Here is a 57695-nt window from a genome sequence, read left to right on the forward strand (position 1 = left end):
TAAGTGAAAGAGCCCAGCATCTCCTCTGTTTTAGCCCTGTTTAGGCTCTAGGTCCTCCTAATCAGTAGCAGAATTATCTATATGTATGCACATATAGAGAGGAGGTAGGTGCTCATAAGCAGTCTGCAAAACAGAGACGATTCAAAATTTCCGGGGAACAGTTTTTGCTCCCTGGGTTTTGTCTCCTCTGTCATGTAATGTTCTGCTTTAGCATCTTCAAATCGAATTAACCATTTATTTATAGCTGAATGAGCTATGGAAAAGGGAGATTTAAAGTATTGTTCTTGGGATGGAGACTAAAAAAAAAAAATATATATCCTGAGAAAAGTGCAAATAGAGACAAATGCAAAAAGGTAAGAGGCAGGAAATCCTTTATTGAAGGGGTAAAGGCAAAGTCACAGACTGTTTTCAAAGTTAAAACCGAATACAAACAAAAAAGCTGAAAACTGGAACATTATACTTTTTCCCCCTTTAAAATGAAAGTCCAAAGCTTAACTTGGGTTGGATTTGTTATGCTGACACAGCTGGGTTGGCAATCGCACCCTGATTTGGGGCACCAGGGAGACACCAGTCATGTACTGAAGTGGTTAAACGATGAGCAGAGACGTCCCCTCTCCGACCCCGCTCCAGGTTTCGGAGAGGGGATGTGGGAGCAGCATGTTAAAACACAGTCCTTTTATTTATTTATTTTTTTTTTCCTTCCCGCCACCCCCCCCCCTTTTCCAGACAGCTACTGTACAAAACCAAAACAGAAATTTATAATAAATACCTAACACAAGAGGCTCAGTACATTGCTACAATCCTTCACTGAAGGGAAACATATATATACATATATATATCCTAATATATAACCTCTTTGACTTAAATCAGCATAAAGGCTACGTGTTTCTACGGGAAGGCTAGGGCAGGAATCCCACTTAACATCACCCAGACCCCACACCTCAAACCGAGCATCGCCGCCTGCGATCCCCCCGTTCCCATCCTCCTCCTTGCTGGAAAAGCAGCAGGATTTGCCCGCGGCAGGGAGGTTTTTTTGCATCTAGGAAGCTCCGGCTAAGTGACCGCGCAGTGAGTTATAAAAAAAAAAAAAACCCAACCCAAAACTGGAAGAGACCCTTGGCATGCACCACTCCTGTGTGATAAATTTTCCTTGGCGCCGTCTCAGGCTGAAATTTCTGACCCATCCTAAACGCTGCTTACAACGCTGGAGAGGAAACACATGCTGGCCTTTGAGTTAAAACCCTCACAAACTCAAAGGGAAAAAAAGAAAATAACCCTGCGAGGCTACATGACTTTAGCATCCAGCTATTTGTTAGAGCGAGAGAGGGTTTAAATTCCTGGAGATTAATTAGCAGATGCAGAACATTGCCCGAAGGTAGGTCTGAACCGACAGCCCCAACAGCTCTGCATCCAAACTCTGCAGCTGGCCTTTTTTTTTTTTTTTTTTTTCCCTCCCCTTAAAAAGAAGAAAAGAAAAGGAAAAAAAAAAAAAAAAGGAGCCAAGCCCTCCGTGCCCTCAGTCCTTGGCTGTAGCCCCCTTGGTTTTGGTAGGAATCGCCTACGGGAGATAAAAAGCTGAATATCTCAGGTTTTCAAATAAATGGTAGGGTTTCTGGCACGGCTTTGGGGGAGCGGGTCACCCCGCAGCCCCATCCCGAACCTGCCTGGCCGGCCAGGAAAGGGTCTCGCGGGAGCTTAGCTTGGGCAAAAGGGACAAGAAAAAGGATTCGCTCCGCATTTGTAAATGGGGAAGCTCAGACATTGCAAATTCAAGCCCTGCTCCTCCAGCCCTTCTCCCCTTCCTACGAGAAAAAAGCTGTTCCCACTGGAAATTCAACGTTTTGCTGCCAAAAGGGCAGCCAGGGCAGGGTACGGGCATCCGCAGTGGCGAGGGGCATCGATAGAGGAGCCCAAAGACACCGAATCGCCCGTCCAGCCACGGCAAAACCTTCCCAAATCCCATCGCCGCTCCCCAGGCACCGGCTGCTGCCAGCACACGGACGGCGATCGCTTCGAAAGGGGGAAAGTTCGGGGACGGAGCAGCCATCTGCGCCGGGGCCAGACAGCAGCTGGGCGGAGGAGAGGGGGCCTGGCTGATCCCCGCCGGGAAGGAAGAGCTCCAGCCTTACCAGGCTCGGTTTTAAACCGAGAATTGCTTAAGCAAGGCTGGAGCCCGGTGCCAGATCCGAGCATCTTCACGTATCCCGGGAAAGCAGAGGTGAAGAGCGGCACTGGTCGCACCGGCTCGGCGTCTGCAGATCCTGGGCTCATCCCTGTGGCAAGCCGGGTTAGGAAATTATCTCCGAAATTTAAGCAGAGCTGAGAAAATCAGCACACGGGACAAAAAGCAAAGGATGGGAGAGGAAAGGCTGGCGCACCCACGCGTCCGCTCCAGAGCGGGGACGGGGTATCGCAATAGGCATTTCACAGTCAAAGCACTGCAGAAATAGTAATTAATTAATCCTCACAGCGGCCCTGCAAGTCAGATCAGGTGTAATTAAGCTTCGGTTTTATAGCTGGGCACATCAAGGCGTGGGGTTGCAGCTCTAGGAATAATTCTGGGGATGCTGGGGGCGTTTGGAGGCAGAGGTTTGTCACCTCGTAGGTTATAAATCTGGCAGAAATCACCGTGACCACCTCGCCCGTCCTCCTGCCTAACGCGTGCCAGAATCTTTCCCTTGGCTCATTCCCACTCCCGGCCGAACGAGCGAGTTATCTCCCAAGCTAAACCCACAGCCGATAAAACGCTCCTTGTGCTCAAGGACACCCACGCCACTGCAGGGAGGGGACGGGAACTGGATCCAAAGCCTTTTGCAAAGGGATCTTGATTTTATCACGCCCTGGATCGGCAGAGCCACCCACCCTGGACCTCCTCAACCTGCAGCTGGGACAGGGCGATGGCAAAGCCAGGCTCTGCTTTTTTTCCAGCTGAATCTCCTTTCCCAGCAACAAACCCCAGCAAACCTCACAAATGGAGCCTGCAAATATGTTTAACGACAGCTTTTTGGAAACACCCTACGCATAAGCTTATTTTTCCCCTTAAATTACAATTTGCCTGTGAGCAACCAGTCAGAAAGAAAGGGGAAAAAAAAAAAAAAAAAAGAAAGGAAAAGAAGTGATTCCTCCCCGCTTTGCCGCCGTTATTCCCCCCTCTGAGGTAGACGTCGATCGGGTGGGGATGAACCGCTGGAGAGTGGTTATTCGTCTGGCGAGCAAGCCCATGGCATCCTCGCCGTCCTACCCGGCGCATCGCCGCCAAGCCCGTCCTGGTGAGGCTCAACACTTCCGCAGCACGCAGGCGGCGGTGGCCGGTGGCGGCCCCGGCGAGCTGCATTTCTCCGGGGCGGTGATTTTACCGGTGTAATCGATGCAAGAGGCGTTGCGTGTCCGCACGCCCTCGCCGCAAGTTTGGGAGCAGGGGGACCAGGGACCCAGGCGCCAGAGCGGGCAGGGGACGTCTCCGCAGGGCTTGATGTCCTCGGGTTTGAGGGCTCTGTCACAGGTGGAGGAGGTTTGACCCTCCACGTCCCGGCAATCCACCGTCCGCCTCTGCCAGCCGGAGCCGCACGTCTTGGAGCACTCAGACCAGTCGCCCAGGACCCACTGGGAGGTCAGCATCGGTCGGATGACGTTGGCCGACTTCTTCTCTTTGCCTTTCTGCTTGCTGAAAGGGACGTCCTTGGGGATGAAGAAGGTGTACTTGACTTTTGGTGGGAAGATCTCGCTGGCAATGGTCAGCAGCTGGACGGTCAGGGGCTCCGGGAGCTGTCGGAAGCTCTGCAGCCTCTCCAGGGTCGTCATGGAGCCGCTGTATTTCAGGATGGTCCCCTTAATGAGGATGTCCTGCTCCATGGCCGAGATGGCAAAGTCTCCATTCAGTAGGTACTTGCCCTCGAGGGTCCTCAGGGCCAGGTAATTCCCATCGTGACGGACCCCGCGGTGGCTGCGCTGTTTGATGTCGATGTTGGTAGCTCCGGCGGGGATGGTGACGATGTCGTTGTAGCCGTATCTGCAATGGGGCAAAGGGACACGGTTATTTTCCCTGGACTTATTAAGAGGAGACCCATGCAGGGGACTCATGCAGCACTCAGCAAGCGGGATCGTGACTCTGAAGCCATTCCTCTGTAACCCAGAGCGCTCAGGAGCTGGAAATGTTGCAGTCGTGTCAGATGTGTGCTCAGCTGGAAGATTTTGCTGAATTCCATGCAAAAATGAGCGATGCAATCAAATAGCCCCACGGTTACCAGCCTTGGTGGGAAATTCCCCTTGCTCCCTTTCCTTTGACATGGGTGAAGTGTTTGGGACTAAAAACCTGGCTCTGCCCAGTGATGCTGTCACTGGTGATGATGAAGGATAGCACCAGCTACAGGTAGATACAGATACAGAACAGCAGAATAGGAGAGTCGGGGCACTGCTGGTGGTGTACACCCAGAGGATACGTACGTTGGCCAGATGTTGCTGCTAAAACCATGTCAGCTAACAGTTAACCCAATAGACATCTCATTGTAGCTGACTTGATATCAACTCAAGAGCCTTTCCTAGGAGACAGCAAGTGCTACAGCAGCAAAACCATCCCTACCCACGGGCGGGCATCTCTGCCCCCTGGGCTCATCTTCGGAAGGGTTTTGCAGCCACCACCACGATGCAGAAGAGCTCCCGTTGGAGGGCACGGAGCACATTCCCATGCCGGGGGAGGATTTCCCTGCAAAACCAGCCAGAGCCCATCCCCGGAGCACCACGGCTCCTGGGACAGCACCGGGAAGGCTTCGGTACTCGAGCCCTCGGCACCCTGTGCTACGGTAATTACTTGCCGCTATAATAAATGCCGCCCTGGCGTGAATCATGCTGTGGGGCCAGCAGGATCATTTTCCACGTATCCCCACGGTTGATGCTGCGGTCAGTAATTAGGTTTAGAGTATTTTGGAACAAAGCCTTTGGGTCAAACTCTGCTCTCAGTCACCCTGGCCTCCCTAAACCTGATCTTAATGGGATCTCTTCTTGGCTGTAGCTACCACACTAATCTCTCTTTAGTCAACCACAAACAATTCATAGGAGAGTGGAAGCCCCATTTCAGCTGGCTCCCTGGAAGGAAACCATTTAGGAAATCTAATTTGACTGCGTGAGTCACCTCACCACATGGAATTAGACACGTCGGGCTTTTGTTACAATCTTTTCAACAAAAGCCTTAAACTCGGCTCTTTGGCAAAGCAACGAAGATCTTGGGCGAGGGAAGCAGCTGCTTGGATGCCCGTGTCCCAGGACTTAAATTCACCCCTAAGGCCGGGGAAGAGTTATTGAACTATTTATATCCCGCATCAGCCCTTGAAATATCTGTTGGGGAGAGATGCATATTGTAAACTCCTCAGGGCAGCGGATTTATTTGCAGTGGCATACGGGTGTCAGCACCAGCTATTATTTTAAGATATTAGCTCTGCTTGGCTTGCATAATGGCGTCCCAAAATAAACTTAACGTAAGCCCCGGAGTTTGGGGAGGAGACCAGGCTGTTGCAAGCCCACCCGGCCCAGGGTGTTTGCACAGCTGCAAACCCCGGTTAACGGCACGGAGGGGAAACGAGGTCTGCAGTTAGGTGCGATGCTTCGGGTGCAGAAAGCAAACCGGCTTTACGTGACCTAGGAGGAGTCCTAATATTCCTAACCTAGCTTTTTTGCAATTAAAAAAAAAAAAAAAGGGGAGTAAGAGGGGAATCTGGTTTTTCTCCCCCCAGCCCATCTCTGCAGACACCTTCGCGCCAACGCCTTACTTGGATCGGTTGAGCGAGCCGGATATTTTCCTGCAAGTGGAGCCATTGCCGCCGCACACCCCGCACTTGTCCAGCTTCTTGGATGACCCAACTACGTGATCGCAGCCGGCCTTGATGCACTGCCCGTGGACGCAGATGGAGAGGGTCTCCGGTCCGCACAGCGTCCCATCGATCACCTTGGAAATGGGGGAGGCAGAGGAGCAATTAGGGCATTCGATCTGAAATGGGGTAAGGAAAGGCGATTATCATCACCGGATATCTTACTTTGGCCTCAAAGACTTTAAATTCACTCCTCCCCCTGGCTCGGCAAAAGAGTTTGCATCGGTCTCGGGGTGACACTCCCGCGTACTTGGGAACCCACTCCAGGCGATTCCCTTCCAGATCCGTAAAGTTGTAGCTGTTGTACTTCTCGCACTGCTGCTCCCGAAAGCTTTTTCCTGAAAGGAAAGGCGAAACGTGACCCAAAACCTGTGTGAAGTCGGCAAGAACCATCGTCCTGGGTCATCGCGGAGAGGCAGGAGCGAGCCGAGGATAGCGAGCGTGCAAGCAGAGGAAGGATGGCACACACCTCCCACCCAGCCGGAGGGGATCACAACCCCCCCGCAGAAAGCTATTGCCCCAAAAAAAAAAAAAAAAAATTCAAGGGAGAGTGGAGCAATCCCTGGCGATGGGTCCTGGAGAAACAGGGGCGGGAGGTGAACATGCGTTTGGGAATGGCATCCTTTTGCTGTGCGGATGGGTGGCTTTGCAAAGCTGGGCTTACCGTCCGGCGGGCACTCGTCGGTGCAGCAGGACTGGTACTTGGCGCGCTGGCCCTCGCAGTACCTGCCGCCGTGCTGGGGCTTGGGGCTGTCGCAGTGGCGGTAGGAGAACTGCACGCCGCCGCCGCAGGTCCGGGAGCAGGAGCCCCAGGGGCTCCACGGGCCCCAGCCGCCGTCCACCGCCGGCTGCAAGAGGCCACGAGAAGTTGCTAGGTCCATCCCCGAGCCCGTCCATCCCCAGCTGCTCGCTCCCAGGGCAAGCAAAGGTCTGAAGCAGAGCTAAAATCTTCCCCCCAGCCAGGGCCCTGATCCAGCAAAGCACTTAAGCACATACTTCACATGGAGTTATTACTGACTTCCACCAGTCTGTTCATGTGCTTAAAGTTAAGCTTGGGTTTAAGTACTTTGCTGACTGACTCAGAAATCGCCGCTAATTCTCCCGGCAGGGCAAAAAGCAATGATTTAATTGCAGAACTGTGGCTGCTTGCTCTGGTTCAGACCAGCCTGAGCCTTGGCGAAAGGCACGGCAGAGTTTATCTATGAGCTGGGCTTGCCAGTAATAAAGATGAACAAAAAGTGCTGTTGAAGGGGAGATATCCAGAAAATAAATTGGGCAAATCCAAAGCTAGCTCAGGAGAAGGCAGGACCGGGGTCAGAGGTTTGGGAATCCCAAAGGGTCGAGCCCCAGCCCATCGGTCCCCAATGCTCCCCATTACCTGGGGCTTCAGGGTGTCCTGCGGCACGCAGCGTCCGTCCCAGCACAGCCCGCCGGCTTTGCAAGGGGTGCCGTCGGCCCACGGCAAGCTGCCGTTCTTGGTGTGGCAAAGGGGTTCCCCGCTGCCGGTCCTGCACCAGAGTTGAGCGCAGATATCCTCCTCCGTGGTGTTGGGGCAGTGCTGGAAGTCCTTTCCGAAGATCTGCTGGCATTGCTGGTCCAGGCTGTACAGGGCTCCTCGGCCAGGCAGCTCGGCGGGCAGGGAGAGGGGGTCTGCCGGGGCATCGAGCAAGCAGTCGCCTGGGTGAGGCAGAGATGCATCAAGGCTTGACACCATGGGTTACACCAAGCAGGGCACCCCAAACCTGATTTGAACCCCTTGCATCCCACACATCCCTCCAGGCACTGCGAAGAGCCTGAGCAATTAAGGAAAAGGTTGTCTTGAATGATGAGGTTCCTTACCGTGCCCTCCATCCAGGAACTCGGTGAGGTACATGGCGCTGCAAGGAGACCAGGGCTGGGTCTTGTTCAAGTGGATGAAGAGAGGGGCCATCATATGGTGCTTGCCGAGGGGCCCAAAGAGCCGCTCGCAGGTCTTGGAGTCATCGTGGGGCATGCTGAGCACGTGGCCTGGGGAGCAGAGAGCATCGGTGAGCCGCAGCCTCCCAGCCCCTGCTCTGCTGCAGACGACGCGTGGGCAGCCAGGAGCATCTATAAATTATCCAGCAGTTCCTATTGCTGCAAAAGCTGTTTGCTTCGATAAATCGGAAGCGGTAAGCAAAACGGTGCATGCTTGCTCTGTCTCAAAGGTACAGCCTGCTGTACGCAGGGCAAAGCAGCCCAAATTAGTCAGCGCATCTCTAGAAGGAGCAAACCAAGGGGGAGAAGTGCTTGGTCCCACGCTTCACATCAGGCAAATGCACCAAGTTACAGCAACTCAGGGACTCCTAAGCACATTTGCTGGTGGAAACCAGCTTCTGGCAGTGCCAGAACCTCCCCAGTGCTGCCCAAAGCTTGGCGGGTGGTACCCGGCCGGGAGATGCTGGCACTGGGCTGCGCTACGTCCCCTCCCAGCACCGGGACTGGCCATGCCGGGCTGGAAAAGCAGAACCCCCCTCGGGAAGGGATGGATTACCAAGTTCGTGAGCCAGGGTGTAGGCTGCCTGCAGACCCTCGTCCTCAATCACCGAGCAGCTTTTGTTGCGGTCACACATGGTGCCAATGTCTGCCACTCCCAGAGTGTCGCAGCTTTGGTGTCCGCAGAAGTCCTGTTTGCGAGCAGAGCCAAGGAGGTGAGGTGGGGTGAAGGGGTCCCGTGTCCGGTAGCCCCAAAATTTCTGGGCAGAGCTGGGCAACCCACTGGTGCTCTGCACCTCAAATACAACCACCCCCCCGTTGCTTTGCTGCAAGCTGCATCCTTTGCATGCTGAGGGGATCCCTCCTCTCCCTCCAGACACACCTCAACCCCTTTCCTCTCCCCCCAAAGCATCCCCAAGGGACCCTTCAGACCTGTCTCGTCAGCAGGATGGCAGTGTCATAGTGCTCCGGGTGCCGGTCGCTCGGGGGATTGAACCTTTGCTGCCAGCTACAGAAGTTGCGCAGGGTGAGCCCGCCGTTGTCGGACACCTCCGGCCCCGCTGCCGCCTCGTCCACCACCAGCACCTTCACCACCACCAGGTTGATGGAGTTTTTCAGGCTGGGGTGCTTGTAGATGCGAGCCGCCATGGACATTAGGGTCAGGACGTGGTTCTGCAGGGAGAGAGAGATGGGCAGGCAACGCCTGGGTGAAACTTTCGCTGCAGGGCTCTTTTGGATTTTGGTTAGGAAAGGAGAAATCAACCTCATTTATGAAGCCTACCACATCCAGACCGGCTCAGGCAGCCACCTGAGTTGATGGATTAAGTGCTGCCTTCTCCATACGTGATGCTTTATACCTTGTGATGGCAGAAAGGACAGGCAGGACAAGCTCCCCCCTGCAACCCTTTCTCCAGCTGGCGTGTCTCACCTGCCATGAACCCTTTGCACCCAGAGCTCTTCGGGAAAACCTCACGCGTCCCTGCGAGTGCTCTTGCATATTCCCAAAGCATTAACCCTGCCCTCGCTGCCCAGGGGCAGGAACCGCCTCACACACAACCTCCTGTGGGTGCAAAACCACCCTCGCACGGCTCTAAAAGTCCTGTCCGTGCTGGTCGGCAGGGTTTGCACCCAACACCCTCAGCGACAAACCGGGGCCAAAGCATTTTGACGGCCAAGTCTTCATCCAGCAGCATCCCCTGCTCGGGTGACTGGGACAACCAGAGATTACTTAATATGTCAAACGCGCCAGCGATGTTTAGGCTGATGTAAACATCTTATCGGAGCATCGAAATTCCTCTTCTGCTTGGCACCCGTTCACGGCCCCGGAGTCAGGAGAAAAAAATGCGGCTATTACACAATATAGTATTGGGAAAGAGAAAGTGGCTTCTCTCCTCCCCAGACGAATTACACCCCACGGTCTCGCTTCAGCACTATCTAATTAACTGGAAGGACTTGGTGGAAGCCCTTTCCGACGGCTGAATTTCACCCAAAATCCACGTATCCTGAATGGAGCTGGCTCTGCGCACTCATCCATCACGATGCTGCCGGGACAGTGATATGCACAAAATGCCGTTTTCTTAACAAACGAGGGAGATGTTTAGGAAGATATCCCCCTCCCCTAACAGCGACAGCGTATTTGCTGCAGCGAGAGCCGCTCGCCCAGGGCCATTGTGGCTATTTTAAATTATTCTGCCACATTTTATCCCATCACTGGCAGCTCCATGTAGACAGATGTCTCGCTTCAGCAAGACGTATCCCAAGTCCTCCGCAGCTCATTATCCGAGGGCAGGCCCCGGCAAGGATGATGGGAGCGCTGAATAGACTGGTTTATTTAGACTGGCCAGATCTCCGCGACATGACTCACATCCCAGCCTGAAGCAACAAATGTCACGGAGAAGTCACCGCCGAGGCAAGAAACCCAGGCGAGATCCCTGCGAGCAGTTGCTCCAGGGGACTGGCGGAATTGTTTACCCCATGGGGAAAGTCCACTGGGAACCTTCCTAAATATATCACAAAGCCTTCCTGAAATTACACACGAGAAGACCTAGAAGGATGCTCTATGCTGGAGCTACGCATCATGGGATCATCCATCATTTCCAAGGCAGAAAATCCTGCCTCACCCTTTTCTAACCCATTACAGGGTAGTTGTTACCTGGGAGCTCTCGGTCCCTACTGCAAATCCCCCGGGACACCGACCCTTGCATCCTCAGGGTTACATCCAGCCAAGAAACCCTTTCAGCAGCAGGAACGGAGGGACTCGGAAAACATCCATCCGCCTTCCCTTCGTTTGGAAAGTGAAGATGGAAAGTGAACCGAACAAACAGCTATTTAGTGCAGATTTAAAGGTCAAATTCACTTGTTCCACCATCTGGTGTCTATTTATACCCATCCCCGGACCGTGCGGGAGTTGGTTGGGTTTTGGATGGACCCTGACTGCTCCGGGGAGAGCAGCAATCCACCTGCACCACCTTGGCTTGGCTGAGGGTTTGGAGCTGGGGCCAAAAGCAAATTACAGGATCCCCAGGGCTCAGGAGAGGCTGACTGAGTGCTTTTGGCCAAAAACCGGCTGCGGTTGTTGAATTCCACTCGTCCCATCCTCCCCGTGCCTTTGCAAACAGGCTCTGGCTTGATGAGCCACCCAGAAGGGAATGCCACCTTCTCCGGGATTTCCTTCCCGGCATTGAGGCTGAGGATGTGGGTATCGGGATCCAGATGTGGAGCAGCCATGGGGTTGGGTTGGGTTTGGGGTGCACACGGACTGGTTTCTGCCTCCTTGCCAAGACACCGCAGCACGGCAGGCACAAGGCACTTCCCTGCCATTTCCAACCAGCATCCCGGGACATCTTGGCAGGATTTCTGTCCAACTGGTAAACACAGCTGGAAAATCAGGCCCTTACCTGCTCTGGGGGGAGCGGACACCAGCCCAAGCCCAAGAGGATCGCAGGAGCATCCCTCCTCTGCTTTTACAGCCAGGCATGAGCATCACAGCTGAGCCACCCCACTGCAGAGGCAGCGCAGGGGGTTCTACTGCCTGGTGATGCTCCCCAAAACCTCCTACCTCTTTTTTCCCTGGCTGCAATCCTTGGCTCCCTCTGGCCTCCAGAAGATCAAATTCCACCCATTTCCCACCAAAAACGAGGGGGGGGGGTGTGCCTTTTGTCCGCACATCTGCATTACAGCAGCTCCGATATCCCTCTGGCCACAGCATCGCTGCTTCTGGGAGAGCCCTGAGCCAGGCACGCACAGGTACCACCCGCATCGCCCGACGTGAGACTGCCAGCAGCAAACAGCACGTGCAGAGGGATAGCGATGGGAAAAAATAAATCTAAATCAGAGCGTGGGGAACTGAAGCGGTTGCTTTTAACCTGGTAACGTTGAAGGATTTCTGATAAAGGCTCCTGCAAAATCTCTGCTTGCATTCTCCTTCATCGGAACCACTCAGAAGCTGAAGTCTGCAGAGATCCCCAAACGGTTGTTTCGGGGGTGTTTTTTTAATTATTATTATTTTAGGGGGGAGAAACTGCTCTTACACCGACGCTAACTATTATTGTGGTATGCACATAATGATCTAATATTGCCAGACCTGCCCAGTGCAGAAGGATGGCAGGGAGCGCCGTGCAACACCCCAACACGACTCAACCAGACCTGGGGCTGTAGGTTTGTTTGTTTGTTCATAGGGTTGTTGGGTTGGGGATTTTTTTTTTCCCGTCCCTCCTTTTTCCCTAGAAGCCAGCATTTCTGTAGGGGAAAAAAAAAAAAAAAAAGAAACACTGAGACTTCTGGAGTGCAGACAGATGGAAGGAAGAAAACATGGGGTCAGATGCGAGGGCTGCCCAGCTTTTAAAAAACAACTGGTAAAAACACATCCCAGCCCGCCTCTCTCCCCCAAAACAACATCTGCGTGCTGCCCCCCTGGCTCGGATACCCGCAGTGGCTGGTGGCCGCCCTGCCAGCCTCCTCCTGCGGTTTGAAGCCTGGGCCAAGAATTTCCTTGCAAAAACGTGGGTGGCAGCCAAGGGAAATGGGGGGCAAGCCGGAGGCGAGGGGGACATCTTGCCAGCCTGCCGGTGTGCCTAGCTGCCCTCCTGCCTTCCCAGCTCTCTGCCCCATCCCTTTTCTGTTTGACACATGATTTCCCCCCCCCCTTCTCTTTCCCTCTTTGCTGGATATTTGGGGCTGATCCGCAAAAGAAGCAATCAGCCCTTTTCAGGGCAGGGGAAACTGAGGCACACGCAGGAACTGCCACCACCTCTTTGCAGGCACGGATCACCATGAAGCAAAACTCGGTCCCCAGAGCATCCCGGGGCAGGAGTGCCACAGTTTGCAATTGCTCCCTGGTTGCTTCGGTGGGAGCTGGCTGCCTTCACGCTGCGCCTTTCATACCGAAGCCCTTGATAATCGGCGGTGACCGCGCCAGCAGCGGGGCTGAAACGCGGCAGCTGTTTAACATTACGGGGCGACACGAGGAAGCGAGTGCATCGGCCAGGGGAATATTTAGGGAGGCTGCCCAGTCCTCTGACCCCTTGCACCAAAGCGGATGGAAGCTCGGGGTCACACCCGGGGGACGAATCCCAGAGGAAAAGCACCAGCAATGCTGGTGGATGGCAGCATCAGCACAGGTCCCTCTTTGCTTTGCTAAGATCCCCTTTAATCCCAGCCCGGCTGCCTTTGGGATGGGCTCAGGAGGGGCCGGCTCCTTTTGTGAAGGGATTAAGCGAACTCACCCGCTCAAGCTGCAAAATACCCTAAAGCGAGCCTAGGAGCCGGACGCGAGGGGACTCGAGGCTCAAGGTGGCTTTGGCTCTACCTCCAAGGTCCCTTTGACGGTTGATCCCAGCGTCAGAGAGCTGGCAGCGGGACTCCAGCAGCGCCCCGTGCCTCATGCTCCAGCACCCGTCTGGTCTTAGAGGGAAGGGATTGCAACCGCACTCCTAAAAGCTCATAAATCTGCCTGGAAAAACCACAGAAGTCAGGCGAAGAATCCCAGCTTAATCAGACCGATCTGATTTTGCCACAGTCCTTGGTCATTACCAGTTCTTGGAGTCAGGGATCATAGATTCCTCGCTTGCAAGAGGGAAAGAAAAGGGGATCGTAGCCATCGTGTTTGCAGAGCAAAGCTTGGAAACGCATCTCATCTGCACCCAAGAGACTGGAGAAATCCCACCACAGGAATCCGATTCTGCTGCCAACTGGCCGGGGATGCTGCGGACGGTTTTTGTAACCGCCTGTTGCTTTAGGTGTCTCGGCAAACATCTCCTGAGACTTGCAGAGCATCTCCACAAGTGCAGCCCGCGCTGCAGGTGCTCAGCTCTGCACGTCAGAGGGATTAGCCCCTGCGCTGTCTCCTGCCTCAGTTTCCCCTACTCAAACCCCTCACTTAATTCTGTTAGTGATGCTCACCATCCTTTTTTTCCTTTTTTTTTTTTTTTTTAAAAAGCATTTTTAAAAAAATGTCCTCTACAGAAAAAACACAAAGGATAACTTATGTGTCCAGCCTGGGGCCTCACACCCATCCCTGTGTAAGGGGGCTCTTCCCAATCACTGCAGGTCTCATCCTGCCAAGTCCTCCACGACCTGCTGGCTCCTCACAGGTGTTATTGCTCAGCACTGTCCTGCTGCTAATGCCCCCCCCCCCCCAATACCTCATCTTCTGCAATCATGAAGCCAGAAGAATGATTAAACCCCCAAATTTCAGGTCTGGTTCTGCCCTCACCTCGCTATTTCCTCCTGGTTTACGTGAGTATTGATGGAGGTGGAATTAAACTCTTCTTATCTAAGTTAGGTTAACAGCTGAGCTATAATCACTCAGATTGATGAGGAAGAAATATTAATCGCATTTTCCTAATAATATCATGACATCGATTATAACTTGCAAGGCTTGAACATATCTTATGGTGACTATCGTCTACTTGAGCTGTTACAGCTTATGCAAGAAAATAACTGGGAATACAAACAATGCATGTGACCTTTAATAAATATTTGGTAATTAAAGCGTGGTTACGGGAAGAAAAGTCACTATATAAATATGGTTTCTTCTGACTCAAGATTTCTGCTCCCTGGGTATCTCCTAGTCAGATCTCTAAGATCTCAGCAGCACGAGCAAGCCATCACTTTTTTTTGGCCCACAAAATGTAGGTATTTAGGGAAGAAGTGAGATGGCTATTTGGTCTCCTGAGTTAGCAGCAACCTTCCTGCTTGTCCCTGCATTTTTGTTGCTGAGAACAAAAGACACAGAAACACAGCAGGTGGCTTTTATTTTTACTGCTACACAAGAGCTGGTTGAAGTTTTCTCCCAAATACTTAAATGTGCTATCGTTCTGGGGTCTTTAAAGGCTTCCTTCCCATCAAGAAATACGCTGAGAGGTGACACAAAGATATTGCTCTTGGGGACAAAGGAGGAGATGATGGTAAAATGAGAGCCAAGCAAACTGGAAACTCCCTGATAACTGAAGTAGGGAGCTGTCACGTACCTACCAGGCAGCATCCCCTACCCCCAGGGCTGTACCAGCGATATCAGGGCACAGTACCAGCATTTCAGCCCCTTGGCTGTGTATACGTGCAGCTCAGCAGCCTTCTGAGGGTTGCCATGGCACAGATTTACCCAGAGAGCTGTTGCTTTTTCCCCAGCACAAGCTGGGCATTATCAGGATTCCCCCCCCCCCCCCCAAATCTATCACCTTATTTGTAGCAGGAGGCAGACCCTTGGGTGTTGCTTTAAAACCATTGGGTGCCCACCTGGCTGCATAAGATGCAATAAACTATTTTTCCTGTCCTCTTGGGGAAGCTTCACATTACTGGAGAGTCATTTCCACCACCATTTACGTGTCTGTTGCTTAAAAACTCAGGTTACTCCATTGCAAACTTTGGTTTTGACTGCTGTGAGCTCTGGGGGGGGTTGTCTCCAAGTGCAGCGTCCATCGCTCCTTGACCCTCTGCTATCTGTCCCTGCCAGCCCAGCTTGGTGGCATGCAAGCAAAACCAAGCAAGGGGTGAAACCTGAGTGATGCTGAACAGCTGAAATCAGCTGGAGCTCCAAGGTTTGGCATTTCTCAAGGTCCAGCTCTGCCTGAGCTGGGCTGGAATTAAACCACTGCTTTATTAGGAGCGGAGAAGCTGGATGAAGCCCCCGGGGGAAGGGCAAAGCAGGCAGAAATGGCAAAGCCAGGCTGCCAAAGAGCAGCCCCTGGTTTCAGCTGCCCGACTGCTCCCTGCTGAGCTCCAGCTTCAAGGACTCCTCTAACAGCCCCGTACCCAACCAACCCACAGCAGAGGACGAGCGACTTCAGTGCACAGTTATCCCTTGCAAAGCCCCGAGTGCGTTTCAGACCATACAAACCTGAATTCAGACCTGAGGACCAAAACAACCCATCACTGCAGGGAGCATGGCGGTGGGGAGCCGGCTTTGCAAGAGACATGAAAAATAACCCAGTGCTGATGAAAACAACTGTTCAACAGCCCTGGGGATGGATGTGGGGGGCCAAGAGGCCAGGATCTCTGCTCCCGGGGTCTCCACGAAGCCTGGCCACAGGCAGGGTCCCTGCAGCCAGAGCATGTTGAACGAGGAGGAGAGTTTCTGGCGGTGGTGGCTGGGAGAATGGGTTGTTCGTGCATCTGCTCGGCTGCTAACAGGTGGCTCAGGAGCGGGACTGCGCATTACTCAGCCCCTGGTTTATTTACTATCTGGCCCGAGCTCTTATCCGGAAGGGAGTTAAGCCCATCGCTTCGCAGCGCAGCTCTTTCCCTGTAGCAGGAAAGGCATTAACCCTCTCTGTCCCTCATTTATGGGGACACCAGACTGATGGGACATCACGGTGTCCAGCCTGTGCAAATACAGGCACCCCAGGATGGATGCTGGGGCTGAGAAAGGGTCCCCAAACACTGACTGAACCCCATAGATCAACCCTGCAGCCTTTGCCCCAGGGATTTACGGCTCCTGCACAGCAAGGAAAGGTGGGGACAGAGCCAAGGTGCCCTACTGTATCGTCAGCTCTCTACTTTCTCACCCAAGGTGGTCCTGGCATCCCGGGGCTGCTTGTGCCTTGCAGGGGGGGTCGGTAGCGGGCAGCCCAGGGGCGGCGGCAGAGCCAGCGGGCTGGGGGAGCGGGGAGGGGGGGACGGAGAAGCAGCGGGGACGGAGGGATGCAGAGGCAGGGGGGATGGAGGGATGAAGGGGATGGAGGGGCAGTGGGGACGGAGGAAACCACCGGCCCTTACCTCCACGTCCTCCCCGTAGAAGCGCACCATGGAGGCATCAGCCACCAGCAGCGTCTCCACGTACCGCGCCTGCGAGACGAAGCGCTTGGCTCGGCGGAGCGGCTCCCCGGGGCCGGCGGCGGCAGCGGGGTGGGCGCCCGGCGGGGCGGCGCGGCGCTGGAGGCGGTGTAGGCGTCTCCAGGGCGGGCCGGGCCAGGGATGCCCGAGCGGCTGCAGCTCGTAAGCCGCCCCGTCGAGGAGGAAAGCGGCGCGGAGACCTCCTCCTCCTCCTCCTCCTCCGCCGCCGCAGCGGCTGAGCACGGCGGGGGCATCGGGGCTCCCCTCGACGGTTCCCGCATAGAAGCAACCCCGGCGCGGCGGGATCCGCCCCGGTGGCCGCCGGCCCCCCAAGCGCTGGAGGCGAAAGCGGGGGGCCAGGAAAGCGGCGTCGGGACGGAGACGGAGGACGACGGCGCGGCCGAAGGCGGCCAGCCGCAGGGCCAGCTGCCCCGGCGGTGCGGGCAGGCGGGCGGGCAGCAGCGGCTGCGTCTCCCACGGAGGCGGCGGTAGCGCCCACGCGTGGCACAGCAGCAGCAGGTGGAGCGGAGCCCGGCCCCCCAGCAGCGCCCGCCGCCCCATCGCCCGGCCCTGCCGCCCCGCCGGGCTCTCGGCAGCTCCCCCGCAGCCTCCGCGCCGGCTGCGGAGCCCGCTGTATTTATACTTTCTCCCCCCGGCTTTGACATAAGAGGTTTATTTTTGATCTCTCGCTGTTCCCCACTCCCCTCCCCTGCCAGCCAGAGCCTGGGGGAGGAGGAGAAGTGAAAGAGAAAAAAAAAAAAAAAAAGCAAAAAAAAAAAAGCGGAGAAGAAAAAAAAAGCACGAAAGAAAAAAAAAAAAAACAACCCACTTTTGGATGCGATTTGAGGCCAATCAGGCGCCGGGAGCCCCGCCTGCCTCCAAGTGTCAACTCCAGCCTGTTACTCTCCCAGCATTAACCCCTTCAGCCCAGCCTCTGCCCGCCCGCCGGGGCCTGATCCTGCCCGGGCGGGCAGCAGAAGGACTCGGGGAGGTGGTCCTGCCCCAAGGGCTGGGGGCTTGCACCCAGTTTCCACCCCCCACGCACACCTCTCCACCATGGGAGGAATTACCCCAGGGGGTTGATTCCTCTCCCATTTCCTCCCAGCATCCCTTCACTGCTGGAAAGCCCCAGGCCTTTGCCAGCTGGAGAGCATCTCACTTCAGCCTGCAAGGCAGAAGGTGCCTCGGGAGGTTTTGCCCCACGGTTGCCATGTCCTTCGCTTAGCCAGGGACAGGGAGGGCTTTGGGCCCCAGGGAAAGCTCCAACAGTGTCGCACACAAGGAGGTTTCCATGCCATGGACAAACAGCTGGTTCCACATGGGGATTCCTCCAGCTGGAATATGGCAATGGGCTAAATCACACTTGTGGAAAATACCTATGAGAATAAAACAATGCAGCCAGCTCCTCCTGTTGCTTTTTTTTTTTTTTTTTTTTTTTGTTTTTGCGGGGTGTTGTGCGACTTCATTTGAAACCCTGATCTCCCTCTTTCAGACTGAGTTTTTCTTCCCATCCACATTCCCTTGCAGTAAGTGAAAATCCTACAGGAGTTTAAAAGCCTCAAGCTGTACAACCAGGTAGCTACTGCCATGTGCTCAGCGGTGGTAAACATCAGAAGATGGGCAGAAACACGCTGTCCCTGGCCGGGAACCCGCTCAGCACCAGGGAACAACCAGCTGTAATGGAGAAAGGGAAATCACTCCTTATATATTACTCCTTCTTTCCTCTTAAGCCCTCCTTCCCCATTAGTTCATGAGATTCCTGGCCTCTGGAACACCCTTTGTGTGGCACTGAGATATCCCAGGATGTCCTTGCTGCAGTCTGGGGTTGGTGGGTCCTATCCTGCTCCTGGATTTGCTAATACCCTGATTTTCTAAACCTTTTACAGGGAGTAGCTGATGCTCAGGACTGGGCTTGTGCTCCTTTAACCTTGCTGTGGATGTAAACCCGAGGACCAGCTCCTCCACAATGTGGGTTTTGGTTTTGGTTTTGGAGTTTTTTTACCTTAGCTTAATCCTAAAAAGATCCGAAAGGGTAAAGCAGCATTTGGCACCTCGGGATTCCTGGGAAACCGGAGTCTGGCCACAGCTGAGCAACGAGGCGCAGGGTTAAAGGCTGGTCTCCCTTTTCTTGAGAATGTATTTACATCTGCCTCTCTATTATTATCTCCACTTAAAAGCCACATCCCTACCTATATAGTAAACACAGCCCTGGCTCTAAATAGCAGCACTGCCCTGAGGCCAAGGCTCTGACTACTTTGTCTTTTTAAAGTGTGTTTTTTGCGACCGTGGGTTGAGAGGAAATAATAATTTAAAAAAAAAAAAAAAGTAGCAACCCCAGACCTGGTGTAGTTGGGGCTGGGACATCTCTCCAGGGCTGTGGATCGAATGTGCTCCCTCGACACCCAGCACCTTGGCTGCTCTCCTGCGGCAGCCGGCTCCAGCCCCCTCCTCTCCTGGCAGGGAGCTCAGCCTGCAGCTGGAGCAGCTTCTTCGTAGTGGCCAGGGTGGGTTTCCCTCCCTCTGCAGCTTCGTTGGGCTGCGGAGAAAGCACAGTTGGCATTTTGAAATCAGAAGGAAAGCGCAGAGGCTGGACCAGAAGCTGAAATTGAGCCCTGACTCTGCCTCGTCCAACCCTAAACCCCACCGAAGGTGCCCGCGTGGACGTGCATCTCGCTAGGCTTTGCTTTGCCACAGGAGGGTCGGCAAGGAGAGGTGGTGCCCCTGCTCTGAACTAGGACAGGTAAGGCTGCAGGCGACACAGGGCACGTCTCTCCGACAGGATGCAATTTATTCCCAGCTTTCCGCTCTCGGAGCTGCATCTTTGATCTCGGAGGACATGCTTGCATCTTAGCTCGAAGGCACCGCTGGTTTTCATTAGCGGCTCGCTCTGCAAACAGTAGCTGGAATTCCTTGTAGCCAATACGAGCCTTGCCGGGTTCGTTACGAACCAGCTTGAAGGCACGCTGGGAGACAGCAAAACATCACCTCGCTGCCCCTCTGCATCTCCTCCCAGCAGAGGATGAGGCACCCCAAGACTTTTCGGGGTTCCTGCTTCTTAACCCCTGTCAGGACACGCTGCCACCAAACCTTGTCTGCCACCCGGGGCTGTGGCTCTCATTTCTGTGGGGCTGGCTGAGCATGTGAAAGCCATTAACTCCCCAGTCACTGTGATTTAAAGACCCTTTTGATCAAACAGCTTGCAAACGTCTGCCCCGCTCCCCTCTCCGTGTCCTCTGCTCTGCAAAGCCGGGCAGCGGGCAGTTCCCTCCCGCATCCTTCCCGGAGGGCCAAGTTCTGCACTCCTGCTGCCCAGCACCCATCTCCCAGGGGAGTTTTGGCTGCCAGGATGAGGCCCATGCTGCATTTGCTGTTCCTGCTCTGCTGCAGCAAGATTGCCCCATTTCAGGGGTCTATGTGATGCTTTACTGTGCCCTCCTTGCTCTGCAAATCCCATCCAAATTTGCAGTGCCAGGCTGGTGGTTTAGGTATTCTTCTGTTTGCTTTGCCCTCAGCCCAGGGGAAACATTTCAGAGAATTATTTGCGCTATCAACAAAGCAGCTCCAATCTCCAAAAAAAAAAAAAAAAAAAATATATATATATTACCACTAGATGTCAGTGCCGCCCTATGCTGCGTGGTGGGAAACCTTAAATCCATCCCTGCGAGTTTGCTGCCACGGAGCAGATTCCCGCCGCAGCAAAAGAGGGAAAGGGTCCCGCAGCCAGCGCAAAACCCACCTGATGTCAAAAGAACCAATTCCACTAGTTTTCCTTTTAAAGTAAGCAGGTGGGAAGAAATCTCTCCCAGAAAAGCAGCTGGGCTTTAAATCAGGGCCCTGACCTTGTGTCCTGCCAAGTTATCTTCAGTGAAACCATCTTAGCTGCAAAGGTTGGCCAGTGAGATCCAGGGAAACGGTCGCTCGCCTTAGTTTTGCATGAGAAGGGGAGATTTGGGCTCGATTCAGCACGAGTGAGAACCGGCAAATGAATTAAGCACCAAAATGCACCATCCTGGTATAAATCTGTAATCGTCGCGTTGAACCCCCGCTAAATGACCACAGCCACGAGAGGGCCCCCCCCACCTTACGAGTGGTGCTTATTTAGTGTTTGGTACCTCAAAACTCTCAGTACCCCATTAAAAAAAAACCCCAAACAAACCAAAACCAAACCACCCCGGTTTTACTTTCCCCTTAGTGCAATATTTGACCCCCTCGGTGCTGCAGCCCATCCCTGGAGACCGCGCAGCAGCAGCGCAGGAGGTTCGGCAGCTGCGAGAGTGATGCTAAGGAAAACTGTAATTCCTACTGGGTCCCTTAAACGTGGGGAAATCAGATTTTTAGGATTTAGGAAAGAGCAGAGACAACCAGGCTGGGTCTTGGTTTATCAGCTGGTGATGCCTTCTCCAAAAATTCTTGGTGCCGTAGGCACAGCTTAAGCTGGGTACACCGAGAGCAAAGGGCCACGGTTGTGATTTGATTTGATTTAAAGAATTCCAGCTCATATTTCTAAACCATCTTAAGGCACCTCCATATTTATTCTCTATTTTTAATTGCATTTTGATTTCTCGTGCAATCCAGGGCGTTCAATTACGTTTCATACCTTGATTTGCAGAGCAGGAAAGTGTCACCAGAGGGCAACCTTGCTTCAGGGTGGTTTTGGAGCTCCAGTTGCATGCAGCTGGGGCTGGGAGGGAAGCAGGTTTATGGCTTTCCAAAATCAAGGGCTAAATCCTATCTCCAGCACTACAGCCCCTTCCCAGGCTTTGCACTCTCTGAGGAGCTGCTTCTCTACTTCCCGGCTGGGTTTTGAGGCTTGCAAGGTGGCCCAGGACCAGCACATCAGCGAGAAGAGCCTCCAAGGATCACCTGGTCCTTCCCCCAACCTCTTGCAAAGTGGTATCCGACCTGGGCTTAAAACCTCCAAAATTGATGGAGACCTCCAAGCCTGCCCCAGGCCTGCTTTTCCTATGAACCAGCCCATAAATAGTGCTAAAGAAATACGACAAGTTATCATGAAAATACTTTTCTCTAGGAAAAAAACCCCTTCCATATGAATCCCTCCTCCCATTCGACTCTCGCGTGGTTTATGGGCTGACAAAAATGAATGAACTTCATAATGATTTGCCTGAGTGCTGAGCATCCTCAGCAGTTGGCTCGTGGATCTCCATCACCCCAGGTTTATTCCAGATGTGCGTAATTTTGACAACCTTTCAGGCTTACCCAGCCCTGCAGCTTCACCCTTTTGCAAGCTTGGTGTCTTTATGCGTACTTGGTTTATGTATTTCTGACATGAGCAGCACATAAAGCTAATTAATCAAGGATGGACCCTGTCTCAGGTAGGTGTGTGCGATACAGAGCTGTGTAGTCCTGGGTCATAAATCTTCAGGCTGAAGGTGTGTGTATGAACAATAAGAAATGTGTGCTACTAATTCGGGGGGGATATTGGGGACCATCATCTAGCTCCTCTAAATTTCCACTTACTGTTTTAGAGCATCCCGGAAAAAATCTGCTTCTGTCTTCCTTTAAACAGGTGACAGCCTTAAATACCAAGTGGGGGTGAATGGAGAGGGGAATTTTGGATGCTTTCTGGGCATATGAACTGTCGGCCACCCCAGGACCTGCAATACCAGCCAGAAATCAGGCAAACCCAAGCTTTACAATTTATTCCACATACCTTGGTATTCCCATATCGAAGCCCTGCCAGATGCCAGAGGTGACATTACGTGTCTGGACTATGCGAGACGGCAGCAGAGATGCTCCTGCTCCAGGAGCAAGGAGACAGGACACAGATATCCTTCTTCTGTGTTGCCTGTGCACGGGGCAAACAGGCTGATTTGATTTTTGTTGTCTGCTTGACGATGTTTAAAGCATAGATCCGCTTCTCTCACCGGGCAGGTAAAGTGCTGCTGCCATCCCTGTTGTGTGGAAGAACTTCAAGGGCTGCATGGGAAACCCAAGGCAGAGCATCCTGCCCATCTCCAGTCGCTATCATCTGAGCCAGAATAAATCTAATTAAATTCAGCATCTTCCTGGACCAAGCATGGGGCTGGTTTTAGGTTACAAAGATCTCAACGTGCTCAGGTTTCTTGCGCATCTCTCCCTCAATGACCCTATCTATACCCAGCCAGACTTTTTTTTTTTTTTTTTTTTTTTCTTCTCCAAGCCTTTCTTTCCTGGAAAGCCGCCTAACAACTTGCTTTGACTCATCTTCGGTCTCTGGAGAGGATCCTCCTTCCTGCCCATGTGGTGGGGAGTTGGGAGAGCACAGCCTGAACTTTTGGGTGAGAGCCCAGGCTCTGATCTGCCAACCTTTCAGCCCAGGACAAGTGAACGGCTTGCAACGCCAGCTTTTCCCTGCCTACAACCTTTCCAGTCTATCTTTGGCGCGGAGTTTTCAGACGATCTGTTTAAAACTATTTCTTTTGTGAACTGGAACATGCAGGAGATACGTGAGGTCGGGGGTTTTGGGTTTTTTTTTTGCTCTTCTTTTATTTCTGTATTCACACCCTTGGCATCACAACGATGATAAAAAAAAAAAAAAAAGAAAGAAAATAATGTGTCATCACTTCCTGGAGGCGTTCGGGATGAAGCAGGAGGAAGGTGGGAGAAGGAGGGTCCACATTGCAGACAGCTCACACTGAATATTTCAAGATCAGAGCAAGCTATGGATTAGGCCTGGGTGAGATGATAGGTTATACCTTAAAGCGGTTTCTAGGCAAAAATCAAAGTAGGAGCCAAATTTACCTTATCTACCGTAATATACCTTATTATGCATAGCTGTTTGGTGAAGGTCCAAAGGCATCTTCCATCTCTGTTCCCTACTTACCTCGTAGTCTCCTTTAGGTCACCTACATCCAGCCTATTTCCATTAAAACCAGGCAAACTACAGGGCATGAAGAGCAGCTGGGTTCAGCCCCAAGCCCCTGGAAAGACGTGCAGAATGAGACCAAGGTGTTGCCTTGGACCCGCTCCTTCCTGCGGATGTAAAGGGCTGTGGGGTGCGAGCAGCTGCCGGGAGGTCCCCAAAGAAGGGACCTACCTGCTCTCTCCTATCCCTCACCCTCCCGCTGTGGCCGATGACTGCAATCTGCCCCTTCGCTTTGGCAGGAGACATAACAGATATATTCCCCTCTGCCCACCCAGGTTTGAGAGGGATGTGCCGCGGAGATAGAAGTGCCCCGAGCAGATGCCACAACCCTGGGACTGCTCAAGGGCTTCGTCTGGGTCCTCTCTGGTGACAGGGACTGGTAAAATCGCATCATGTCCTTGAGCTAGAGGAAAAATAAAATAAAGATATGCCTCCCTTCTCATCTGGAGTGCCCTGAGATATGCCAGTAGCCCCTGGAGCTGCCTGTAAAAGAGTGAGCCCTAAGGGCATTATATGCTCCATATACTCAGCAGCCTTTCTACTCACCGCAGGCAGGAAAATGAAGGCAGCAGATGATTCAGCTTGCAAACAAAGCTCTGTCTTTGGGTAGGTGAATCCCACCTGTTTAGAGGGACAGAGGACAGGGGAAGCCGTGAGAGAGCAGCCAGCTGATCCAGCCCTCCACTTCAACCCCAAAGATGCTGGCACACCGTTAACATCATGGGACAGAGCGAGTCCGGCTAAAACCCAGCATCTGATGGGATGGAGCGGGTCCCAGCTCAAGCAGAGATGAAACACTCACATTTTCTGCCTGCCTTTCCTCATCAGGAGGCAATCAGATGTTCTCCAGGCTGGAGGTAAAGTCCTGCCAGTTCGGTTTGACTCATCCTCTGCTGCTGGAGAAGATCTACCAGATGGAGGAGCTGGAGCTCCTGGGGCAGCAATGACTAACCCTGGCTCAATGACCTCTAGGCTGGGGTACCTGGAGCCAAGGTGCTTTTATGGTGCACATAGGGACCTTTCCTCTCCCTTTCCCATCTGCTCCTCACCAGTATGTCTGCAGCGCAGAGATCCCCTGAGCTCCTTGCAGCATGCGTGCCAGCCTGTGGGGTCTTCTGCCATGCCTCTCCCCAGTGCTGAACACCAAATGCTACCTGAGATGGTGCAAGTGCTGCTGCCTGCCCGCCGCCTGTGAAGGGAACAAGAATTTACTGTCTTTAAACACAAAGCTACAAAAAGCAAACAGTGCGGAGGTGGGGACAGGAGAAAGCACAACAGCCTCCCTGTCCTGCTCAGGAACCTGACGCAGCTTCAAAAATAAGCTTCGCTCCCAAAACGTCCCCAGGAGCCATGGGCTCAGCCCAGAGCTGGATGCTCCTGCTATAAGGTGGCACCTTTGGGACCGTGTGCCACCCTGGATGCTGCTATGGTCTTCAGGATAAAGTTGTCTGTTGAACGGGGCAGTGCCGTGGGAAGGAGAAGTTCCCTCCTGGCACCTCAAGATGCTCAAAGTTGTGTCCTTTTCGCCTTGCACCTCCACGCCCCGTGCTGCCCATTTCTCTTTGTGGTCCTGTCGACATCCCTGGACACATTGCACTTTGGTCAGCAGAAAAAATCCCTGATTCACTGAGCCCAGAGCAGTCAGATGATTATTCTGGGTCACAAGTTCAGCCGCAAGGCACACGACCGAGCAAACCACGGCGTGGGGAAGCGCTGCCACAGAAACAAGCTAGGCTGCAGGCTGTGGGCTCTGCATCTTAAGCAACAGCCTTGGCTGATATTTCATATATGCACAAATACTTAAGCTGTGCTTGCAGCCTTTGTTGAGGCTTGAAATCACATCAAAAACAGCCTCTCTATGAGAAGGCCTTAATGTTGTCATTAAACCAATGCAGAGTGCTGCAAAGGAGCGTGGGGTGTGAGGACGTGCGTGACTTGGGTGCCCGGTGGTAGTTTGGGAGCATTACCTTCGGGGCATCCATCCTTCCCTCGGGCATAAAACCAGCTTGTGTGGAAGCAGAACTGCTGCATGGAAAAAAGACCCATTGGGCACCTCCCTGTGCAACCCATCCCGATGTCGGGGTGCTTATTGCTGTCAATACATCTATTCCTCAGCCGCAGATGGTTACTGAGGACTCTTTTTCGCTCTCCTGTTAGCTGTCCTGCTCAGAAAAATCCCACCTCTGATGAGATCTTTCTACCTCCCAAGAGCATCAGCTGCCCCAGCATCCTCCCAGGTCCCAAACACTGTTCTGAAGATCACTTTGGTGAGCATGGGGAGATTCCCATATACTGCCTCTAGTGTGTCCCAGGGTCTCTGAGGAGAGGGTGTTAAGGGTATTAACACTTACCCAGTGGCCCTGGGGATACAGGGAGGCTGAGCCCTTTCCGAGAAGTGGAAATTGCCCCTTTGATCCTTGGTTGCAGCCCCTGAATGGGGCTGGGGTAAGGTAGCGAGGGATGCACCCAAAGCGGGTTGCCTGGGGAGAAGAGCACCCATGGGATACCCGTGGTCTGGAGGCACAGAAGGTGGGGCTGTCAGAGCGGTGTTTTGCTGGGGTGGCCGGTCTGAGGGTGCGTGGGGGGACACAGCCCGGATCTCGGTGCCAGGCTCACCCGGGCTGTGAAAAACAGGTTTACGTGTTCCCGGAGAAGTCTGAGAGCTAAACACTCAGCTGCCAAACAGCAGGTCCCCACCTCTGCTGAACTGTCCCAAATACCAGCGCGGAGCAGAGGACCTTTCATCTTCACTGCACGCCCCTGCCCCAGCCAGAGCCCCCCCCCCTCAGCACCCCCATCTTTGTGGATTTACCCCCCCGCCCCGGGGCCAGAGTTCCACCCTGCCCCTTCAGGACCGGAGAAGCGGCAGGAGGGAGCCCGGCAGACGGGAGCATCCCTGGGGGGCTGCAGGGTCCCCCTCTCCGCTGCAAGAATACAAGCGAGGGGGGTGTCCCCCCGCCCCGCACCGCCCCGCACCGCCCCGGGGAGGCGGCTGCAGCCCCGGGCGGAGCGCTGCTTCTCCCGGCCCGGCTCCTCCGCCGGCCCCGCTCCGCTCCGCCGCTCCCGGCCCCCCGCACCGGAGTGGCTGCGGCGGGGCCAAGCCGCGCCCCGCTCCCCCCGCCGGGTCCCGCCGTATATAAACCCGATGCGCCCCACAAGGCAGGTAGCGGCGGGGCAGGCGGCTCGCACGGCCGCTCCGCTCCCCTCCAGCCTCCGCCGAGTTTTGGGAAGAGGAGGAGGAGGGAAGGAAGGAGGGAGGGAGGGAGGGAGGAAGGGGGGGGCCGGCTCCTGCTTTCTCCCCCCCCCCCCTCCGCCCCCCACCCCCCCCCAACCCCCGATGCCGCCGGCGTGACCCGGCCGGGACGATGCTGCCGCTGCTGCCGCTGCTGCTGCTGGGCGCCCCGGGGCTGAGCCTCCCCTCGGGGGGTCCCCCGGCGGACACCGAGGTGGTCACCCCCCTCCGCCTGGACCCCGACATCAACGGGCGGCCTTACTTCAGGCGGGGTCCCGCCGAGCCCCCCCGGGGAGGGCAAGCGGTGGTTTTCCAGCTCTCGGCTTTCGGGGAGGATTTCTACCTCCATCTCTCCCCCGACGCCCACTTCATCGCGCCCGCCTTCGCCGCCCAGTACCTGGGGGTCGCGCCCGGTGCCGCCCGCCCCCTCCCCGGTCTCCGCCAGTGCTTTTATTCGGGGGATGTCAACGCCGATCGGGAGTCTTTCGCTGCCCTCAGCCTTTGCGGAGGGCTCCGGGGGGCTTTCGGCTACCGCGGAGCCGAGTACATCATCAGCCCGCTGGCGGGGGGGGCGGCCGGCGGAGCCCACCGCCTGCAGCGCCGCAGCCCCGGCCGCCCCGTCGGGACCGGAGCATCCCGCTGCGCCGTGGGCTCCGGGCTCACCCCCGGGGTGCTGCAGGCGCTGGACAAGTACCGGGGGCGTGGGGAGGGGAAAGGGGGTCGGGCCAAGCGCTTCGCCTCGGTCCCCCGTTATGTGGAGACCTTGGTGGTGGCCGACGAGTCGATGGTGAAGTTCCACGGCGATGACCTCCAGCACTACCTGCTCACCCTGATGGCCACGGCCGCCCGCCTCTACAAGCACCCCAGCATCCGTAACCCCATCCAGATCTCCGTGGTCAAGTTCCTCCTCATCGGGCAGGATGACAAGGGGCCCAAGGTCACCGGCAACGCCGCCCTCACCCTCCGCAACTTCTGCGCCTGGCAGAAGAAGTGGAACAAGGTCAGCGACAAGCACCCCGAGTACTGGGACACCGCCATCCTCTTCACCAAGCAGGTGAGTGCCGGGGGGATGACCCGGTGGGGCTGTCCCCAGTTTCAAGGAGCTCAGCACCATGCTAAGGCCTCCTGCCACCCGCAAGCCCTCTGAGACTGTTGCACCTCTGCCTGATCCCCCTTTCCCAAGGGACCCTCCACCCTCAGATGCTCAGGGCAGGGGGAGCAGAAGTGTGGACCAAGCTCTCTTGAGCCAGCCCTTGCTGTCCTCTGGGCAGGTTTTGGCCAGCAGCCTGGAGAAAGCCCTGCCAGGGGGTGAGCGAGGCCAGGAGGTGTGCAAAGGCAGGTTGTCCCCACGGGCAGAAATCTGCCACTCCATCCCTGCCTGCTGGCAGGATGCTCAGCAGCCAGTGCCTGGTGGCTCTGGTGCCCAGTGGCCACCACCCCAAAAAGCAGGGAACTGAGCCCAGAAGAGGAGGAGTGTGGCCCCGCTTCCCCCTCCCCGGCTGGGAACAGCTCACGGTGCCACCTGCCAAGAAAAAACCTCTCCCCACTTCCTCTGACTCATGGTCCTCCTGAGAACCTGGACCTCTCCTCCAGGCGCTGGCTGCTCTGCGTGGATCCAGTTCAGGGCTGGAAGAAAAGCAGCAGAGATATAGCCAGCACTTGCAGCCCTTGCCGGGGGAGGCCAGACTCTCCCCCCCGCTGCCGTGAGCTGGCCGCATCCCTGCGGTGGGAGAGGGGCTTTGTCCACCTGCCTTTTGCTCACCTTTGGCTACGTGGGGTGCTCTCCATCTCCCCCCACCCCAATAAATCAGGTGACACTGCTTCCAGAGCCTCACACCCAAATGCTCTTCCTCTTCCCTGTGGTCCTGTCTCAGCGTTGACATCGGTGCGGTGCCTGGCTGTGGGGTGTTAGAGCCTGCACCCCCAAATTGCTAATGGGAGAGGAGAAGGATGAGCCTGGTTTTAAGGGGACTGTCACGTTTTATCCTGGCTGCAACAGGCTTTGCCAGCAAGAGCAACTTGTGTTTTCTTCTTCCCCCATCTCTGCCTAGATGTCTTTGGATTAGGGACAGGTCAGGAACTCCCTGCAACAGCAGGGAGACCATTCCCAAAACTTCCTTCCAGGTCAAACACTCGTGGGTGGGAAGGATACGGTGTCCAGCTCAGTTCAGCTGCCCCTAGCCTGGGGTCAGCGCTGGCTGATGATGGCCCAGAACAGGAACAATGCTGTGCAGGACGTGTGTGAGACCTCGTCCCGCCCGTTCTCCTCGTCTCCCGCAGCCCTGGGCAGGGGCTGTGTCCTCTGTAAATCCTGCCGGAGCACAGGCAGGGTTGAACCCAAGCCTGCTGGAGCAGCTCCTGCCTGCACGGGGCGGCTGTAAAGAGGAGGAAGCCTGCTGACACCCCTGCAGGGATCAGCCAGCTCCAGCTCTGGTGGAAACCCGGTGAGGTCACCGGAGCTGCACGTGGGACGGATTCGGTCCCAGCAATCTGAAAGCTGAGGATCACAGCCGGGCATTTTTTACACATTGCTAAACCATCCATTCCTGAAATCCCAAAGCAAGCTCGGTGCAAACGCACACGATTGAGGACACATCTGCCTTCCTTGAGTGCATCCATCTGTGTTCCCCTGACACCCCAGAGCTTATCTCCCTGCCAAAAAACCGTTACATAAGCCCCCGACTTAAATTTCATCTCAAGCCCAGTTGATAGGCAGTTTCCAGTTGTGTCAACGAGTTGCTGATGAATGGGGCTGTCCTCTCCTGATGTTGGTTGTGCTGGATTGCGGATTTGCCTTCGAGGAGCTCAGTCCTGCTCAGCTGGTGGGCGCAGATCTGCCAGCAACCACGGCCGTATGACCTTCATCTTCCTACCTGAGCCAGTGCTTTATTGGAGGGTCCTGCAGAGCATCATCCAGCCTTTAGTTGCACTCCTGCCTCTTGGAAATAGCATCACACACCATGTCAAAGGCCTCAGCCAAACTTCCCACTCATCCTGAACCTTGAAACCTTGATGTCCCACCAGCAAAGGTTTACTGAACATCCTTGGCCTGCTGTAAAACCAAAGGGACGTCACACCAAGAAACATCTGGCTGCAGCCTAGCGCACAGCAGATGCTGTGGGGGAACTTGGAAACCCACGGTCTGTAGCTCAAAGCTCAGATTTTTGGGGTTGCTTTGGACAGACGAGGGAAGCCTCCATGGTAGGGAGAGTGCTTACGACCTGGTCTCTGAGCAGGCGAATTAATGCAATAGCCACAAGGATGCTCCCCAGCTGACCTGCAGAACATCTCAAGAAGTTCACAAGGGGATGAAGAAGTGCCTGCAGATGAAGGTCAGGCTGGCAGGAGAGCCCTGATGGTGCATCAAACAGGTTGCTTGTGGCCCCTCAGCGCAGTGCGAGGGGCACCGGGCATCCTCCCTTTATTTGGGTTGGCAGCGGGGGATATCGGTGATGGTGAGCACACCGCGCAAAGGCAGAGCTGACCCTTTGCATGCTGCTTTTCCACCTTAAACCTCTTGCATTTCTTTCTCCTCCCCTCTGTAGCTCCATCCTTGCGTCGTCGCTTGCATTGCCTCCCCTCCTGAGCAAGCTGGACCCCCAGCAAAGCTGGAGGAGGTGTTTTTTGGCAGGTCAGGACCCCTCGTTGGAGCCTAGGGATGCTGCCCAGCCTTTCAAAGTGGGGGTGGCTGGGAGGAGGTTAGGAAACCCCCATTAATAGCTGCTCGTTCATGTATCCCCGCAGCCAGCAGGCGAGGTTCAGAGCAAGAAGTGGGTCAGTGTGTCAGTGCAGGTGTTGGGCTGGGAGCCAAAAGCTCTCTGTGCCAGCGAGGAAACAGCAACTCTTCAAAGAGCAGCGAGAGGGGATCCGCAAGCGGCCACCTCTTCCTGGTGACGTTGTGTCGTGTCCCCCCTGTGCCCCACCTTCACCCCCAAACCCCCAGCACTGGGACTGCCACAGAAGAGAGCGTGGGCAGTGGGGGCTTGGGCAAGCTGCATCCCTGGGTTAGCTCAGTGTGATGATGGCATGGGGTCTTGGTGGCATTTTGGGACAGGGGACCCTGTGCCGGGGCTTGCCAGCCCCATTTAGTCACCCCACGCTCACTGGTGGTGGCCCTGTCACCGGGGCTGTGGGGTTCCCACCTGCTTGTCCCTGCCAGCATCGATGCACAGTGGGATCAGGGATGCTGCAGGGTCCCAGCCAACAAGGAAAACTGCTGCGGAGTGGAGAGCTGAACCCGGTTGTACGATGGGGTTTTCCACCTGCTGCGATAGCCGACCCTGACCCAGGCGTTTCTCCACCTCGCCTCTTCAGAGATCACGGTCTTGTCTGCGCCTCCAGACTTTGTAGCCGCAGGTCTCCTGTTAAAGCCATCTCAGCCCTGGCCGGGGCTCTCCGTAGTCTTCGGGACTGTTATTTACCCACCGCTGAACCTGCCTGCGCGGGAATGCCTTCAGCTTGGAAACCTCGCTGGAAATGTTGGCAGAGCTGCTCATGCGAGATTTCAAGCAACCCAGGCGCTTTGGCTCGGCGAGCGCTGAGCATGAATCACGCTTATTTATAGCATGGGAGCGCCCGGCGAGTCCCTTACGTTTGCTTTTCATGTGGAAAGCTGCTCCCTGCCCCCTGCATAGCCTCCCCTGAGGCTCCCATCCCAGCTGGGATGGCACCGAGGGATGGGGATGATGCTCCTGCTCTCCCAAGCCACCGAGAGACCCCCAGCACGGGAAGGGGGCATCTGAGGACAAGGCTATTGCCAAACTGCAGCGGTGGTGCCTCTTCAAACAGGGACTTCTAATTTGCACGAGCACCTTTGAATCCCAAAGAAGGGCAGATCCACCTACAGCAGGACCTTTCCCATCCTCTGTCCCAGCTGTGTCTACGTGGGGTCCAGCAGCCCTTGTGTTGGGGGTGGAAGGCTGGGCTGGTTCCTCCTTCAATCAGCTGGGCTTGGTTCCTCCTCGAGGGACGGCTGCAAAGCGTCTTGGAGAGACAGAAGCACTTCCCTTAGCCCTGGGAACCTCTGGACCTGGTCCAGGGGCTTCTTGTTCCTAGGAAGAAGTTGAGAAATGAGGTTGAGAAAAGAATCAGCTGTGAGCCCAAAGCCAGGTGCTTTCCTGTCCACCCGCCTGGGTCTGGTCCTTGAGCTGGGAACCAGGCTGACTCCTCCGTGCTGAAACCTGCTCCACCCTGGCCGGAGGAGCCGTTTGGGTGGGAAAAGCTGTCGCTGAAGGCACAGGAGGATGATATGCACAAAAAGCATCCCCGGTGCCAGGGTTAAATGCAAACACATCATTGCAGCCTGGTCCGGGTCAGGGTGAAGTTTCCTGCCTCCGCAGCCTGGTGCGGACCCCATCCCTTTGGGGTGCCTCCCCCCAGGAAGCCTAGGATCAGCTCCCCATTGGATGGGGGGGGTGACAGGGGACAGTAACACCCATGCTGGCCCTGGGACTAACCCCTTGCCTCTGTGCCTTGCAGGATCTGTGCGGTGCCACCACCTGCGACACGCTGGGGATGGCGGACGTGGGCACCATGTGTGACCCCAAGCGCAGCTGCTCCGTCATCGAGGACGATGGGCTGCCATCGGCTTTCACCACCGCCCACGAACTGGGTAAGGCTCCCCGCTCTCCTCTTCCTCTCAGGAGGAAAGCCAGGAGCTGGCAAGATTCAAAATAACCCTGGTTTCAGCCTCCGGAAGATCAGACAATAAGCAGTATCCGGTGATGGGGAAACTCCACCTTGGGGCACGAGACCTCCCCGAGCCGGGTGGGAAAGACCTGCTGAGAAAGCAAAAGGCTTTGCTGTTGTGGTTGCTACCTTGGCTGGGTTTCCAGCATTCAGGAGTCCTGAAATAACAGGCGGAGGGCACACCTACCTCCGGAGACACTTGCAGTGCTTGGCGGGAGGAAGAGGAGCAAGGGGGGGATGTGGGGTGTGAGCACTGAGTCTCCTTCTCTTTGCAATTTCCTTTGTCCTTCCTTTCCACTGATGGCCATGCGCAAGCAGCCAGGACAGCGTGCTGGAATGCACACTGGCTCAGGGATGCCACCGGCAGGGTGGCTTCTGTGTGCTGGTCCTGCAAGCTCCCGGAGTCTGCGTGTGGTCTAAGCCGGGTCCTGTGAGAGCATCAGCCTTCCCCGGGTGTCTCCTGGGCTGTCCACAACCATTGCAATCCTTGCAAGGGTCTTCCCCGCTCTGTGCCTCAGTTTTCCCCCTTGCAAGAAGCTGTAGGGGCCCTACTCTGCGTGCTAAACGGGGTTATTCATCCTGCCCCCTCTTATCCCCTCCCCAGGCCACGTCTTCAACATGCCCCATGACAACGTGAAAGCCTGCGAGGAGGTCTTCGGTCGGCTGAAGACCAACCACATGATGTCTCCCACCCTCATCCAGATCGACCGTGCCAACCCCTGGTCAGCCTGCAGTGCTGCCATCATCACCGACTTCCTCGACAGTGGCCACGGTGAGACCTCCTGCGCCCCTCACCCTCTTACCTGTGTTTCTGCCCCATAGGAGCAGGATCTGTCCATGGGGCTGGTTACTGGGAGAGGCTGATGGGCTGTAGAGCAGCTCTTCTCCCTGCCCTGCAAACAAAGTTAGAAGGAAACAGGGAGTTTGGCAGCATTTCTGCATCGTCCAGGTTTCCTCGGTGCCAGGGTGTCCCCAGCAGTGATGTCTGCCAGTGTCACCAACAGATGGAGTCACTTGGGTCTGGGATGCAGCTGACCTTGAGAGCATCCCTGGGATGCTGGTCCCGCTGGCAGTGTGCGGCTGGGATAGTTTTGGCCAAATTACCTGCAGCCATCCCTCACCTCCCCACAGCAATGCGCTCCCTCCCCACACTTGGTCCCTACAACCCCCCAAGCACCCAGTAGACCCCTCCATCCCTACTCTTGCAGGGGACTGCTTGCTGGACCAGCCGGCCAAACCCATCCCGCTGCCCGAAGACCTGCCTGGGACGAGCTACAGCCTGAACCAGCAGTGTGAGCTGGCCTTCGGCGTGGGCTCCAAGCCCTGCCCGTACATGCAGTACTGCGCCAAGCTCTGGTGCACGGGCAAGGCGCGTGGGCAGATCGTCTGCCAGACCCGTCACTTCCCCTGGGCAGACGGCACTGGTTGTGGCGAGGGACGCTTCTGCTTGAAGGGTGCCTGCGTTGAGAGGCATAACATCAGTAAGTACAGGGTGAGTACCTGTGCCGTGAGCCCCAAAAAACATCCCGTGGCTTCGCCCTGAGTTTTTTGCGCGGATGCTGGCTGAGCAGTCCCCCGCCTCCTGGTGCTGGGGACGCCAGTGTGAAAAAGAGATGGACGTCCCTTGGGAGTTGCATATTTCTCAAGGAGGGATGCTGCGGCTCCACTCTGTCCAGTCCCAGGCAGGTTTGGAGGCAGCCGACAGGTTTTGCTCGCAAAGGGATGGCTCCGAGTCCAGAGAGCCCCTGCTTGGGACGGAGCCGTAGGTGAAGGGGATGCAGCATCTCACCCTACCGCATCCCCGCAGGTGGACGGCGGCTGGGCGAAGTGGGCACCCTACGGACAGTGCTCGCGGACGTGTGGCGGTGGGGTGCAGCTGGCCAAGCGGGAGTGCACCAATCCGGTGCCTGCCAACGGGGGCTCCTATTGCAAGGGTGTCCGCGTCAAGTACCGCTCCTGCAACCTGGACCCTTGCTCTGCTGCAGGTAAGGGGCTGGAGCTCAGCTCGCTCATGGATGTGTGCATGACCTGTAAAATCAGTGCCGGAGGTCCAGGCTGGTCTCTGATCCATGCACACCCTTATTTTTTCCAGTGCCAGGGAAGAGCTTCCGCGAGGAGCAATGTGAGGCTTTCAACGGCTACAGCCACAGCACCAACCGCCTCACCGCCTCCATCTCCTGGGTCCCCAAATACTCCGGCGTCTCGCCCCGGGATAAATGCAAGCTCATCTGCCGGGCTAACGGCACCGGCTACTTCTACGTGCTGGCACCCAAGGTTGGTGAGGGATCCTTAGGGTGAGCGCCTGGGCTGTAGGATGGCTCCAGCGTGCCTGGAAATTAATGCATTTTCCTTGTCTGGTGGGCAGCAGGTGTTAGATGAGGTTGTAGAGGAGGAGAATCCACCAGGCTGGTATGAATCAGTCTATATGTGTCCGCTTATTTATTTCAGGGCTGGATTTGCTCCATGCAGGGTCTTCCTCTGGGTTCGTGAAGGTGCTTCTGGGATATGCCCATAGCCCTGAAATAGAGGATGATAATTATGGTGGTGGGGAAGTGATGTGTGTGCTGGACAGGGTGGGTGGCCAGACATGGGACTGAGCAGGGTGATGTTAGCTGTCCCCCCCAATGGACCCTGTTCCCTTTGCACCGATGCAACAGAAAGGGCAGAAAATGATGTAGCTGGAGAAGAGAAGGGATAAAGTCCCATACAGCTCTTCTCAGAAACCCTGAAAACCCTGACTGCAAAGCAGAGCACGAGCAAAGGGCAACACGGTGCCTGGCAGGATCTCCTCGGGACATGTTGGATGGATTTGGGTAGCCCCAGGTTGGATGGCTGCAGCTGGAGGTGTTTGTGGGGTGGCACAGGGAAATGCAGCGCCTTGTTTTGCTCACCCTTGTGCAGGTTGTGGACGGCACCCCTTGCTCCCCAGACTCCACTTCAGTCTGCGTCCAGGGCAAATGCATCAAAGCGGGCTGTGACGGGAAGCTGGGCTCCAAGAAGAAGTTCGACAAATGCAGCGTCTGCGGAGGAGACAACAAGAGCTGCAAGAAGGTCTCAGGCTTGTTCACCAAGCCCATGTAAGTGTTAGCGGACCACGCGCACTTTCCCCTCTCCCAGGTCTGCTTTTTGGGGTGGATGCAGGAAGGTGGTGGAGATTGTGATGGGGATTAAGTCCATCCTGAGCAAACTTATCTGGTGCTAGCATACATCACTGTGTGGAGACCTGGGTTATCTCTGAAGGAGAAGCAGGACACACTTAATGTGCTCTCGGCTTCTGCTGGTGGAGTTATCTCTGGCACATCATCTTCTCATATCTGGGTGACCTCAGCTTAGACGAAACTCAGCATAGGGAGGAGATTCAAAATGATCTTCATGCGAAGGGGGGATAACTGTAGTGCTGGGAAGATCTCAGGGCTGTAGCTGCAGAGCTTCAGGCTGAGGCCATGTCATAGCAGGATGGCCTCATGCCTGATGGTCTGCCCTGCATGCTCTTCTCTTCCAGGCATGGCTACAACTTCGTGGTGGTCATCCCCGCGGGCGCCTCCAACATCGACATCAGGCAGCGGGGCTACAAAGGGCTGATCAGCGATGACAACTACTTGGCGCTGAAGAATGGGCAGGGCAAGTACCTGCTCAATGGCCACTTCATCGTCTCGGCTGTGGAGAGGGACCTGATGGTGAAGGGCAGTGTCCTGCGGTACAGCGGCACCGGCACCGCCGTTGAGAGCCTTCAAGCCTTCAAGCCCATCCAGGAACCTCTGACTTTGGAGGTGCTCTCCGTGGGGAAGATGACCCCTCCTCGGGTACGCTACTCCTTCTACCTCCCCAAGGAGAGCAAGGAGGACAAGTCCTCCTACAAGAAGGAGGGCAAGACCCCACCAGACCTCAACAACAGTGTCCTCAGCCTGTCCAACCGCTTGGACAGTGGGAGACCGAGCTACAAGCGTCCCTCCTACAAGTGGGCGGCGGGTGGCTGGGAGGCTTGCTCCGTCACCTGCGGTGATGGGTTGCAGAAGCGTTCGGTGGCTTGTCGTGACTCCTATGGCCAGCCGGCTGCCGAGTGCGATGTGGCACAGCGGCCAGCTGATGTCCGGCTGTGCGGGGAGCCCTGCCCAGTGTGGGAAGCTGGACCTTGGTCTCCCTGCTCCAAGAGCTGCGGTCGGGGTTTCAAGAGACGGGCGCTGAAGTGCACGGTCCCATCTGGGCGCTTGCTGCCCCGGGAGAGTTGCAATTTTCGGAGGAAGCCGCAGGAACTGGATTTTTGCACCTTGAGGCCGTGCTGAGCAGGTCAAGGCGTGTCTTCGAGGAAGGGCATGGTGTCCCTCAGGCTGGATGCGGCTGAGCAGCAGCCCGGGGTTGGGAGAGGGGGAGATGTCCATAGCACATATCAAACGTGGTGGTGGGGGGGGAAATGTGGGGGGAAGAAAAAGGGGACCTGGGTGTGGGGACAGAGCGTGCACACCCAATGCGCCCAGGAGAGAGGGATTTTACCGACCAGGTTGCTCGGAGACAGAGCGGGAACGAACATCTACCTCGAAGCCGCTGAACGACGTGGAAACCCACTGGCGGAGGCTGGGAGTCAGGGGCGGGAGGAACAGATGGAAACGAGGGGGATCGCTGCCCAGGATGGATCCGAGGACAGGCAGGGAGATGCTCCTAAATTGCACAGTCAAAGCCTCCCCCGTCTTACCAGGGCCAAGCCTACGTTCCCCCTCCCCGGACTCCCCCAACACTCGTGCTAAATGGGACCAAAAGGATTTACCAATGCAGCGACGGCAAATTATACTGTCCAACCACCGGCGAGAGGAGGTGTTGGGCCTGATGCCTCCAGGGCTCGCTGGCGGTGACTTTGCAGCCTGGGCAGCCCAGAGAGCACCAGCAGCATCGCCGGACCAGGCTGGAAGGTGGTGGCTTTATTTTCATTTTCTCCTCATGTTTATGGCCTGACCAGTGTAGATTTTATGGTGCTTAACTCTGTATTTTTTTTTTTTTAACCTTCTTCCTCCCTACCCCTCCCAACGGATGTAAACCTTGCGTGGAGGTGACAGCATTATTTCCAGTGGGCTTTCTCACCTGGCTGAGGTTTTCCTATGGTGCTTTGGGGTGGGGCTGTGCCAGCATCCAGCTGGGAGCTCCTTTACACCCTAGTCCACGCCTGAAGTTTTTCAGGGCTAAAAGGGATCACTATGGACCTGAGATTTGAGCTGTCATTGCAAAAAAAAAAAGCAACAAGCAACTGTACTGTAGAACCACGACGCAGTGCCATGTGGGGTCAGACGCAGCCCCGCGAGTCGCTGGTACTTGACTCCACTCTGGAAATGGTGCTCACTGCTTAATGGGACCAGTATGCCGTGCCCCGACACCCCACTGCCTCTGCCCTCCAACCTTTGGGCCAGGTTCGGTTATTTTTCCTCTGCATTAAGCCCCCCCCGAGCTATCCTGAGCTGGGCTCACATCCCTGGCGTCACTTTTCAGCAGAAGATAAATTTGGATCTTGGGTTTTCCTGGGGGAAAGGGGCTCAACGGGATTCAGGCATGCAGGGAAAGAAGGGAGGTTGAACCTCTTGCTGCTGCAGAGCATCTACAACCAGCTTTCCCCTCCTGGGTTTTGGGCAAGGGTTTACTCGGTACCTCTGACGGCATGCACCGTGTGTTATGCGTGCATTACGTAGCATCGTGCCCGTTGTGGTCGGAGGCTGTGTTACCTCTCACACTGCCCTCTTAACACATCATTTAGGTCTCTTGCTCACATCATATCATCAGGGACCATTTCACTTTTTGCTTTTCCACTGATGAAGGTGCCTCTTAATTAATTAGGTGTGACTGTGAGCAAGCTAGAGTCTCCAGGTCGAGCTACGCAGTTATTGGGATCAGCAGAAAGGCACTACAGGGACGATACACAGATGATGGGTAGGCAGAAGTTGCTGACTCAGCAGCTAGAGACTTGGAGCCTACCTTGCTCACTCAGTCCCATGCAGGTGGGAAACTCCTTGTGCCCTCTGGTCTGCTCCAAAAAGCTGTGGGCAAGGGGAGAAAGACCACAAGAAACAGCACAGCGGTAGCACAAGGATTTCCTTGTTAGACCTTCTCACCAGCTTTGCAAATTCCTCATGACGTTTGTGGACCCATCCTCTATGGATTTATGCAATGCCTTTGTGAACACAATAATATTCTGGGTCTCCACGTTGCTCGATAGAGCCAGGAGCAGATGTTGTGGTTGCTCCGCACAGCAGGAGATGGGATTTAATGTTCTAGGAAATCCCTTCCAGGTCTCCATTCCCATAAATGCATCATCCATTTTTGGAGGGTTTTCCTGTGTAGCCGAGCCTGCCGTGCTTTCGTCTGGGGACAGAGCTCCGAGGAGCTGCCCTTTTGCGTCTTGCCATTCAACAGATGGTTTCCAAGCCACCGAGAGATCATCACCCTTGTTCACGGGGAGGGGAAGGATGGGGCAGGAGGGATTTCTTGTGTTGAGGTTCTTTTGCCGAGTGTGCAGCAAAAGGACGGAGATGCCGATCGTACTGGCTGCTTTGTGTATACCATGTATACTAAACATCGATCTCTGCTGTTTGTGCGTCAATAGCAAACCTGAAATAAAACCATATTTAAAGTTACACCTGGTCCCCCGGGGCACACGGTCATGCCCATGTCATTTAGTTGATGGCTGCAGAGCATTTCTTGTCTTATTGCAATCTTTCAAATCTCAACTTCGTTAATTGAAGGAAAGGACAAAAAAAAAAAAAACCAAAACCAAAACCGCAAACCACTTTGAAAGCCTAAGAGGTTTATTCTGACTTGCTTCTGCTAGAGGATTTGTTATTGGCATAAAAAACAAACCAAAACAAAAAACCCACCAGCCTGAAGGAGCTTGGTGGTGGATCAGTCCGTGCAAACCCCGGGGCTCGCCTGCACCGGGAAGTTAAACGCATGAAGCTGGTTTGCTTTAGCCTGAAATCGGGATGCTCTTCTGTCAGAATAACAGCGATATAGGGTTAAAAGGATTAAGGTAAAATGGAGCAGCACTCTCACATCCTGGAACAAGAGTGTCTGCACATACCGTTGTCCAGGACCGTCCCTTCCCGATGTGCTATCCCAGACTCATCCGCTCCGGATGCGGCCAAAGCCTCAGGCACAGCCCCTCGTCACATCACCATCGGATGGTCTGGGAAAAGCGAGGTTAGCTTTACAGCTGAGCCCGCCTGGCGCGGCTGCGGAGCTGCTGGGTGCCCGGAAAACAGCGCGTGTTCCTCCTGCCCATTCCCAGCACACCCTCCCTGAGTCAGAGCCCTCGTTACATCGGGGCCACCGGTGAGATAAACCCCTTCCTTTTAACGGGACACGTCTGCTCAGGGATGCCTGATGTCACCCCCTCCAGGTCTCAGTGGATTGCTTGGTATTTTATTCACCTTGGTATTTATTCTTCACCTGAATCCTCCAGCTCCACTAAATGTGAAGGAAACCTGTAGCTTTGAAACCTCAGCTTTGCCCAGGACTTCCCATCAAACTCCCAGAAAATGTCTCAATCCGGAGAAGGGCAGAGCCGCAGGTTCCCGGGAGTTATTTGCACCCTGGGAGAGGCACAGGGAGTATTTCTGAAATGCCCCGCCGGTAGCATTTAATTTTCCTGTTCCCTGGTTTTGGCACACAGAGAGCACTGTGGATTTTTGTGTAAAAGAAAAAAATACCTAAAAAAAAAACTTACCACAAAAAAAAAAAAAAAGAAAAAAACCCTAGAAAGGAAAAAAAAGACTGAGCCAAATTCTCTGCTAGAACAAGTGCATTTAGTTCTCCGGGTTATTTTAGTCTCCCATCTACTTCCTTTGCCCTTTTCTTGTGCGCTTCCCCGGACATCTGCTTTTGGCCACCTTTGGCGAAAGACGCTGGATTAGACGGACCTCTGCTCCCACCCAATACACCTTGTCTTACATCTTAAGCACTAAAAATGGCATGAAAACTGAATCTCCCCCACCCCGTGGCGTAATAGCATGATGGGACATCAAGATCTCCAGCCTCTTAAGCTCTTGCAGCAACATATATAACAAGTGCTAAACTCTCTAAATGATTTAATACACGAGGGGATTTGCTGGGAAGGAAGGTCCTGCGGTGCTCCAGCCACAGCACCGTGAGCTTTGCTCCAAACCCATCCCTGGCTGAGCCCGAGGATTGAAGGTGGCTTGGGCAATGCACTCCAAATGCCTTTATGAAACTAAAACCCGATCCCGCATCTGGGACCGCCTGCAAATCTGCTTGTTTTCATTTGTCCTAAGCTGAAACCTGAGAAGCTCGGAAAAAATTAAAAAAAAAAAAAAAAAAAATAGGGGGGGGTTACCTGAAGTGTAAGGGAGAGAAACCATTGAGGCCAAGGGCAGCGCTCCTGCCTCGTCTGTCTTTCTGTTCAAGGATGCTTCGACGTGGCTGCAGATCTACTCCGAGGTTGGGATGCTGCCTTGCTATTATTATTGCTATTATTATTGGGTTTTGCCGGGAGACAAAAGCAAAACCAGACGTAGGTTGAACAAATGGCTCTAGTTGATAACACATGTCCTGCAGAAAAATCTCTTCCAGGGGAAGGGTGGGGGGAATAAACTGGGAAGTTTTTAAACACTCTGCTGTGCCCCGCATCCTCAGGAAAATAAGGATGTTCATGTGAGGTCGGGGATGGAAAATGAAGCGCTGATGTGGAGCAGGGACGGGAGACCCCGGCCCCTCTTCCCCCTTTTCCCCGCCACCTCTCCCGGCGCCGATGGCTGCGATAACAGCCGTGAAGCCCATCGCAGAGGACAGACTGTGCTGGCTACGGCCGGCCCTCCCCGAATCTGGCAGGAAAAAACCTGCTCTCCAAGCAGAAAAGGCCTTTTTCCCACTCCGGCGGCTCCGAGGATGTGTCATTGGTGCTAACCCCGGGTCGGGCGCCTGCAGAAAGCCCGGGCAGCTTTTCCGCAGCCGGGCGATGGAGACGAGCGCCGGCACCGCTGCAGGACCGGCTGGGGAGGGATGCCAACCCCCCGGCGATGCCGACCCTTGCTGCTTACTTGCAGCAGACTAAACTTCCCCCCCCCCCGTCGTCCTCCCCAGCCAGCAAACTGACACATTCCCACAAGCATTTCTGCTGTTCTGTTTTTTTAAAAAAAAAATTTTTTTTTTTTCTAATTATACAAAGCGGTCAGTGCCAAATTCATCCGGCCAACTCAAATCTGGCAAGCAGACCTCGTGGATTTATGGCATGCAAACTCTCACCTCCCTATTGACTGGTGGCAGGAGCAGGATTTTATCTTTTTGGAGGTCTCCATCACATGCTTTCTCTCCTATAAATGCATAATCCTCGAAAACACGGCAGAAGGAGAGAGAGACGGCGTTTGAACCGCGTCAGCATCTCTGAGGGAGTGAGCTGAGTAAATCAGGCAGCTGTTAAAGATTATAATCCTTAACTAGGTAAAGCCCTTGGAAATTGCAGCCATGGGGTGAGCGGTGAGAGCTTTCCAGCCGACTCCTGGGGAAGGTGCTGCATTTGGATTTAGCCTAATTAATATCAAGTTCAGCCAAGCAAGCCCGGGAGGCGGATGGTCTCCCAAATGGTTATTTAATATGGCTTGATTATTTATTTTTTAAAACATTTCTTTTTATTTTTTTTTTCCTCCCCCCCCCCCCCCTGTAAATGAATTTAGCATTGGTGAGAGGTGTTGGATTGACAGCTCTGGAAATATAAGCCCTCAAGGAAAAAAATGTTTTGGAGTTATGGAAGGAACAACACTGTACGTAATCCAGGCGTAGGGGTAATTATTTGCAGTAACAGCTGCTTTTTGCTCTAAATTCAAAAATAGAGACCTCAGGGATTCGACAGAGCATCTGAGACACTTTATCGGTGGCCGAAGCACCGGGCACGGCCGGAGCTGGCTAAGCAATACACCCTGTCCCAGAGCCACGAGGTGCTCGGGGCCACGTTTAGGTGCTTAATTGCTATTCATGCTTAAATACCGCAGATTTTTCTTAGCCCTTAAGCATGTTCTGAATTTTGAGCATGGACTTCAGCACCTCCCTGCTCGGTACAGCCTGTAAGCAAAGCAACTTCACACACATGCTGGAAGTTTACACCGAGGCTGAATCAAAGCCTTTGGGGTGTACAGAGCTGAGAAAATATTCTAAATATATCCCTCCCCACATCACAGACCAGGCTTCTTTTTTTTTTTTTTTTTTTTTTTTTTGGCTAATATACCGCTTTAGCCTTTTCTGCAACTCTATGTGGTTCGGAATATTTTCAAAGTACAGCACCCAGGCTCCGGATAGCAGAAACACATGTTCCCGAAATTATGGTCACTATAGGGACCACATCATCATGACAGACATAATTAAGGCTCTCTGTGTTCTCGATGACATGTGTTGTCCAGAAGCAGCCCCATATGCTATAGAAACGCAGGCGGGAGAGGTAGGGGAAGGACATCTGGACAAGGGATGGAGGGGAAGGTGCAGCAAGATGATGAGTAAGGAGTAGACTGAGTCTACTTAAGCCTGGTCTATCTGGGCATCCTAAAAAATTCCAGGGACTTTGGGAAAAAAAAAAACCAAAACAAAACAGTATCCTCATGCTAGTTATTAAGTGAAATTAGGGAGACTAAAGGCCACGTCTTCATCCATCTTTAGATACCTCCAGGATTTAAGGGGACGTGAGATCTGGGGTTTAGGGGTCTTACTCGGGGTCAGGCAGGATGACTGCGGCAAGGTACGGCCTTGATCAGAGTTTTCCCAAGTTGCCCATTAACCCCCTGGCTTCATCACTTACTTTGGAGGTGGGGATATATTACATGGAAAAACAAACACGGAGGAAAACGGGCACTGAAAGACAGGGAGAACCTGGCTGCGGGTTTTGTTTTGGTTTTTTTTTGGTTTTTTTTTTTTTCCAAAGGCAGGAGAAAAAGGAGTGAGCAGAGAGAAAAGGAAACAAGGAGAAAGCAGAAAAAACAAGGGTAACCTCAAGAGGGAGATGCTAATGCAAAGCAGCTGTTATCCCACCTGAATCCTGGGGTTTTTTTGGCTGCTCCGCATTCCCGGAGCGTTGCAGAGGAGTTGGAGACCCTCCGTGTGTCTGTGCCTGCTCTGCTACGCCGTCCCCAGGGGGACAGGTAAAACGCGGCTGCCAAAAGGTGATGGGGAGGAAAGGAAAATCACTTTTATGTTGTTCGCGGTGTGGGGTTTTTTTGGTGTATAAAAGCATTTGAAATGTGTGGGGTTTTTTTGCAAAGGAAATCTTTGGCTCAATCCCTTCTAAACTTCTTTTTTTCTGCTTTTAAGGAGGAGAAAGGGAAGCGAAAAGAGATGACACATATCCTCTTTCCAGTGCTTAGGACTGTCTCCTCAAGAGCGAGGATCTGACATCTTGAAGAAAATGGGAAGCACATAACTTTAAAGCTGTTAAGCTGCTCTTTATTTTTAAAAAAGGGCCATCTCCAGTATAAATGATTCTGCATAATTTCTTTCATCCTTCCTTCCTTCCTTGGGTTGCTGGAAGCACACACTCAAGGTGGTTTTCCAGCCGCGACCAATATTTCCTATTTGGACCTGAAAAATAAAAGTGTCCGGTAATTAGCACGTCGCGTGCGTGTGCAGGGGAGTCAGTGTTTTTATTTCCTTTTAGTAAAAAAAAAACCAACCCAACAAACCCACAAAAAAGGCACAAAATTAGCTTTGTTGCAAAGCTCCTTGGTCCCTGAGGTGATGCCAAGCATCCCATGCAGCCAGGCGGTCGGTCCCGGCACGTGCCACGTGAGATCCTCTCGCCTCCACGTCCAGGCCTGGAAATTATTCACCAAATCCAGCTGGGATTTGCTCCTAAAAATGCCGTCAGGGGGATATTGGGGTTTTTTTGGGGGGAGGGGTGAGTTTACATGGGAAAAAAAAAATAACCCTGCCCTTCGCTTTGCCCTGGGTACCAGACAGCGCGGCTTTTCTCTCCTCGCTGCCAGGGATTCCTCTTGCATTTTATTTTTGCATTGTTTCTGCTGGTGGGAAGCCAAAAAGCACCAGGGAACCTGTTTCTGATTCATTCTCTTTCTCCTCCCCGCTGCTGGGAGCTCTCAGCCCCCCCCGTGGTGCGGAGAGGCGGCTCCGGCAAGGGTTAACTCTTCCACCCGCCTTTTCACATTTTTCCTTTTTAATATTGCCTCTGAAGAAACAAACAGAGGCGAATCCCACCCTCTCCCCGGAGACTCTTTCTTGGCTTGTTCCAGAGAACATGCAAATAATAATTATTTGTCCTATATTTTCTTTTTCGGTGCCTCATTTCAGCAGCCTTCGGGATTGAGTAAACGAAACGACAAAACGAACAAGGAAAGCAATAAACCCAACTAAATAAATAACTGATAAAACTGGAGTGGGAAGGAGATTAAAAGAAAAAACAACCCGACAACATTCCCCTCGTGGCGCAGAGCGTAGGGGCTGAAAAATGTCGATAAACCGAACACCACGGTGGGACAGACGGACGGGGGCTGTGGGGCTCCGCTGATGGATGCCAGCGGCGCGCTGCCGGGTGGGAGAGGTGCAAGCACAGACGTCTAGGAAAAGGCCCTAAATCCTCCTTATTCTGGGTAACGAGTCCAAAGCGTTGGGGATAAATCCTTTACGGAGCAGCGGCGAGATATTTCAGTGCCTATTTAGGTGCAACTCCCTTGGGGTGGGACCTTCTGGTTCTGCTTCCCACGTGCCGCTCTTTCCATTCCCCCACGCTTCCACGCACCTTTTAGTCTTGTCCGGGTGGCTTTTTCATTCCTCAGATTGGTTCGCCTACATCTATACCTTCTCTCCTCCCGTGGCTCTCGGGTTTTGTGCCAAACGACCCCCGAAGCTAGAAGCAATCGTAAGCTCTCGCTCAAATCCGGGCTGCGGAGGCTCAAGCCATGCTCAAGCCGTGGCTGCCGCTGCGGGACCGGCTCCAACCCCATCGGAGCTAGGTTTGGCCCACGAGCCAAGGGCGAGGAGGAGATATGTAAGGCGGTTTTTGTGCTAGACAAACGGGTATTTGCAAGAAATCACATTGCTTTGCTGGATCAGAGTCTGGCTGGCTGCAGGGGATACAGCAGACTCCTCTCTTTACCCATTCACTCCTTCAATCTGCTGCTTTGCCTCTTTTCCCGGGACCGACATCAATTTCTCCTAAAATAATAGATCCCCCTGTACAAAATAAATACCACTTTGTTTTTCCCAACTGGAAAAAACCAGCAAGTCGGTGGGTGCACCCCGAGATGCTGTGAAAGTCCTGCGGTCTTCATGTATCTTCTCCCCCTTCCTCCAGCCGGGCTGCAGGTCCTGGAAACGTTATATATACCAACGCCCTACGTTATATAGACAAAGGGCCAATATTGTGCTTCTCCGAGCAGAAATATTTGGGGTTTTGCTCAAAATATTGCCAAAAACACTGCAAAGAATGTAGCAAAATGAGGAAACGGGAGGAGCGGCGCTGTCACAGGTTCGGGGCTCCTCCTTTCTCCACTTTCTGTTGGATTTTCTATGCTAAAGCAACGCTGGCAGCTGCTCCCAGCCCACATCTGGTCATCCCCGTCGCGGGTTTGGGCTACCTGAGTTCATGTCTGGATGCTGCCAGTATTTACAAGGCATTTTTACATCTTACCAAAGAGAGATCCCGTGGTTTTTTTTCTTCCCAGAGCAGGGGATTTGTGCGCCTTTCCCCCTAATCTCTCATCTCCCAACTCCTCGGAGCCGATAATGAAAAACTTCCCGCCGCGTTGGGACCGCTGCTTTTCTAGATTAAGAAATGCTCCTCAAGGAAGCCGATAACCATAACAAACCCATTTGCTAAGATAACATTATTTCAGGATCGCGGCTGCTTTCCTACACGTGCCGCAGCTCAGCTCCTACAGATACTAAACGGCCGCGACCGACAAACCCTCCTAAACCACTGGAAGGTGCCCTGCAAAGGTGACATCCACCCCGACACATCCCATAGATGATTTGAGTTGCACAACAGCTTGAATCGGGGCCAAACGAGAGGTACCAGGTGCCTGCGAGGGGTTTTGGGGATGCTCCAGGCTGCATCGCTCCCTCCTGCATCCGAGCATCTGCTGCTACGTGGGTCTCTCCGGCAGCCACATCACCTTTCCCTCCTCGCCTTCCGTGGAAGAAAACCTTTTACTTTACCCTCTCGGCGCATCCCCGCTTGCTAAACATTAACATCTGCTGAGTATAAACCGGGAGTGTTTGTACAGCCTTTGCAATCTGCGCTTCCATGTTTACTGACATCGGGCTTGTTTAAAGCCGATTTGACAGGAAAATGAATGTGTGCGGTTTTGTAATGAATCAGGGCGATCCGACATCTCCCCGCTCCGCCCCAAGCCCAATATCGCCTTGTTTCAGGGACAGCAAACCCAATCCGCAGCCCGCTGCCGTGCAAGGAGGGCTTTTGGCGGTGCTTGAATCGAGGGGGGTAAATAAACCAGGGAGCGGTGAGAGGAAAATGAATGGTGCAGGCGGATGATGTATATATATTTTATTGTGAAGAGGGGAGAGGCACGTCGTTCCTGGTCGATGTCACCACCATTTATACCCATTGGTGATGAGATCTCTCCCATCTCAGGGTTGGGAAAGCGGACAAGAGGGGAAACGATGCTCGAGGGCTCAGCTGTTGGGGCTGGGTTACAAAAAGCGCTCAGCATCCCTTTCCCTTTGGAAAGCAAAGCCCATAAATCCTCATAGGTGACACTATTCTCCTACAAAGGTGAAAGTGAGGGTGTGGGAGAGAAGCAGGAGGGAAAGAAATATTAACGCAGACCCTCAGATGTGCAACCATAAATTGGGATGAGCTTTCAGCCACTGCTTAGAGAGTAACGTGCCTTACCCTGCGTTGTGCAAATCCCATCCCATTGAGCCCCTGAAAGGGGAGAAAGCAGGGGCCTGATTGCGCCCGATGGCAACGGGATGGTTTCCCAGCAGGAGGCTTTTTGGGGCAGAAGGGTGATGGGAAGAGCCCCCACCACGGGCGGTTGGGTGGGTTGGCCTTGGCCTTGCATTGCTGCAGGGGGAAGGGAGGTTCCCCGGGGAGCAGGGAAACAGGAGCTGCTTTCTTCAGGAATCCAAGTACCACAAATAGCCTGAGAAGGAGGCTGCTCAGCAGATGGGATTCGGGCCCTTTTGGGAAGCTTTCTATCTCTGCCGCTGGGAATCCATTATGGGAATCTGATCTCGGGAGGCTGCAAAGCTGCAAACCCAGGAGGCTTGGGTAGCTTGGGAAATTCGGAGTTATGCCTTGCCCTGAACCTTGGACGGGAGCCCAGCTCTGATCTCGCTCCATTTAAGCCGTGCCACTAAGCCCCTTCCCCAGCCTGCCTCTTCAGACCTTGCCTTGGTAAGTCCAGCTCTGCAAGGCCACCCTGAGTCCCACAGATCAGAGCTGAACAGAGAGAACAGCCCCAACCAGCCAGAGAAAGCCACTTTCTGTCCCAAAACCACGTCCTCAGCCCCTTGCTTCTTCAAAGGACTTGCATCCAAGCCAACGTCATTATCTGCTCTCATCAAAGACTTTCCCAGCGTCCTTTCCTACCACTGCTGGCTTCTTCCAGCCTTTTCTGGATGTGCCCTTTCCTGGGGACATCTTGCACTCATCAAGCACAATCCCAGCCCTCCCGCTCATTGTGCAACCTGGGTCGAACGCTGAGACCTGGGAACTGGATGGCGTTTTTCCCTGGACTGCTCCAAAAGATCCTTGTGGGCAACTTATTTATCTCCTTTGCGGTGCCTTGTGCAATTTGTATAAAACCAGGGTGGTGGCCTCCAGCAAAGCACAGAGAAATGCTGTGGCTGCTCAGATTTCCCCAAATGTCAACATTTTGACTGGGGAAAAAAAAAAAATCAAAGCTGGGATGTGGCAGTGCAGAGATTTACTTTGGTGCTAGCTCAGGCAGGAGAGCTCAGGGAGAAGGGTGAGGCTGAATGAAAGGAGATCTCGGCTTGGGTTTCAAACTGCAGAATTTATAAATCTTTTCTTTTTCTCCCCCTCTGCTATCTAAACTGAAAGACAGCACCTCGTCGGCACACGATCCAGGCACCGCGAGGTCCAAGAGGCAGCACAGCATCTCTGTATCCAGCATCTCCGGCAAAGGCTCGGACGGGGGTTAATGACAGTGGTGAGAGTTTTCCAAGCTCTGTGACATTTTGGGGATAGCTGCAACCCACTGAGCTCTGGCCAGCTCCTTCCTTTGGGTTCCCTTCGGAAAAAAAAAAATAAAAATCCCAATTTAGCACCTGCTTTGCAGAGCTTTGCCTGCTCCCAGCTCCCCCATCCCAAACCCAGGCCATGGGGTCCAGCCAGGGGTGCTAAAATAGGGGTGTAATTTTGGGTTGTGCTTTAAATGTCTCTGGATGGAGAGGAACGTGGGTTACCCCTGTAGCGGTGCCTCCCCAGAGCATCGGTTATCACTCTCGAGTGCTTAATGGCTTGTGTTTAAGAGACTTAAAAATATTTACTCGGGGAAGAAGGGGCAGGGAGAGGGGAGATCGCTTGAAGATTTTATAGACTTCTATAAAAATAACATGGTATTAAAGATCAAAAAAAAAAAAAAAGCGCAAGCAAACAACAACCCAGCGCTGAGCAGAACAAAGTCTCTGCACGACCCCGAGGACGGTGCTGGATGATGGAGATGGAGTCCCTTGCCCACGTTTCACGGCCAGGAGGGTTTATGTTGTTATCTGAGCAGCATTTCACCCAGCCTTTCACAACGCCTGCTCCCTACCCTGCACAGTCGCTTTTAAAACCCGCTAACAGCAGGGAGGAAGGAGATTTGGGGGCGACGCCGATGCCGGCAGCTCTCCAGGGAGAAGGGCTCAGAGGAAACCCAACTAGAGCTGCTGGCGAAGAGCAGGAGGAATTTCGGCATGGGACAGCAGCAGCCTGGATGCCGGCCGGGCTCTTGCTCCCGACTCGCATGTGAGAAAGATGAAGTGCTAATTCCCTTCTCCCCGGGGGCCTGGGCCAGCGTGAGCCGGGGTTATCGGCACAGGCAGGGCTCCCTGCAGAAAAGGCCACGCAAGGCGGAACCGGCGGTATTCAGACCGAAGGCACGGCCATTTCAGCTCTTTTCCCTTTATTTTTAAAGGGCGTTTTGTTTCCAGCAAGGAAAAGGAATAAATCAATGACGTTCATCGCCCTGAGAAAGGAACGCCTGTACCCCGCCACCATAAGACCCTTTTTGTGCTTGCGATCATCAGCGACATCGTATTGGTGCTACGATGCGCCGACGTACACAGTCTGTGCATTGTGCCAGGCATTTCCAAGGGCGGATCAGGGCCCGGCGACGCTGTGGAGCGTCAGCGCGACCCTCTCTGTTGGCGTGAGCTCCTCGGGCAATCAATGGGATATTGTCTGCTAAGAGCGCTGGGCGGCATATAGCAGCTTGGAGTGGTGGCAAGAGGGGTCAAGAACATAAAGATGACCCGAGAGTCTTTCACTTGTGCTTTTTAACACTATGCATGTTGTTTGAATTCCAGCACACCTGGCATTTATGAGCTGCTAAGCACCAATACTCGATAGCAAAGCCTGCCAAGACCTAATGAAGGAGCTCGGCGTGCAGGAGATGTCACCTAGCCCAGGAATGGATCTGTCTCCGGGGTGGCAAACGGCAGCGGAGGCGCAGGGCAGCCGGAGCTCGCCTCGCTGCTCCATCGGGAAGGGATGAGCGCGGTGGAAGAAACGACGTGGTGCTCAAGGACTCTGGGAGCGCTGCCAACCCCTTTGCTTTGGATCAGGACTTGTGGATGGTTTGCAGGAAGGCACGTTACGGAGAACAACTCCATGTTGCAGTTCAGAGCCCAAATATGGGTCTGATCTGAATTTTGCTATTTTGCCCTTGTTTCTGTCATGAGCTGAACCCAAACTTGGGGCTGAGACAGTCCTAAAGTGCCAAGAGCTTGGAAACCCAGAGCTGTGCTCACATCTGCCAGTCCCAGCACGCACCCAAGCCTTACCAGTCCCTTGCTCTGGAGATGAAAAAGCAAGAGCGAGCCCCACGCCGTTGCCAGCTCCCGGCCGAGCCTGCAGGCTTAGGAGCTGAAAAATAACCTCTCCGCTTGTAAATGGAGCAAGTTTTCATCTGGAGCGATGGGTACGGAGGGATGCCCCTTTTTATAGCCAGAAAAAGCAGAAATCGCTGCTCAAGTCCCATCCTAAAGCCCGGGGGAAGCTGCGTGCGACCGCACTATACCCCATCTCTGCACGTCGGGTTCCATCGTGGACGCACCAATGTGGGCCTCGGCGGCTGGCTGGGCTCTGCCAAATTACTCCCTAAATGACAGCATTCATTCACCGCCGATGCTCAGATTTGCTGTTGTACGTTCACACGCGGGCAGACGTAAGGAGAGGAGCGAGAGCAAGGTCCTTGCCAAGGGGGTGACAGCCTTCCCGGTTATTTAGGAGGCTCGTGCCAGCAGGTTTTCGGGTAATCGGTGACAGCAGCTGCATTTGTTGAATCTTTCGGTGTTTTGCAAGCCAAGAGCATGGTGAAATCAACTGAAACCTCCTGCAGGTTTTAATGGGGATGGGGTTGGGGGCCGGAAGGAATCTGCAGTCTAAACGCCCACAGACCTTGCAGACATCTGGACGTGGACCTGACCTCCTCCCCGGTCCTTAGCCACGGCTGAGATCACATAGTCTGGGAGGAATAAGCCTCAAATACCCCTTTGGCAGCTGAGGAGTGGGCTCGTTCAGCAAAACCCTCCCTGGCAGCAGGACGCGATCGCACCAGGAGAGCATCTGTCATGGTGGGCACAACCATGGGGAGATGGCACGTCCCTTTGCCCCGATCGTGTGCGGGATGATGGCACCACCAAGAAATACGGCTTGGTGCTTTGCTTGGCCTCTGAAAGAAGAAAGCCTGGGTTGCTGAGGTTGATGAGACCCCCAGATCCCCCACCGCTGAGCTTAGGGAGAGTCTGATTAAAGGATGGGGTCTTCAGAAGATAACCACAAGAAGGAGGAGATGTCGGTACTGAGCGGCTCTGATCTCAAATTCCTGCTTCATCCACAGAGTCTGATTTCCCCTCTTGAATTCCTCACGTCTATTCAGACCACATCTGACTTCTATCCCCAGCACGTCTGGATGACTGGTTAGAGAAAACAAAAGTTGGGAGGAGGGAGATAAGATTTCTGACGCTGGCAATCTGTTTATCCCCTCGGTCCTGGGGGCTACCTGCAGCACATAAGAAATTCTCTATGAAAAACCACAGGTTTCTCCAAGACTCCCAGAAAATCCTGCTTTCCTGCCTATCTCACAACGCATCGACGCTTTGCAGACAAAATCTCCCTCCGTGCCCAGCATGGATGATGTGCGCGCGTGCGCGTGTGTGTGTGTCTCAGCCCCACCAAACGGCCGTGAAACCCCGCCATAAACAATGAGTCAGCTAATCCAAACCACACGGCGATAAAATGCTGGAGGTCAACCCAGTGCACGGTCCCGATCTTGAAAAGCAGAACTGCATCTCGAGCAAAACCAATAATAATAATAATAATAATAATAATAATAATAATAATAATAATAATGGACATCGGTGGAGAAACACCCTCCTGCTCGCACAGCCGCAGAGTCGAGGCCCTGGGAGTGAGAGGGACGGCGCCCAGTGTCACCAAGAATGGGTGCTAGGTCTGGTGGCACCCAGCTGGGACGACAGTCCCCGGGGAGGTGTTGGCTTCCCCCATCCCCTGGACTGCCTTGCTTTGCAGATGCAGTCTCTGGATCAACTTCTCCGCTCCCATCCCTCTTCCTTTGGGGGTTATTTCCATCCCCATTTTGCTGGGCTCCCTTTTCTGTTGTTTCCCCCTTCCTCACCTTTCCCTTTTTGAAAGATCGGGCTTGGACACGCTTGCACGGAGAAAAACCCAACCTCCAGCCAGCCGCCAGCTCTGCCTTTGGCCTATTGCTCCGGTTTCACGTTGGACTCTAATTCCACAATTTATACAGCGGAGAGCTCTGGGCCAAACCGAACGTCTCAGGAACCTGCCAGAAACCTCAGCTTTTCCTAAACCCTATAAACAGTTTCCTGCCTCCATCCCTGCACCTGCTGCCTCTACCGTGCTGCTTCACCCGGGGGGGGGACGGACACGGGATGCTCCCGGGGTGCCCCGCGTTGCTCTGTCTCTCCTTGTTCCCCGGCCGCTTGGCAGGTGCCGCCGCAAACACATCGAAACCGGCTGCTCCCCTGGGACAACGCTGTTTTTCCTGGCAGGCTGGGCACCAGCTTTGTCCAAAAAGTGCGTTCCTGCTCTAAGTTGTTTGCACAAATTTTTAATTACGTGGCGCTTCACAGGCTGGAGCATCCTTCGAGGGCTGGGTACCCACACAGCCGGTACCTGGTCCCTATGCCCAGATCCCAGAGGAAATCTGGGTCTAAATGAGGAGGATTTGTTATCGATGGTCTCTTTCCCGCAACATCTGAGTTGTGAAATGCTCGCTCGAGGCCGGAGCAGTGAAGATATTCAAGGTCAGGTGTGCCAGGAGCAGGTTATGGGTGGCGAGGAGGGAGCAGGGGCAGGCGTGCCCCAGGCAAAGGGACGTCCGGGAAAGCACCAGCATGTCAAACCGTGGCAAGAGAAGAATGGAAAACACTCAACTCACGAAAAAAACCAAAGCAACCGCTGCAGCGGTTTAGTGATGGAAGTGGAACATCTAAAGGAGATGAAGCGAATGATCTGATCGCAAGTTTTGTCTTCCCGGAGGACTGATTCTTTGGAAACTGAATTGCAATGTCTTTTTTCATGTTATTTCCCACCTCCCCCGCCCCCCGTATGTTTTCTGAACAAACAAAACCCCGGGGGTGCAAACAAGCAGCAGGATCAGGGTCCGAAGCGCTTATGCCCAACTACAATAAAAAGGTGCTTTCCCTGTAAATGCCACGATGTGTTTGAAATAAAGGCAGCGCGATGCGATAAACTGCGCCTCAGCTTGCTCTATTTGCAGGGGTGCTTTTGGTGCAGCTAACGCTTTTAATCCTCCTTCTGAACAGCCTTGTGCCGGAGATGGACCACTTCATCCCAGCGAGGATGCTGCAAATTATTGAGCACCATCTGCTGGCACCTTATTTATTAACTCACTAGTTACTTGGACGTGACACGGGACGTCCTTTTCCCGATCGACCCAGCTCTGCTTTGCCAAACAGAACCCGTCTCCATCTGGTCTTGCTCATCGCTGCAGCATCCATGCACCGAGGCATCGGGGAGGCTTTCCGCGGGTGTTATGCAAGGGCTGCATCTCAAATAAATGTAAAAGGTGGGATAAGAAAAGCCGACGGGCAGCGCGTGTTGGGTAAACCATTGCTCAGCAGAAGGCTAAGGCAAAATCTCCCACTGAGGGCAGGGCTTCACCCATAAACCCAATCATTTCGGTGAGTTCAGAGCCTAAAGTCATTAAATTGGCGGTGTCTCTCCTCAGCGCAAGATTAAAACCGAGAGATTTTGCAGATCTTTATTGGCAGGATTCAGGACTCCAGTTGAAAGGGACATAAAGATGTTTCCTCCTGTATAAATCACCTGAATATTTTAGCTCGCTCCGAGGCCTAAAACAATGATTTCAGACTCAAGTCTGCTGCTTGGTAATTCCTCCTGGCAGCTGACTCCATCAATCTCTGGCACAGGCACGTAACTCAAGCCTCTGACAAGCGCTGATTTACTGCTTCGGCTAGTAAATCAGCAGAAAATCATCACAGTGCCCGCTAATATTTTTCCAAGCGGAGCCTTCTCACGTGCAAGGCAAAAGGTCCTGGGACCCAGCGCGACAGCCCTCACGCTCGTTTTGGGAGACAAACCACAGGCTGTTCTCTCCTAAGTCCTACGGGCAAGGTTCCCGCTGCCCCGGTGTCGCTGCAAAGGGGGTGTCCGAAACAAATCCCTGCGATGTGGGGGATAGAGATGCTGGGAAATGAATGCAAAGGCATTTTCTGCAATCCGTGCATGCCTTAAGTCGGCACTGCACAGCTCTGGGGGTGCAGAGGGGAGGGGTGCAATATTATTGTAAGGATTTAAGCGTGGGGTCTGCGGTAGTGGCAGTCCTGAGGGCTCCCGCAAAGGCCAGGAGCACGTCCTCCAGCGTCAACCCATGTGAGCTCCAACTCCCTCTTATTGCAGAGGGTGACGATGCCCTTTAGGTGAATTAGCTATGTGATATTACACAGGATGACGCCGGGGCAGCGTAAACGAGCCAGGGTCTGTGTTTCCCAGCGTGTACGTCTCCTGCTGGCACTACGGGAATGTGAATTTTTCAGGACTTCAAAGCCCCTCTTCCAGTCTGGGCTGTGTGATCCAAGCCAAAGCGCAGCCCTAATCCATCATCCAAAAAAGGGATGTTTGTATATTTGTGTAAAATGACAGATTGGAGAGACCCAGAGCTGGAAACCAGATGCTTTCCCAAGAAATTAAAAGGGCTAAGGATTTAGAAATGCAGGAAGGCAGCAAGAGCCTGTGAAGAAAACATCACTGCGGCTACTGTCTTTAAAAATATCGATCCTTGCCTTTCTGCGGGCCGTTGGGCTGGAAACGGCAGCATCTCCAGCATCTCCACGAGCATCACGGGCCGTCTTTTATGGAGGCGATGGGGAGACGAGATGACATGACCAAGGTCACGTAGTAAGTCAGTGCCGGAGCAGAAAGCAGCAGCCGGGCGTCCCTCTGGACTAGAGAAGGTTCTTTTTCAGTTCCCAACTGTTTCACCATAAATGGGTAAGTCCTTAATGGGGACTCCGTTAAGCCAACGAGTTCAAAGAAACTGCAGAAGTCAACGGCCGCCATCACTTAGAGCTCAGTCTCTTTCCAAACAGATATCCATCAGTAAGGGTAGATGGCTGACGAATAAGTTTGTTTCTGTAAACTGTCTCTTCATCGCCCCGTCCCACTCGTTCCTCCCTGGTCGAAAGTAAATGGCAAAGGACAGGAGGGCTGAAACCCATCCCAAAGTCCTACCAAGCTAGGAAAGCAAGCGCTGATTTCATTCCTGGCTTGGATCTTTCTTTCTTTCTTTCTTTCTTTCTTTCTTTCTTTCTTTTTCTTTCTTTCTTCCTTCCTTCCTTCCTTCCTTCCTTCCTTCCTTCCTTCCTTCCTTCCTTTCCTTTCCTTTCCTTTCCTTTCCTTTCTTTCCTTTCTTTCCTTTCTTTCCTTTCTTTCCTTTCTTTCCTTTCTTTCCTTTCTTTCCTTTCTTTTTTTATTTTTAATTGTTTGGATTTGGCCACAGGCAGGAAAAGCTGATCACATTACAGTTGAAATCTGATGTCAGGCTCGGGCTGTGCAGGTGGAAAGGACACCTCCCATGTGAACCCAAAAAGGTGGGCAGCTCCTGCTCTCCTCCAGCATCTCGTGGGCAAGAGGAGCCCAAGTCCTTCGTACCCTCTACTGAAAGCTATCCGAGGTGGATTGAAATCCATCTGTGCATTTCTGTAGGGCCTTAAGAGACCTCCAACAGCCCCCCGGGAGGTGAGTTGCCTCCCCCATCACAGTCCCACCTGTGCGGGGCACACGAGGAAAAAGCATTTCCATTGCTGACTCAGCAAAGGATGCTGCTGGGGATGCGCTCCCAGCGGGGGGATGGCGACTGAGAACCGGGCAGGGCGTTAACAGTTTGACAAAGCTGCTAAAACCACGCACGGGAGGCTGGCACAGGGGCTGAGGCCGTAATAATAAAGATCAGTCCCCAGGTGCTATCCAGGAATGGGGGAAATGGCTTTTTTCAGACTTGGGACAGGATCGGATGCCAGCTCTCGGGTCCGGCCGGTTCACAGACACTGGAAAACCGGCAGGATTTGTTGCGCTGCCTCGCGCTGTGCGTGTAAGAAGGAGTTTCTGCACCGACGTGCCCTGCGGTGAAGCGTTCCCCGTACAGCACAGGCTCTGGCTGATGTTCCCAAAAGCCCATGCGAAGAATCCTGTGTCATTTTATACGCTGCGATTAGCCACGTGTATGAGGGGGTTGACCACGGGTATGCGTGGCAATGCCAGAAGTAAATGAAACTCCTTCCTGGGGAAAAGGGTCAATTGCTTTTGGCTGCAAAATTTGCAAAATTTTCATGATTTTTTTTCCAAAATACCTCCTTGGAAAATGCCTCCGCGTTTTGATTCAATGAAAAAGCAGCCCACGCTTTCGATTGTGCAAGGGGGGGAGAAAAAAAAAAAGAAAGAAAAAACAATTTATATTTTTGAAAGCTGGATAATTTTAGCCAAAGATGGGGAACAGAATTTGAATAGGATCCACGGCCATTGGAAAGCCTTAAGAGAGGTTTGAAGAGTCTGCTGACAAGGGAGTATTAGCCTGCTGACACCTTTCAGATGCGACGAGTTGAGCTCACAGCTACAACACAAATAAAGCAGCGGGGAGGATGACAGGCAAGCCCTTGCAGCGATAGGTGCTGCGGAAGGACGGATCCAGAAGACGCTGCTCGTGTGCTGGCATCTGGGGTGCTTCTGCCTTATCCTGAGCTTGTAGGCTGCCGATAAGAAAGGTTGGAAGAAAGGGCTGGTGGGGGAAAAAAGAGCATAAAAGATAAAAGGACAGAGAGAAACACTGGTTTTTACAACTTAATTTCCTTCTTTGAGTGGGAGCTGCTCTAATAATATGCATGAGAAGTGAATAGTACTTTAAAATATTCCCAGAGAATGAATAATATGTAATAATATTCACAGAGCATTTATTTGACTAATTTCCCCCAGTGTTTTTGGACCAAGATCTAACAGCCCTGGATCTTAAAGGGGAGATCTGCGTTTGACTTCCTTGGGTCTGGATCAGGCCCCAGACACCTAACGAACCCGTGTTCAAGCAAGCATCACCAAAGGGTCAACCAATATACCTCCAGTAAATGGTTGGGTCACTTTTCCCCCCGCTGATCCGCAAATAAATTATCTGCCAATAAATGGAACCAGAAGTGGCTTGGCCAGATGTTCCATCGGGGCCCCTGGGGGGTCGTGGTGCAGAAAGGGTAAAATGGGGGGGGAAAGGGGAAAAAAAAAAAAAAGCCAATAAAAAATAAAATATTAACATCCCAACCTCGTTTGCTGCTCGGTGCCTGCATTGCGCTCCCCTCCCCGGCCGCAGCAGCTGTGCCCGTGTTACAGAGCGAGGTGCAATGCCCCAGCTGGGAGGACGTGCCAAAAGCCGGATATGGGAAAAGACCGTTTTCAAACACAGATGGATTAAACCTTTATTCCTTTTAAAATTACATTTTAATGCGCTGGCTACTCTGGAGATGTCAGCAGGATGTGCTGGGCTTGAATAGGTTTGGGGTGAGCGTCCCCAGGGCATGTTGCTAACCCTGTCCGGAGCAACGCAGGTGGCCCTGGTAGGTCTCCATCCTCCAG

At 53.8% G+C, this 57695-nt stretch overlaps 2 protein-coding genes across 2 annotated transcripts; one reads left to right on the plus strand and one right to left on the minus strand.

The window, feature by feature from the left end:
- Positions 1–316: 316 nt before the first annotated feature.
- ADAMTS8 (ADAM metallopeptidase with thrombospondin type 1 motif 8) lies at positions 317–17691 on the minus strand. Its single transcript, XM_054802913.1, has 9 exons — positions 16530–17691; positions 8748–8987; positions 8374–8506; positions 7701–7868; positions 7240–7538; positions 6526–6709; positions 6027–6199; positions 5763–5938; positions 317–4009 (listed from the first exon to the last, which is right to left on the minus strand). Exons 1-9 carry the CDS (start codon positions 17145–17147, stop codon positions 3277–3279), a joined length of 2724 nt encoding a protein of 907 aa, XP_054658888.1. The 5' UTR covers positions 17148–17691; the 3' UTR covers positions 317–3276.
- Positions 17692–26622: 8931 nt separating this feature from the next.
- On the plus strand, positions 26623–38983 carry ADAMTS15 (ADAM metallopeptidase with thrombospondin type 1 motif 15). Its single transcript, XM_054803264.1, has 8 exons — positions 26623–27737; positions 32162–32294; positions 32976–33143; positions 33580–33863; positions 34179–34356; positions 34464–34645; positions 35273–35448; positions 35874–38983. The coding sequence occupies exons 1-8, from the start codon at positions 26817–26819 to the stop codon at positions 36652–36654; spliced, it is 2823 nt and encodes a 940-aa protein (XP_054659239.1). The 5' UTR covers positions 26623–26816; the 3' UTR covers positions 36655–38983.
- The last annotated feature ends 18712 nt before the right edge of the window (positions 38984–57695 follow it).

Source organism: Grus americana, chromosome 24 (assembly GCF_028858705.1).
Source record: "Grus americana isolate bGruAme1 chromosome 24, bGruAme1.mat, whole genome shotgun sequence".
In the NCBI taxonomy this organism is placed as follows: domain Eukaryota; kingdom Metazoa; phylum Chordata; class Aves; order Gruiformes; family Gruidae; genus Grus; species Grus americana.

Excerpts from the sequence above, each read along its gene's own strand:
- ADAMTS8 (XM_054802913.1), bottom strand. The coding sequence starts at position 17,147 with ATGGGGCGGCGGGCGCTGCTGGGGGGCCGGGCTCCGCTCCACCTGCTG. Across the intron at positions 7,869-8,373 it reads CACCCTGGCTCACGAACTTG|GCCACGTGCTCAGCATGCCC; the intron begins GTAATCCATCCC and ends TCTGCTCCCCAG. Across the intron at positions 6,200-6,525 it reads CGACGAGTGCCCGCCGGACG|GAAAAAGCTTTCGGGAGCAG; the intron begins GTAAGCCCAGCT and ends CTTTCCTTTCAG.
- ADAMTS15 (XM_054803264.1), top strand. The coding sequence starts at position 26,817 with ATGCTGCCGCTGCTGCCGCTGCTGCTGCTGGGCGCCCCGGGGCTGAGC. Across the intron at positions 33,144-33,579 it reads CTTCCTCGACAGTGGCCACG|GGGACTGCTTGCTGGACCAG; the intron begins GTGAGACCTCCT and ends CTACTCTTGCAG. Across the intron at positions 35,449-35,873 it reads GGCTTGTTCACCAAGCCCAT|GCATGGCTACAACTTCGTGG; the intron begins GTAAGTGTTAGC and ends CTTCTCTTCCAG.